General features: G+C 35.6%; 1 protein-coding gene across 2 annotated transcripts; it reads right to left on the bottom strand.

Annotated features, from left to right (window-relative positions):
- Positions 1-22001: 22001 nt before the first annotated feature.
- Positions 22002-61950, bottom strand: Ppp1r3a (protein phosphatase 1 regulatory subunit 3A). Of its 2 annotated transcripts, none has more exons than XM_027389930.2 (4): positions 61163-61950; positions 26468-26529; positions 26249-26373; positions 22002-24341 (listed from the first exon to the last, which is right to left on the bottom strand). In XM_027389930.2, the coding sequence occupies exons 1-4, from the start codon at positions 61948-61950 to the stop codon at positions 22002-22004; spliced, it is 3315 nt and encodes a 1104-aa protein (XP_027245731.1). The 2 variants fall into 2 exon arrangements, with proteins under 2 accessions (XP_027245731.1, XP_035306550.1); XM_035450659.1 differs by having other exon boundaries at positions 26468-26526.
- Between the last annotated feature and the right edge of the window lie 10139 nt (positions 61951-72089).

Below are 72089 nucleotides of genomic sequence, written 5' to 3'. Positions count from 1 at the left end.
GATGCCATCTAACTTCCAGCCCATATCAATTGTATCTTCCAACTTTGATATGTCAGTTCCATGCTACAGGTTGAGAAGCACATTCCTGTGCAAGTCGCTTAAGATTGGATTCACATTTCAACCACTCTTCCTTTTGGAGCTAATTTATGATTTTCCTCTATGGTAGATAGTTTATAATTTTTGGAATGTTTGAATAACAATTTCATCAAAAAATTTCCAAAATTACCAGAATTTATTGATTCTTGTCTACTAAGTATTAATGTATCAGTGTAGTTATAACTCATGCTACCTTCATGTAAACTTGTAATTCAGACTCTAAACTAAATGCTTACTTTGTTGAGGCCTTGAAAATGTTTTCCAGTGCTGCAAAAAAAAACCCTTTAGGCCTTGTCCCATTCATTTTAAATATAAGTCAACAAGGTAATTAGTCATATGACGCAACTTCTACAACTTTTAAAATATTAGATACAGAACACTCACCTCTTTCAATGTTTCTTTAAATGAAATCAATGGCCTGACTCTTTTTCCCAAGCTAACTAAACGAGTTCTTTTAACATGATAAGCAACTCCGCTTATTGTTTTGTACTTGAGTTGTATTTGTCTTAGGCTAGGGAATGATAAGCCATTATGTCTTTAAGATAGTTTATTTCTCCAATATACTGTCTAATATCTGCCATTTTCAGTTAAAAAGATACATTTTTTTCCAAGTGTGGTAGTGCAAACATGTAATCCCAGCATCATGGAGGTAGAGATAGGAAGTGATATTTTAAAGCTAGTCTCCTCAGCTTTGCTTTATTTACAGGAGCCTTGAGAAACAACTGGCTTTGTTCTAAAAACCAGCGTTAGCACTTCAATGGCCTCCTCTCTTCTTACTCTAATGCTCTCCGGCTATGATCCAGTTTTACCTAGCAGCATGGGAAATCCTGGCTTCTTCTGAACTGACATCCATTATGTGAAAAATGAGATTCTAATACTGTCTCGGAGCCCCATCATGTTCCTTGTCTGAGCTCCGCCCACCCTAAGCAGCACCTTGTTGGAATTAGCTTCCCTGGGCTTAGGCAACAGCCACAGCCTTTTCCTCATCCATCCTCTAGGCATGTATGTCCTTTCCTCTGCTCTTTCATGGCTTCTTCCTAATTATTCAAGCCTCAACTCATGACTAGAACAACTCTGGTTCTCAGAAGACTATCTTGGTTTTCTTTATCTTCACACAGCAGGGAGAAAACAGAGAAATAAAAGAGATGGATTGTACAATTGTGAAATTACAGGTGCTTTGAATCTGGGATTTCAGCATCCAAAAGGGTGAGAATAAATGGTTGCTGTTTAGACATCCTGAAATTCATGTATAGTAGCCCAAGCTAAGCAAAACAGACACTTACTGTCTTCAGGTTTTCTTTGGACTGCTAGCTCCCAAATAATGACACAAAGACATTATTAATTATGAAATCTTGACCTTGGCTTAGGCTTGTTCCCAACTAGCTGTTATGATTTAAATTAACCCATTTATATTAATCTATGCTCTGCCACATGACTCATTGCACTCTTCAGTAACATGCATTCCACTCCCTCAAACTCTCGCTACTGAATCTCACCTTGCTTCTTCCCAGAATTCCTATCTCTTCCTAGAATTCCCACCTATCCTCTCCTGTACACCTATGGGCCATTCAACTCTCTATTAAACGAGTCAGAAGGTGTCTCAGCAGAGACACATCTTCACAGTGTACGAAAAGATAATCCCACAACAACTTCCCTTTACATCCCATTACTTACCACATTCCTGCTTTGTTTATTTTCTAAAGAGTATTGAACACTCTTACTTAGTTGCTTACTTATTGACATAGAAGTTATTAGTTTTCTCTCTATCAGCTCCATGAATACTTACTATTGGCTTCACTGACAAGAATATACCAGGCATTTATCTTATTTCCCAGTTCATATTACATATCTATCAAATACTAGGAGGAAATAAAGGAATTGGTATTCAACACTTCCCTGTGGAATTTTCTTCATATTGTTTTAGTTTAGGATAATCTTTTTATTGCTACATAACAAAACCAAAGAAATACTAAGATATTCTGGATATATTACATTTTTGTTTTATTATTATTAGTTTCATAGCTATATTGAGATTTAAGACTCATACTTTATTCACAGCTACCCCAAAGGTCATATTTATCACTATATTGCAAAAATTACGGGATTACTTATGTTCAGGTCATCAATTTTCTGAATTACTTACAAACACAAATGACAACAGTAAACTTAGAAGTGAGCTCAAAATACTAGTTTTAATTTTGCTAAGTACAATTCTTAATATGTTTATTTGAGAATGGCTGTCACTGAGAGCCCTAGCTGGCATGGAACTCCCTATGTAAACAAGTCAAGCCTAGAACTCAATGACCTTCCTGCCTTTGCCTCCCAGAATGCTAGGATTAAAGAAAACTACCACTCCCTGCTGAAAATAATAAATTTTAAAAAGATAAATCTTTCCCATCGCTGAAGAAGAAAATTTAGAAATCAAGAAGAAATAGGTATAAAATTATTTATACTTCTCATAGATTATTAGAAGATTTTAATGTTGATGTAGCTATGACTCAATTACATATATCGAGACTGGCTAAACTGATGGCTACTTTATTAACATCATTTAGACAATCGAAACTGCTTACCAAAATTATTAGTTTGACTTTTATCTATCAAATTCATCTCAATGTTAATTGTTGTTTTTAATGATTTCAACATATGCCAAAAAATAAATTGGTAACTGAAGTTTATACATTCATTTGTGATTTTTCTAAACTTGATCTTCACCCTGTAGGACAGTGCTTAGCAAGAGGGACTTTGGGACATGCCCCCTAGATTTGAACACTTGTGGAGCCACTTAGACACCTTTTTCTGTTATGTAGAAGATAATATTTATCTCAATGAGAGTTCCTGAGACTGATTGACTATGGAAAGATTTGCATTTCATAAGTATCCAGCCAGCCATTACTGAATGTAATTATAAGACAGGCCAATGGACATTATGGTAATTGACTATCCCTTCTGTCTTCTTTATCAAGTAATTTCCAACACCTTTTGAAAAATGGCCTATCCAGGACAGTGTTCACAAGAACCTATGGCATAAATGCAAAATGTAAATGTCTTCAGTATTAGCTAATATTCCAAAGAATTTGCTTACTTACTGTAGATCACAAAATCTTCATTGATAATTAGAAGATAATTACAACAAATTGTAGAGGGAGCTTTTGACGAAGGCTAAAGCCTTTATATGATCTGTCTATATTGTAACAGACAATAGTACCAGTTGTCCTATTACAGTGTACTTCTTTCCTTAACATTACCTGCAGGGGTCACTGGTGTCACAGGGCAATCTCTATCTGTTTTGATGGGCAATTAAGTGCTGGCAGGTAATGTATTATAGGAATGAGGTAATATATTCGTATGATTTACTATTCAGTAAGAATTCATTAACATAAAGATGATGACCGAGAATATACCCTTGGGAAACTTTCATGTTGATATGCTTTTATTTGGAAGGTGAGTCACTGTGTTTGCTACAGGAAAATAGTTGACAGTGATTTTATTTTAAACTTTATTGGATGTAGCTGTGGGGTTGAAACAAATGACACAGAAACAAAGGGAAAGTAAGTTTAAAAGAATTAAAACAGGTATTCTTGAATGCCATAAGAGCTATTGTTGTCATAAAAATACGTTCTATAAATTGTCTAATAAAATATATATGTATATTATATGTTTCTAATAAATTTCAAATAGTAGCCTTCATTCCATTTTGATTGTTTTTATATTTTAGGAATAAAAAGACTGCTTCTATGAGATACTGAAATTAAAATATCACAATTAAATTTAATATTTTACATAATATTTAGTTCATTTTTATATCCATATAACAGTTACTTGTACACACTATTTACCCAAGTATCAAACATTGGTTTTAAAATCAATCTTCTGTTTTATGGAAATGATACTGTTAACTTTGGTTCTTCTCTTTGAACAATAAATTTCTAAGATATATTGATGAGAAGTAAACTGAACTGAATCTAACTCAATACTTTTTACTTTTTTGTAAGAAACACACATGTGCGTGAGTACACACATACACACACAGAGACACAGATACAGACATACACACACTAAGGGGAATTGGGAAAGGAGAAACTTTACCCTTTGAAAGCATATATGCAACTATTGGCTCAGGAGAATATGCCCTCCATAGGCAAATATGTCATTTATGTTGGCCAGACAGTAGAATAGAAATTCATTGTTGTTGTGTTTCTTCTTCATGGAAAAATAAAAAAATATTCCCCAAAGAAGAAATAACATTGGATAATTTCACACTAGTTTGAAAAGCAACCATCTTACAGAATTTATTCTTAAAAACTATATATTTCTTCATAATAGACTGAATTGTCAATGAGGTCATCCCACACCTACAAGAAAACTCGATAACATTATGATGTTTTTAAGACTGAATTAATCAAGTCTGAAAAATTAAAGAGAATTTTCAGAGTTAATTTTTAATTCCTTTGAAGTTTCTTTATTACCTTTTTGTATCTCCCTATGAAAGGCAAACACTGTCTTGAAGTTTAAATGCAAGTGAGTTAATTCTGAAAAAATATATTTGAACTAGAACTGCAAATGTTTGACAGACATTGGAAAGTGGCTCTTAACGAAACTTTCAGAAAGAGAACTGTAATTATTCTGAGATTCACATCTAGTTACTTCTCAGACTAACAGGGCATAGCATAGTGTTGTATCTTAAAGTTTTTACAATACATTCAGTCAAGGGGTATGTTTACCATGTCCAAAGAGCATCCTGAAATAAGACACAGCTGTCACAATCAAAGTTCTCATTTAAAGGCCATTTCACTGGAAAACAAATTTTTTACGTGAAAAATATATTGAGTCTTTTAATGGTCTGAAACAAAATTGTGTGTGCAACTGTCTTCTGCATTAAAGACTAGAATACTTCTTTTGAGGAAAAAAATAAATTATATTTCACTCTATCGGAGCTGTATGTTCTAGTTCTGAAGACATGGAAAAAAATTCTGCACACACACAAAAATTACTCAGGTTTATATTTTATTGAAGCTGTTGCAGCAAAAGAAATAAGAATTTCATTTTCCATGTCAGATTTGTTCCAAAACCTAACTGTAGATAAATTGTAATTCCCTGGAAAGGGACTATTATCAATCACTGCACAGAAGCTCAAATTATTCCTAATGAATTAAATAGCTAAGTATAATATATATATTATATATCTAACATTTAACATTTATACATATATATATTATATTCTAATTTTACCTAGATATAAAGGTATAAAATATGATCTTTCTTTTAATTAAATTACAGCTTGTCTTAAAAGAATAAAAACAAGGAAAAAAGGAATGGTCCTCAATATAGTACTATGTGCCATTTGAACAGGTTGACAAGGGAAAAAATAAAAGTCAGGATTTATTACAAGATGAAAGACACTCCTGTCTATAGGCCACCATGATAAACAAAAATTACTTGTAAAAGTATTGTTTAAATCAATGCATGGATATTTTGAGAAGAAAGAGGATGAAAGTAGCAAGAGAAATACAGAGATGATAAGAGTTAAACCAGTCATCCAGCATGCTGTCAGAATATAAAGGGAGGAAAGTGGCAGCAGACCTTGTTGACTTCCATACTTAGAGGAATTCCACTACCCACCCTGCTTCCACTCCAGTCTTTGTTCCACAAAAGGTGTTTCCAAATGTGCTTTTGATCTGTGACTGATGTACTTGAACACTTCTTAAAGCTACATAAGATCTGAACGTAGGACTGCTTCCCTCCTTCTAATTATCTTCCACACCACCTACGCAAACAAGCCAAGCTGTTCTCTAAAGATAAGCTGCACATTTTGAGGACCACTTGCCTTAATGTGTGCTATCACTCACTTCAGAATCTCCTCACCCCACAAACTGCAAACTCAATCCCACATTATGCTCTCAAGGCTCCTGGGCCTACACATCTAGAATGAAGTCTCTTATGCTCAGTCCATTATGTTTCTGGTACTTATTCCAGAATGGTAAATGGTCATTGAAGAGAAAGATCTAGTGATTGTATTTTCACTATTTGTAGCACATTGGAGATATTATGCATAGCTACAAGGGAATAGCTATAATAGAGTAGCCTATTATTGACAGCTGCAATACAATTAAAATCATTGACATGCATTAGACAGTTTCTCAGCATCAGGATTTAAAACTAGGCGGTGAGCTCCAATGGACTTTGTTCTAATTGCTTGGGCTCTGTAGCCTCCTGACTCATACTAAATTCTGGTTCTACCTCTTTATCACTGAATGGCTTCAGTGCTTCAGAAATTCATGTTTAGAATTAAAAAATGGTAGTATTTAACACATAGATTTTTAAAAATAGATTAACTTCAATAATTCATGTTGAAGGCTTTGAACGGTGCCTTGAATATGGCCTTATAAATGGGAGTTTTCAATCTCCTAGTTTGTCACATGTATTAGTGGAATTAGCTAATTCAACCTTCTTGGAAAAGACACTTCTTGCTTTCCTACCTCTTGTTGCAATACAACTGTAGAGTTAGTACAGTGGTTCTCAAACTTATGACCCCTTTGCATATCTCTATCCCAGAATTTTGATTCACAAAACAGTAGCAAAATCACAGTGATGAAGTTGAAACAAAAATAACTTCATGGTTTTGGGTCACCACAACATGAAGAATTGTATTAAAGAGTCACAGCAGTAGAAAGGTTGAGAAACACTGCTTTACAAAATGGCCTATAGTCTAATTCCTCTGTGAAATTATTGCAAGACTATTTGTTTCTAGTGTTATGTGGTACTTGAGGGAGGTCATTATAATCAACTATAGTTTGGTAACATGAGAAATAACTATAATTACTTGGAATTTTTCCCATAATAACAACAAAAAAACCCATCATCTAACATTTTAACATTTTGTACTTTGGATTCATCTTTCCAAAGGTTGACTTAAACATGCAAGAAAAATTCTGTTAGTAAACTACGTAATGTGAAAGGCCCAAATGGGAATATACAAAACAATACCCTGTAGCTCATCACACCTACTGAAGAATTCAATATTATAAATTCAGAGAAGAAGATCTCTCTAGGTCCCCAGGTTGTGTTAGCATTTCAAAGTTAGAGTGTTTACTCAACGAGACAGTAACATCCAAGTTTAACATTTCCCATACAGGAATTGTTTTAGTATGTGAGGAACCACACTCAACTTTCTAGGTTATATTTAAGTATGTTAAAGAGGTAATATATAATAACTTATTTTCATATAATGAAAACTAGACATGTGCCAAGAATTTTCCCTAAATAAAATCTAGAGGATTTTATATCAATTGTCTGGACCTGATAGCTTATTGGGTAAACCCTATTGCACAACATGGTTTAGGATGGTGGTACACATGAAAGAGGAGATTCAGTAATGAGTTATATTGGCACCACAGTACTTTTTCTTGGTCTTTTGGAACCAAAACGTAACATTAGAATAAGCCAATCATTGACTACATGATTCTTTTGTCCATTCTTATTTATTTTTGTCTTTTTCATATATTTGTCTTATTTCAGTAAAAACTTACAGCCCGCTTATAAATCTTTCTCGAGTCATCATTTTAGATATTCTTTGGAATAGACAGTATTTGTGTACAAGAAGAGATGAGTCTATTTTAAAAGGGAGACAGAAAGATAGTAACATTCATTAAAACAGTTCTTAAGAATCTAGTAGAAAATGTCAGTAAATCAAACTCAAATTTGTATTTGGTTTATTTATACAGTCTTCAAATTTCTTATATAAGCATAATAAAAATTTAAAAATTACCTCTTAAAATTAATCGGCTTACTACTTATCCAAAAATAGTATAATTATGCTTGCTAATCATAAATAGACAAGATCAAATCAAACAATAATAAAATCTAGCTTAAGCCATGTTCTGGCTATTTATATCAACATGGCACACTCTAGCATCATTGGGAAGAAGGATTCTCAGAAGAGAAAATGTCAACATAAGATTAGGCAAGTGTGTAGTGCATTTTCAAAATTAGTGACCGAGATATGTTAGGACTGAGCCCACTGTTGATGTTACCACTGGTGGGGTCTTAGTCTTGGATACAATAAGAAAGCAGATTGAGTAAGTCATGGCTATCAAGCCAGTAAGCAGTGTCCCTCAATGGATTCTGCTTCACTTACATCTCCAGGTTTATGTCTTGAGTTCCTACCCTGGTGTCCCTTCTTGATGGACTTGGATTGGAACATGGACTACATGATTTTTTTTAAATTTAGTTGATGCAAAAATGCATCACAGTTTTACTTAAAAATCCATATACCCTTTGAATATAATTATTGGCAATTTGTTTACTTATGGTTTTTTCATTCATTTATTTAGCTCATAAATAAAATCATGCACAATTATGATACACAATACAGTATGTTCACAATGGCATGGCTAAATTAAACCAATTGACATGTTATATCACACATATTCATCATTTTTGTTTTGAGAACACTTAAAGTATACTATCTCAAAACTTTTAAAATATAGCATATTGTTATCAACCATATTTATCATGCTCTCAGTAGACCTCAAGACTTCACAGAGTCCATGCCTCTTGTCCAACTGCAGTTTTATATCCTTAAACCAATCATTTCCCCAATGTTAAAAGACCCACATTGAAGCTTAGTAGCCACAATTCTGCTCTCTGTTCCCATAAGTTCATCATTTCTAGGTTACACATAAAATTGAAATTGTGTGACATTTGTCTTCCAGTGTGTCACTTTTTTTTTGGCAAGCATATAACTTTACTACTTACTAAAGATGAAATCAAATTTGCATGCACAGGTGAGCACTCTCTGAAACACCTTGGATTCATCACATATTTGAGTATATATATAATAAAATATATATTATATATATATGCAATATATTATGCATCAATAGCAGCAACAGCTTTTCCAGGTTCTGCAGTCATTTGAACAAAATTGCAGAGACATCCAGCACACTCCATTTAAAAAACAAAAGACAAAAAACAAAAAAAGCAAAAACAAACAAACAAATAAACAACAAAAAAGTAAAAAACAAAATCCCAGAAAACAGCACAGTTCTGTTACTCTTGTGGTACTTGACACCATTTTTTTTTAAATTATCTTCTCAGTCATCATCTGGGAGGAAACCATTCTGAGCAACATCATTAAAAACAGCTCTGATAAAGCACGGTCACTACTATGTATCATAAAGCAGGTCCACATATGAGTGAGTACATATTGGACTACATGATTTTTAAGATGAAGATAATTTTTCGAATCTTTTCTTTGGTGGAAATAATCTACATAATATTAGATATTGCTTTATCCTTTATCAATTTCATAATCTAGTGGGGTAATAGCAAGCACTAATGGGGTTTGGCCCTATCCTAAAATTTTGTGAGACACTTTCTATTTTAGTACTTACAACCATCTTGAGACAATGGTAAAGTATCCTTAGTGGCAATGGTTAGGAAGAAAAGGGGGAGAGGGATATAAAGTGGATAAGTCAAGGGCAGAGGGAAAGCAAGGAATCCAAACATGAATTCCTTCTCAACCTTCTCTGTGGAATTCCATGCTTCTGTGCAGACTTTTTCCTTGCTACTGTGGGGGTGATTTGAAAAGTAATATTGATTTCAAACACACATATATGGATCATATAGTAAAATTGGTATGGTTTTTCCAGCCTTACAGACATAGATGATCAAGCTCTGGGAATCCTTGTTTTGTTTTTTTGTTTGTTTGTTTTGTTTTGTTTTTTCAGGCTGTTTTAGAGAATATCTCAGAACCATTCTTAACAAGGCATTTCCTTCTCATGTAAACAGTATATGTTTTACAAACAATAGAATTTTATGTGTTTAAGGATTCTCATGTATGTCTTTAGTACGAGCACTCGTGGAAGGCAGATTCAGGCAGACATGAGTTCAAGACAAGCCTGGTCTCCAAGAGTCAGTTCCAGGACAGCCCCTGAAGTCACAGAGAAACCCTGTCTCGAAAAATAATCCTCACAGAAAGATATGTGATAGTGTAATTTATTACTATATCAGATTCATTTGAGAAATTTCTTCTCCAACACCTGAGATTCTCTCTTCCATCTCTTGTATTCTGTTGGTCATACTTGCTTATGTAGTTCCTGATTTTTTCACCCAGATTTTCCATTTCTAGCATTCCCTCAGATATTTGTTTTCTTTGTTGTCTCTATTTCAGTTTTCAAGTCTTGAACTGTTTGAAGGGGAGGGAGAGGGGGAGGGTATTGACATGTGAAGCAGCCTTGTTTCTAATTTGAACTAATAAAAAATTAATCTCTTGGGAAAGAAAAAGACGCTACCTGCAAAATAATAAAAAAGAAAAGTTTCCTTCAGCTGCTTGATTCTTTTTTTTTTCTTGGATTTCCTTGCTTTCTTTAAGAGATTTGTGGATTTCTTGAATTTTTTGGTTTGTCTTTTTCTCCATTTCTTTAAGGGAGTTTCTCATTTCCTCTTGTAGGGCCTCGATCATTTTCATAAAGTTATTTTTAAGGTCTTTTTCTTCTGCTTCATCTGCCTTAGGATGTTCAAGTCTTGCTGGTGTAGAACCCTAGACTCTGGTGGTGTAATATTACTCTTTATGTTGTTGAAAGTGTTTTTTTACTGTCCTCTACCCATCTCTTCCTCCAGTGGGTGTAGGTAGGGCCTGTAATTCAGAGGATCTCTTTTCCTCCTATTGATGTAGGTGGAAACTGTGGCTTAGGTGGTTGACCTTCCTCTCCCAGTGGGGGGAAGGACAAGTCTCCAATGATGGGAGATGCAGTGCTGGATAGTTTGGGGTTGTCCCCTAGTCTCTTTCAAGACATGTCTTCTCTATACTGCAAATTCTAATTAATTTTAAGATGTGAAGTGCTCATCAAAAAGAAAAAGAGCAACATAACACATATCATTTGCCTTTGTTAAAAGGTATTGATTAATTGGATCTTCTACATAAGGCTTTTCCTTGGAGTACACTGGCCAGGAATGATTTCACATACATATGGCAAACAGAAGCAGCTGGTACACCCAGCAACTCCCATTTCCCTGTTGCATCCACTTTAGCTAGTGTGGTGTGGCTTACTTTTTATTTATCTATTAGCCTCCACTCTGCCATATAGTAGAAATGACATAAACAACAAGGGAACAACTGGAAAGAACATAATGATAATGTGATTCAAAGCCTATCTGTGACAAACTGAGGGCAAGGGAAAAAACTGTAGCTAAACTCTGAAATAAAATTCGATCATCCTGCAGGTGCCAGCCAGGGCATAGTCATTGAAAACAGGAAAGTTACTTTGTTCAGACTCTATGGAATTTTTATTACCAGTGTATCTCACATGGCCCAGATCCAGCTAATTTATCTGATTCTACATTAGAGTTTGAAAAAGCTTGGAAGAGACTACCAAAAAGCAAAACAAACAAAAAACAAAACAAAACAAAATACCCAAGCTATTGAAATATGGACAAACCAAAAATTAAAAAACAACCTCAGAGAAATTTTTGATGTAAAAGAGTTGACAAAGCCAAATTTCAAATAAGTGTATACAACTAAGTCTAGAACTAACACAAAAAGCTTCTCAAGCTACATTATTTTCATGAAACATTCAGATGAAAGCTTTAAATATCTGACCTAGGACTACTAAAAGGAAGAGAAACTTTTTGTTTTTGAAGCAGTAGTGAGTCATTTATTGTGTTCCTATCAATGTTTTGTTGTTGTTCTGTTCTGAGCTAGAATCAGAGTGTGTATCCCGACTTGTCTTTGTTATCTATCTACATACTGTGTATTATAGCTTGTCTTTGTTATCTATTGAGTGTGCTGATCTCAAACTTACAACCCTCCTGTATCCTAAGTATGTTGGGTTGAAGGCATGAACCAACAAAAAGATTACATAAGAAAAAAATCTAACAAGACACGAAAAAGTAAATTCAATATTTTTAAATATAATTTATAGTCATGATATTTTGAAAGAAATATCAGTAGTAGATATAAAAACAGGTAAAAATAGTTAATTGGAAAGGTAGTTTATGAAATTATTAAAAAATACAACCAGAAATAAGAAAACATTAGCATAGAAGTGTTGAAGAAAAATAGAAGTATCTCAAAGCAAATTCAATAGGAATTCCAGATGAGAAAATGATAAAAAATTATTATTTTAGAGTTATAGATAAAATTACTGATATTTTGGAGAAAAACACATATTCTAAAGTGAAGCACACACTGGGCTCCCAGGAAGAAATGCTTGTGGGTGTGGAATTTTCTCTGGAAGCTTCTGTAGATGATTTCAATTCCAGAGTTCTGAAATGTTATGATGTAATGTGTTCATCTACATAAATATTTAATCCTTTACTATACTTGCCAGTTAGTGTTTCAAATCCAACCATCCATGTTCTTCAAAGCCAGAGTGCATCTCCAGCTTAGTGGGCCTCTGATCACCCCACGTTCAGTTGCTGTGTCTTGGCTGGGTATTGGGATTCTGAATTGATGCTGATTCTCTGATTTATTGTTCTATTCTTTTAAGTTTGGTCTCTTGTCACTTCATTCTATGCACTATGACAGTTCCTCTTTTAAATTTTTATAAAGCTCATCATTACTTCTTTTCTATATCATCTCATCCTTCACATATGGTCTTCTGTTTTTAGTGTCTATTGTCAGCTATTTGAGGGTACTGATAACAATTGTTTCAGATTTATTTTCTATTCCTGACTCAGGTCTCTTTTGATCAGTCCATTTGGTTCAGATATATCTCTATGTTTCTGCCTTTATTTCAAAGAATTTCTTTTTTAAAAAAAAGCTGGATATTGGCTTTCTACTAACATGCAACAGTATAGTGAACACAATATAGGTTTAAAAATAAAAGAGTATAGTCAGGTCCCAGAGAGCAAGATGGAGGTTATCTATGCTGAGAGAGGTAGGGGGAATGTGTTGGTTGTTACTTATCACAGCAGAATGTTCTAAGAGAACCATTGCTATGATGAGCTTCCAATAACCCTCCAAATTTTATTATCCCCAAATGCTTTTTTCTATTTTCTCTCTCTATGGATAAGTTTACCAGTTTACACAGAAAATAAAGATGTAGTCTTTCCAGAAATGAAGAACAGAGTTGACCTGCTGAGTCATAGGCAAATCCAACTAGGAATCTAAATGTATGCTGCATTAAGGTCTTGTACCTGTTTCTTATTTCTCCAGCTTTGAATGTCTTAGTTGAAGAAAGCATTGGTGCTCTGATGCTACATTCCTAGTAGCAGTTGGTGCCAATGCATTGCTTCTGCGCTCCTTCTACTGCTTGAATACATTTTGTGATTTAATTAATTTTTATTTAAATAAAAAACAATCCTATTTTGCATACCAATCCCAGTTTCCTCTCCCTCCTGTCCTCCAATTTCCCCCACCATCTCCCCATCCCACCCCCCCATTTTAATCCTATTGGGGCTTTGAAGTGAACTGTGAGTTAGTATGTGTTAGGACGTAGAAAATTTTGCTGAAATGTCCTTCCAAGTATTTTCACTGCTGTAGGTCTTTACATTATTTTATCCTTTCATCTCATTTTTATGGAATGTTAAGAAGGAGAAAAAATAATAATCATCCTGACTCTGCCATGTGGTTCTCATTAAGGAGAGAAGTGTCACAAATTTATCCTTGGGATAACACAGATTACCTGCTTAGAAGCCAGTGGATGAAGCAGTATCTTCAAGTGCCATACTTAAATTAAACGTCACCAAAGAAAACAGCAGATTTCTAAAGGTTAAGAAATTCATGCAGACAAAACACCCTCACTAAAACAATGCTAATTGAACTTACATAGAAAAAAGGAGAGAGTTCAGTCTGAAGTTACAAGATATGAGAATCAGGAATGAATAAAAAATTGGAATGAAATAGTCACAAATTCATTATTGAGCATGTAAATAGAAAAGAGGATATGTTTTACTCATTAAAAATAACAGTAAAATATGTAGCATAACTACAAATAAATATAGTAGAAATTGTACAGTATGTTAATGGACCAAATTGCCCTTAGGAGGCAGAGGCAGACAATCTCTGAGTCCCTGCCCTGGTCTACAGAGCTAGTTCCAGGACAGTTAGGGCTGTTACACAGAGAAACCTTGTCTCAAAAAAATCAATAAAACAAAATTGTCTTTGAGTGCCATTTTAGGACTAATATCAGATATCTTTGGTCTAACAATAACAATAAAAATGGTAGATGGAGAAATGTCTCAGTGGTTAAGAGCACTGGCTGCGCTTTCAGAATACCCAGGGTCTACTCCCAACACACACATGACAGCACATAACTGTCTGTAATTTCAGTCCCAAAGGCTCCTGTGACCTCTTCTCACCTCCGTGTACATCAAGCACATGTTTTGTGCACAGACATTCATGTAGACAAAACACCCAAAAATATAAAAATAAATGAATTTAAAAAAAAATCAATGGTGCCTAAAATTTCAATAGCATAGGCTGTGTATCTTCAAGAACAGATCAACTTTAGAATGATGATGATGAAGATGATGCTAATGCTGTTTTTGAAATCAACGAAGAAAAAAATGAGTTTTGAAAACGGTTCCTCCATCCCTTGTACAGATAAAGTTGTTGAAATCAGTGGAGGCTCTAAAGTCTTTTAGCTAGTTATGGCAGACATTGACTAACATATCAGCATATTCTTTAGCCCTCAATAATTATAGCAGCCTTTGTACAACACTACAAGACAAATAGCCATTAGGCATACACATAGGAAAAGCAATCGGCTACCATTCAGTCTTACCACACATTCACCTATAATCCTTGCAAAGGCCAAAATGAGATGGCATGAAAGTCCTTTGGCCTTCAAATATCTTTCTCTCTTCATGCCACAGTAAGACTCTTAGGTTGTTTATAACATTATCTATTTTGATACTTTAGTAGGATCTTTTAATTTCGATTGTTGTATATCAACGGCCACACCCCTTTGGGCGTGGCTTCAGGCAGATGGAAGTGAAAAGAGGGAAGTTGAGTCATGGCTTATTTTTGTGCTTCTTTCTCTTTGGTCAGCTCATCCGATAGGAAGGGCAGAGAAGTGCTCTGCTGTTCTTTATATTTATCTGTGTAAGTTGTTCTTCAATAATAACCCATTTTTCACTTATCTTGAGTCTAGTGAAATCTTTACATCTATGCCTTATTATTAATACTATCTAGTTATATTGCCTCAAATTTTGTTCTGACTTACGATGATAGGCAGAGTTATATTCATAATATAACTTCCTTCAATATATACTACTATAAGTTTGTGGTTTGTTTAGCAAGCAGAATGTTCTCAAAAGTTTCTTCCATTTTTATTCCACTTTAGGTATCTTGCATCATAGGAAGATGATGGCTTGAGCCGTCTAAATAGGCTAGAGTATCTAGCGCCATGGTGCAATAGTCATTCTCTGGTATCAATTTGTAAATAATGTTTGACAAACTTTGGCCAGCAACTTCTTTTACAAATGTGCTTCACTTCCCTGGTCAATTGCTCTCTCCATTACTGAATCTACAAAAATGTTGCTGTGCTTTCCTGGCTGACCAGGGGCTGATCTATCTTAATTATTGACTGTGATCCTGAAGACAGGGACTGTCAAGTAAGAAATGATATTTGTGCTGGAAGAATCTCCTCGTGTTCATGTGACACCTCATTATTCACATCCACTCTCCAAGTGTATTTGTTTGATTTTTGTCCTTGAGGTTATTTTTCATTTGTTCTATTTTAGGTTCATTTTATAATTTGTTATTCAAACCAAGCTATTTTTTTAAGTTTGAAGGAATACTAGTACTTGTCGTCTCATCCTGGTTATTATGTATGTGAAAGCTCATTGCAAGGAGGCATTTAGTGGGTCTTGTGATTTCTTATGGTGTCAAAAACATGTCCCATCCCTGAAAAGAAAAAAAAAATTATGAAAGAGACTGAGAAGTCTTTTTCTGGTGTTACTTCTAACTGTGAAATTTATCTTTACTTCTGATTTCCCTTCACAACTTCCAAAGTGGATGAATGTATTTAAAATATTTCCACTAATATCTGTGAGTCCAGAAAACAAAGGATCTTAATCTTGGCTCCTTTCTTTAGGTGGAACCCAGAATCATTTCACTCAAGAAATGGTAAAAATTTATACTTATCATAAAATGGTAAATCCATTATATGGATTTCCCAAGAATTAGTGTATTAATTGAGAATTTGTATACTATATAGAAAAGTAATGCAACATATTAAAGTGTAAAAATTATTCAAATATTTAATGTTTGCATATTTTCCTTGCTAAATATAAACTCTATGGCTCGTGCCACTCATACAATTGCTTAAAGTACATTATGGTGTATTTAAGTATTTTCCAGAGAGAGCTTCCAGCTTCTTATGATTCTTAAGGGCCATCTCTTTGCTGTTTGATATCATCTTTTACAGTGTTTTCTAAATTTTAATCTGTTTCCACCCTGAATCAAGTCAAGCAATACAAGGTGTTAAAGAATTCTAAAAACACAGTGGGGTGTATCTGGATTTTCCTTCAATCTTAAGTGACCAATTCCCGATGAACTTGAAATGTTGCATAACAAGCTATTGCATTCCCTGCCTGCATACTGCTTTTCTTTGGCCTAACCTCTAAAATAAGTATATCTCTATAATATTATTTTATCTGACTAATGAAAAATAAACTTCTGAATATTACATACAACACTATATGAAATATTTGTAGATTGCTGCATTGTTGTATGTTATGTCTGTGTGTGCTTTCAGAGTCTCTATTAGACTAATGCTTTCGTCTTTAAAAAAATACAAGGACTGTTTTCTATTCCAAGTTCTGTTTACTTACCCTGAAGGTTGACACTCAGAACAGGTGTGGAGTGGAGAGATCAGCCATTTTCAAAGGGCATGGCAGCAGCTGGGCAGATTGGGTTTCTTGCACTTTATACCTTGTGATGTTTGTTGATATTAAACCACTGAGCCACTTTCTCTGACAAAATGTTGTGTTTCATTAATTTCCAGCTTATCTGATTAATTAAGTAATGTACTATTTTCCCAGAGATTTTGAATAGCTTAGTTATTTTCCATGAGATAAAAAGGACAGGGATATTTTATGTATGAAAGACAAATTTTCAGCATGGAAAATAAATGTAATTGTTAAGGGAAATGTGAGGAAAGGCCATTTTCCTTCTTCCATATCCCAAATCCAACATGTGATTCTATAATGCTTGTCTGCATTCTCTATGCCTTTTAGACATTATCTTCAGAAATTTACTAATCATCCCAGCTACAATTTAAGGAAGTTTTAATTGTATACCAGGAGACAAAAGGAAGAATCAACATTGTGACAAGTCCTGGCTTAGCATCCCTGCAAACTAGACCATGTAAGGTGACTGGAAGGAGGATAAAATCTTTGTTTCTTTCCCAAGATTATAGTCAGTTCACTTGGAATAGCCAAATGACAAGTGCAAGCAATAGAAGGATGACATAGAAAGAAATGAAAACAGAAAGAGCTTATAAACCACGAAAGGAGAGATGACAGAAAGGATGGGATTTGAAGTATGCATAGAAATCGTGGAGCAGTAAACAGGATGAGGGAAGTAATGTAGTCATGCAGTCTCGGCAGAGATGTACACATATTTAGTGCTAAGAGAACTAATATTATTTGTTCAGTTTGCAATGGGACTTCAGGGAGTGGACAAAGGGGAAGGCTGAATTACAAGAATAATGAGAGTAGTGAGATAAGGACTCTGCACCAATTTCAACCAAGACAAGTAATTTAATTAGAATTACAGGTTATTTTAAAATCAGGTATTGGAGGCACCACTGCCAAATAGAAATGATTCCATGATCCTTTACCCTTGTTGACCTCTTACATTATTTTCTAGCAATTTAGAAGAATTAAATATAGTAGAAAAAGACTTAAAGAAACTTTTATTACAGTTTGCACAATGTATTGTCCATTTTTGAAAAACCAATGTCCTATATATGCATTTGAAAATATTGAAATAACATAAAATTAAAATCTTGGACTTTTTAAAATAGTTGTTTTTTAAATAAGGTTTCAACAAACCACAATAGAACAATTTATTATAAAATGCATGCACATTCAAAGCTAGGTTGGAAGTTTCATTAAAATTTTATTTATAATTTTGAAAGTTTGGCTTATGAGATAGAAACTTTAGATTCTTGACTAAATATGTTTTTAAATGATGAAAATTAGGTTGTGTTGACAAGCTTTTTATTATAAAATTTCCAAAAATTATACAAAAAGCAACCATGGTTAATCCGATAAATAACAGTAGCTTTTTGAGCTGCTCTCTTCAGAGATACACAACTGAGAAGGTAATTGGCAAGCATGGTCTGGCATTTCACATCTTGTAGAGTGAAAATGGATCTTCTTCAGTTCCATAGGAACTGGTTAAGACAGCATAACAGCAAAAGGAGGTCCTTATTGTAAAGCCCTATAGCAGGAATAATAAAAACCCACAGACAGATATTGGTGTTAAAGCTGAAGATCAGAGAAGCAAAGTGGCCAGCCACTAGAGAGTTCTCACCTCTATCAATGCTCAAACAAAAGGGGCGATCCAGTGAACCTCAGACTGCTCCCAACTGCATTGCTTCTCACCAAACCTCAGACTGCCTAGACCGTAATTTTTTTCCTGTCTCTTGCTGCATTATATTCCTCTCTCTGTCCACACATACCACTCTTGTCTCCACCTCCTTAGTGCTGGGATTAAAGGTGTGAACTCTGTTTCTTTTAGACTGTTTCATTCTCATGTAGCCCAAGATTACCTTGAACTCACAAGAGATCTATCTCCCTGTATGGCTGTGCCTAGCTTTGTGCTCTGATCTTCCTGCATACTTTATTAGAACATAAACAAAATATCACCACAAAGTCCACTTTCCAGAAGCACTTAATGGACATGTAAAAGAAAAGCCATTATCATAAAGGAGATCAGTAGACAGACCACCTATAATTTTTACTAGGCCTATTTTATTTGTTTTTTATTTTATTCTTGTATAAAAGGGATCTTGATAAAGAAAATGTCTTTAACATGAAATAACATTCATAACTGTAAAATAAAACATTGGTCTAGTCATTAAAAATTTTTCCACATAATCATAACACTGGTGTTAGATGAGGTATAAGAATGTCCTGTTTTGACAAAATATTGGCAAATATTTGAATATAGATAGCCCCTTAAAAACTTTACTACTGAAATATTAGAGCTTCTCAGGAAACTTTTGTCTATTAACCTAACAGTCCTCAGTGTTGAAGAGTGGGTATCATCCACTGATCATGTCATCCTGGTTGAGAATTCTATTGTGATATGCATAGCTTAGAGAAGTCAGATTTCTTAAAAGAGAGTTGTTTTTACTACTTATGCTTCCTAGACTTACTTATCAATTATTTTTTAGAGCTTCATGTCTGAAAGTGAAAAGCCCAGCAAGATAAAAGGTAATAATGATTATATCAAATTTCCTATTCTATGAGAATGACATAGTCCAAGCTCCTTATTGCTAATTACCCTGCCATGTCTTCATTATGCCCAAAGTCAATACTGGTGAGACATGGAAAAGGCAGCTATGCATTTAAATAATAGCCTTTACCAACATGGTCCACAGCCACATCCTTAGCAGAGGCCATGAGTTCTTCCTACCACTCACTCTTCTTATTCAGCATAGAGATGTGACCAAAAGAAATGACTGAACTCTGCCTCCCCATACAGCAATCACTTCAGATGTTCTTGTGACTTTATTTCAAGTTCCTCATACAGAATGTTTGAAGAGTGAGTTCAATCCTGAATTTAAAAATCTTTTGAATCTTGTTCCTGTTTTATTACAAATGCATGAGAACTTTTGTGAGTTAATGTTACCAGAAGTCAAATAAAAGAGATAAAAGAAGTTGCATTGATCATTTCAAAGAAGAATTCCAGTTTGGGCACCTGTGCTCATAAAATAATAGTGTCATTTGCATTAAAGAGAAATGGCATATTGACTAAAACTCTTAAAACATAGAATTAAAAATCTCTAAGCCATAAAGCACTGAAGGAATGCTAACTTTAACTCCAACATAACTTAGTACTGTCAACAAAAATATGATGGCAACAATTTTGAAGAGAATTTCTAACGACTGCTTAAAAATTCCACTTGTATTTAATGAAAATATGCTTTTCAAACAATCAAATATTTGACCTACATTCTACTTCAGGATATTTGTATTTGATCTACTAAAGAGTTGAAGCCAGTCATTCACTTTCAAGGGGACTTAAGAATAGCATGCAATTACAAGATTGAGAAATAGTTGTGTACATAACAAAAATTAAGCAAATCACTAAGTATCAGATAAAAGTCTTTTAAAATATTTTTATTATTTTCTCATAAATGCATATTACTAAGATATATGAGATGACATGTAAGTTTATGATTATAAGTAAAAATATTATACTGTTTTCAATTAAATATTCCCTGAAAGAAATTCCCATCAAAGATGACCATTCAAATAAAGGGATCTATATATTCAGTGTATTAAAGGACTGCCATAGAATAGAGCACACAGGGCCTTATGTATTACAGTCATCCAAAAAGTTGCTAAAGTAAATTGTATGTGAATCTTCACAGTATTACCACCTAACCAAAAAATTCTATTATTTCACTCTTTTACCCATAGTTACAGTAGTCAAAATCACTGCTATATTGGATGCTCGCATATTTTCCAGTGTGCCTCCAACTCTACCTATTTTTCTTACTTTCAGTTTTGAGTCATCAGCTCACTACCTAAAGATCATACAATGAGTATCACCCAAGTCAAGGTGTTTGTTCTGCAAGTGTATGTTGGAATATCTCCTCACTATGAGAAAATATTAACAAATGAATTAAAAGCAAAATATCTATCCAGAAGAGTAACCATTCTACTATCAATTTTATTGTCATTTAAGGCCTTATACTCTATTAGCAGTGGTTCTCAATCTTCCTAACACTGCGACCTTGAGTACAGATTGTCATGTGGTAACCCCCAACCATAAGACTATTTCGTTGCTACTCTTATGAATCATATGTAAATATCTGTCATGCAGGATATCTGATCCCAACAGACTCACCACCTACAGGTTGAGAGTTGCTGATCTCTAGCTCCTGAGTTGTCCTAAAACAAGACCTACAGAAGGTTTTCATGTCTGGACACCACTTAACATTGAAATTGTTCAGCCATGTTACAGTTTACCTTTTCAATTGAAAACCATTGCATAAAATGAGATGCCCGCAAAATTTGTAGAGTTGCATGAATATGTCTAATTTGTAACAGAAGTATTGGTCAATTTTGGTTTATAAACACCCTGACATTATAGGTGTAAAGAGATACAAGGGTGTGAATATGAGTTATAATGTGAATGTGCATAATATATGTCTCCATGTTATGATAACATACATGGACATTTTTTCTTGGTATAAAATAGAAATATCAGTATTTGATCTATAAATATGTGCTGATAAATAACACAGTGCTACATGAAAATTTCATGGTTAATTCTATGGGCTAAAAGAAAAAAAATTCTCTGCTATTGTCCGTGTTTTATCTATTTTTAAAACCATAGGGAAAAAATTTCAGGGAAAAAATATACAAAGCTTTACTGTGAAAGAAATGAATGCAAGAAATAGCACTTTAAGCACTGAAGAGACATGAAGCATTTCGACTTCACAGCCTGCTAAAGAGCAACAGCTGTACCTAATTTCAACTTGACGTGCTTCAGATCTCATATTCATATAGGTATTTAATGATCCAAGCATAATGGTCCTATATAGAATAATTACTTATATGAAGGAGCAAACGTCATATGCATTCCTTTTAAAATGTTCCTTCAAGAGAAAAACTGTGCTGACTCTTCGAACAATGAATAGTCTTTCTTGCCAATCCAAATGTTTGGGACTAAATAGCTTATCTTTCAAGAGAGAATAGTCATTTTACCAACCTCACTTCTTTTTGACAGACTCTTTGTGCCTCCCCCCTTCCCAGTATAACCAATACAGGGAAAAAAGGTAGAATGCCAAGCCTACCATTAAGTCATAGTAGTAGATAGTTGCAAGAAAGATCAGAAACAAAAGGAAATAGGGTAGTTTAGAATTGACATATGTGGAAAGCAGAGACTCCCTGCCCTGAGCTTGGGCTTCCTGGGGAGGGAGAGTAGCAGAAGGGGGGCTCTCTGATCCTGTGTCATCCAAATAGCGTTGTGACTGTTCAAAATGAATCAGTCCTTCAATGTCAGACTTTGCCTCCTCCAGATTCTCAAGAGGTTCACTGACTAAAATAATTGGGCCTTGCGATTTTTGCATACTTTTACCTTCCTTTTGTTGGAGAATCGGACCCACAGGTCTTTCTCTTCCATTGCCTGATTCCGTTATTTCCAAAGTTTTGGAAACATCATCAGGTTTGGACATGGCATGGCCCAGGGTCTCACTTTCTGGGCAGCAAGTATATTCTGATTTGGTAAGAATAGACCGGAGTGTTGTGCTAGTACCTGCATTGTCTTCAGCAAATAGCCATCCAGAAGTGGGTTCTGAATTTTTAGATTGGCATCTGTAAACTTGAGGGCTGCCCTGAGATGTGCTGGAAGCATCTGAGTTAAATTCAGGATGAACAGCATCAAAGTCTGTTCTCCTCGATAATTCTTCAAGCAGCTCATGATCTTTATTTTCTGGGAATATTGCTTTGTCTGTTGGTAACACTCCCAAATGTAAATCCAGCTTTGACGTAGCTTTATGATTGCCTGTAATGACCTCTGAAGATTTGTCTGTAGATGTTACAATTCCAATTCCACATTTCTCCTTGTCATGTGTCTTCCTAGGATAGCATGTAGATGTGGTTGCCTCCTTCTCCATTTCCTCTACGTGCACATCACAAACAGCTAAATGTGACTCCCTTTCAAAATCATTGTCATGAATTACACCTGCTGTATCTCCATGACAAAGGGTATAATGTGAGTCATCCTTCCTCCCTTCATGTGGATCAAACGCTGTTTCTTTTACCTCGATGGGCCTGTCACTTCTTGCTGTCTCTTGGGGTAGCTTAGCAATTATTGTGTTTCCTCTAGCAGACATGCTTTCTGGAGTCCTTTCTAATGTTGTCTTAATTATATAAGCTGTAACTGCTTGTGCTTTCTCAGTAATACCATGATCAGCTAGAGAAGACAGTTCATAGCATTCTGTCTCTTGGCAGGTAAACAACGGTTCTGTAGGAGTAGCTTTCAGACTTCTCTTGTTATCTCTTTTTTCCCACATGTCTTTACACTCTGCTTGTTCTTTGATCTGCTTGGCTGTGTTTGTTTCAATCCCTCTTGTTTCTGGCTGACTTTCCAGAACATTCCAATTTTTTTTATACTGCGTATTCATATTCTGATCTTCAGGATTACTAGGATCTGATTTTTCCCTTGCAGCTTGTAAAAGATAACTGCCTGTCAGAACATTACCATTTCTTGGTGAACCAAGATGAGTAGCTATTGGTTCTAAAGTTGTACCCTTGCCAGTTTCTCTCCAATTCACTTTTGTCTTTGTTGAAGGAGAGAGATCTACTCTTGCTCTCCAGGTAGTAGTTGTAGTGTCTTTGCTTAGTAGAGTGGTCAAGTCTTCATTACTAGCTTTTGTTCCTTCAATGCTTATTTCTGGGTGCCCCATTTGTCTCTCTTGGTTGTGGAATACCGATTGAAAATTCTTTCTTTGATTTTCATTAACACCTAAGCATGTGTTTTCTTCCTCTTCATCATTGCCCTTGGTATAGTCATCTTTGGGAGATGCATTTGATTCTTCCAGGTTTGTGGATGCCTCTAAATAGAAATCACTTCTTGAATATTTGTGATCTTTTATTCCAGTCTTCTTGACTCCAGTCTCATTGTTCTTGTTAAGACCATCTGTCATTAGGTGGTCATAGGATGAGCATGCTATTTGCACTTTGTCACTTCCATGGGCAGGGTTGGCATTATCATCTAGGACTTCTTGGCTGCAGAGGTTCTGTTGCATTAATTCATCAGCACTAGAATCTCCCAGTAATTGCTCCATTTCTCCCGCATGTGACATAATCTCCTCTGAAGGTGGATGGCCATATTCATTTCCTGGAGAATAGTTTCTGCTATGGTAGGAATCTTTCTTTAAGGAGATTTCTTCTGGCAAACTCGGAGACAATTGCCTTCTGAACAAGCCAGTATGAATTTCATGATATTCTTGCTTCTTCTCTGACCCCTCAGCTTTATTTGTCCAATTGACTGAATCTGTTGAAAATGTATTCTTCTCATCCCGAGAAATTATTAGCGGTGGGTGTATCTTATGGAATAAAAACAAACAACAATATGACTTTTAAAATATATGAAAAGTGAATTAGATTTTATTACCTCAGGTAATTATCTGGTAAATCTCCTTGGCTCAATTCATTTGTGGATTTCACACAAACTCTGGAAGTTGTATGTTTGGGGCAAGATCTTTGTAAGGTATGACTTGGGAATGAGATCAGTGGGAAAGGGGCTCAAATTAATCACTCTCCTTCTCAGCTTCCAAATATCACATTGTATTATTCAACCAATCTTGCTTGTCATTGCACTTTTTCCTCGCTTAGGATATACACATTGATAGCTCCATGCTAATCAATTAGAGAAAAGCTTCCTGGATGCCCCTTGCCACATTTATATGTGCTGTAGGTGCCCCCATTACAGTTTCTCTTATTAATATGTTTTCTGCAAAGCCTCTGCAAACTATTAATAGCAAAACGTCACTCAAAGAAAAGTGAGGGAGTTAATGTCTCTGCAAATTCTGTTTTAATGACCCTCTGCCAACTGGTACTCAAATGTATTTGAGCTCTTCAGTGATGCCAACTGTCAGGATTTAACAGTGAGATGCCTGTGTTTTTTTTTTCCTCCTCATAACTGACATTTGCATGATCTCAATAATTATATGCAAATCTTACGTTTTCCCCTTCTTCTCACATAAGGCTCATGTTACTTGTCAACTGCACAGCTGTCTTATAAGCCAATGCCTGTGGGTTCCACAGATTTGGTTGTATTTCCATCTATTACGGAGCTCCATTGTTTTATGCAGTCACGTCAGCATGGAGCAAATTAGCATCTAAATTCCAGCTCCCCGTTCATTTATTGGGTGTACACCCTCACTAACTTCTAAACAAACTTTTATATTTGAGGCTGCCCATGGTAATGAGGTATATTGGAAAAGTATGTGATTTTCCAGGGGCCTTTCATTATATTCTCTGGTTTGAAAAAAAAAAAGGTGATGTTAACTTTCAGCTGGTAAGAATTCTCACAATTGGTGACAACTTTGTAGTGCCTTAATGTCGGAGCACAGTCAATTGCATACTTTAGTGGTGCGGTTGCCATATCACCATTGCAGAGGTGAAATGTGTGGGGAAAGAGAAGAGTTCTAGCTCTTTTGGGCTTCAGCACTGACACTTGAAGAGGCAAATGTCATTTTAATCTAAGGTGATTATGAATCCATGTAACTGCATGCTATGAGCTCCAGCTGAATACAATAAAGGATAAATTGCAGTATGTGACTCATTTAGTTCTACATCTCACTGTGTGTTAAAAGTTCGAACTAAACAATCTCTTCCAAATTTCAGAACAGACTTGATGTTCACCAAGGGTGAAATTTGTGCTAACAAATATTAAACTAAATTGTACAGTACCAAGTTTGTTTCTGCTTTAAAATTATGTAGCACTGGTTATTTTCTTCCTCCTTGATAATTTAATATTTTACCATGATAAGGAATTTGGGGACTCTTACTTGGGCAGAAATAGTAAAGCAAAAGACTGCTAAACATAAGAATTATAGGCTTATCAGTTGGGTCGGGCCTTAACCATTTTCTATTCCAGCCCTCTTATTTTACAGAGAAGTTTATGCTAAACGTACACTGGTTACAAAGATTAGAAGTGCACATCAGGATAGGGCCTCTTGCTTCTAATTCCCACAAACTATTACTCAGAGCCAGTGGCAAAGCAATAGGAAATGAATGTCATTAATTTAACACTGTGGAGAGCAGAAGCAACACACTGAAATCAAAGTGCCTTGTTGCTCTAGCTGGATAGAGATGCTGGGACAGAATAGGCTATGCTTTCACATTTGCAAATTATATTAGTGGAGGCCATTGAAAGGCAGGAATTGCAGCATCTTTGAAGCATAAATAGATTGATCTTCTCTAATACCGTGGCAACCAGAACACTTACCATCAAATCTAATTCTTTTTCATTATGTCCGTCATGCTCCCTGTTGATATCTTCTACATTTTGATGACTGGCTCCCAAGTCATCCTTATCCTCATGAGAACAAATGATTGTTGGGACATAGGCATCTGAAAGGATAATACGATTGGTTTTTATTGTAAGATTGCTTTCATTGTAGACTTTAACAAAAATAGATCTTGTTTAATTTTATGTAAATGTTACCTGTGAACTTGAATGTCTCAAGCTTATTTTCTTCAGATGTTAGCGATGATTCTTCTTTACTGCTAGAATTTACAAAAACAGATATTTGTTCTGGAATTACATCTTTTCAAGTGTCTTTAATGGAAAATTAACAGTAAGATAAATATTGTTTAGGTAACCTTTCATATTTTTGTATTACTGTGTGTCATTTTAAATAAAACTTAAAAGTTTAACTTTTTAATAAATCTTTTAGGATGATGTGGTAATAAATACCAATTCTAGAAAATCTTAAATAATCTATGCAATAACGTATTTCTAAATGAGATTTTGTTGTGCTTATTAAAACATACCCAGATTGAAACTGTAAGCAAATGTGTACTGCTCATTATATATTTTTAACATTTCAAATTGAGTGTATTTTCCTTTTGGATTAAATTACAACAGTTTATGAACTAATCTTCCATTGCTATTACATAATTGTTTTCTGACTTTTCAATAATTATGCTTTGTATCCTGTTTATCTTTTATTTTTATTTTTATAACAATGACTCTCTCTCCTAAGAAAATGAAAACAAAATAAAACAAGCTTACTAAAACCTGAAATTTATGCTCAAAATTTTCATGCATGAATTGACACTAGCCAGTTTTAAAATGGAGATTTCAGAGTATTCATACACAAACATGTAACTTTAAAGTCATTCAGGTTGTATTGCTTTTTCTAGCATTTTCTGCATTCTGATTAGAAATGGAAAATACTTTTCCCTGCAAATGTCAGTAGGCCATTTAGTGAGATCATTATCATTATATTTGTTTGTGATACAAGAAAATTGAAAGTGTCACTTGATATACTTGTATACTAGAGTCCCATCTATTTGCACTGAAACTTTTGATACAAATCCAGCATGGCTAATTTTATCTCTACAAAACATATGAGATTTATAAACTTTTCCATCCTGATTATGTAAGAAGGTAACTTAGTTTTGCACCTTTACTGAAAAGAACCGTAGTGGGAAGACAAAAAAATCTAATGTTGCAGTACATAAAAAATTCTTAGACTATAGAATTTGTAGTACCGATACTGAATTAATTTAAACGTATAATGTTTAACAAGATCCAAAGCTATACAATCATTTTATTTTTTTGTGAAATTCATCTACAAACCAATATGTTTTGCTTCTCTGAGTGTAATCTATCAGTCTTAATAACATGTAAGCCTGAAATATGTCCACCACCTCTGGCTCTTAAAAGCTATCTACCGCCCTCTGGAGCAAAGCTCTCTGAGTCTTAGGGAAAGGGAAATGATATAGACATCCTATTAGTCCTGAAAACCATGCGGTTTCTTGTTCTTTATGCTTTGACCAGTTGTGAGTCTCTGTGGTAATTGCCGTCTAACACACAAAGAAGCTTCTCAGATGAGAGGTGACACACATTGACCTATGGGAATAGTAATAAGTTATCAGTTGTGAGTGGCTCCAAGAGAACTGTTTTAGGGACACAGCAGGGCAGCTGCACATATGCACTTACAGGGATCATGATAACATCAACAAGATCTGTGCAAACTCATGGCAGACAATCCCATCAGAAAGTGGGAGGTGGACATGAAGTCCACCACAAGCCGAAGAGTCATTGGCATTTGATAGCTACTGAGTAAAGAAAAGTCAGTCGTCTTTGATGGTTTACTCTCTGGTAAGTCAACCACACTCCAGGGAAGACCCTAGAGCTAAGATCAATCAATCAAAACAAAACATTGGACACATGAGTTTCTAAAGGGAGACAGACAGACAGACAGATAGATGAAGAGAGAGAGTAAGCATGGAGTTGGGTGGATAGAGAAGAGGGGATGGATATGGGAGTAATTTAGAAGGAGGTTGAATATGATTAAAGCACATTGTATGAAATTTTCAAAGGACTAATAAAATTTTTCAAAGAATGCATAAACTATTAAAACATCGTTTAGCTATTCCTGTTTTATACTTGTTTCTAATTAGAATTAGGAACTATTAGAATTTTATTTGTAGAGAGAAGATATTTACCACTAAACAATGTTTTATTTTTATGCCAAAATACCATCCCTGATTTTTTTTTAATAAATTTTAATTGCTTCATTAAAGAATGGTTGTTTAGAAAGGACAAGAATTTTACTTTTAAAAACTCATTCCAGAGACAACTGATTAAGGATGAAACCACCTTATTATTGTGATTGAATCTTATCAAAACTTGGAAATTCAGGAATATAAAGGAAAAGTTTATAGTCAAGGATAAATGCAAGGTATAAAATTATATACAATGAAACATAAATATTATAAAGAACAAATATAGAAAACCATAGAAATAAAAAATTTCTAAAAGTAAAATATGATAAAATATACAAATAAATATTAAAGAAATGGCATATACTATGTTCATAGATAGTAATGAGATATTATGAAGGTATAAATTCTCTCCAAAACTGACATATAGATTCAACAAATCATAGTCAAAATTATAAAACCAGTTGTCATAGAGTTGCTGTGGACATATGAGTCTACAGAGAAGAGCAAAGGGATGGCAGCTCTGCAGCTGTGGGAAACACAGGGAAAACCTGGTTTACCTAATTTTAAGAGTTCTTATGCAGTCTGAACTTTGAAGACAAAGTGTGGCCAAATCTGCAAATCAACTGAGGTTTAGTGGGAAGAAGGCACTAGTATGTCAGAAAATAGGAAGAAATTGGGGTCTCCAGAAATGAAGACAGGGGCATGGCTATACTTAGGGAAAATAATGGCAATAGATCATGTGCCAAATGCAGGTGGACTAAATTCTTAACATGTCAACAGCTTTAGAATTTCTATGAGAAAATATATATATGAATATATACAGCAGGAAGTATCTTTTAAATAATGCAAAAAGACAATGTACAGTAAAAAACTTAGCTTGATTCTATTAAAATTTAAACATTATTTAGAACTTATTTTTATTCTATGTGTATGTTTTGCTACATGTATGTCTGTGAACTGTTTGTCCACAATGTCAATGGAAACCAAAAAAGAAGCTTTGGTCCCCTGGAACTGGAGTTACAGGTAATCATGAGCCAACACGTGGTTTCAGGGCTCTATACCCAGATTCTCTGAAACAGCAGCAAATGCTGCTAATCATTAAGCCATCCATCAAGCCCCACTATTACTGTTAAACCTTTGTTCATTGAAAGACATCATAAAGGAGGGAGGGGCTAAGAGTTGACTGAGTGGTTAAGAGTACTTTTCATTTTTCCAGAGGACCCAGCTTTTATTTCCAGCATTCACACTATACTCACAACTAAGAACTCCAGTTCCAGGGGATCTCTGAGGGTACCAGGCATGCATGTGTTTTATAGACATACATGCACACAAAATAACTCACACATATAGAATAAAACAAAATAAACTTTTAAAAGACCTTGTAAAGTGAAAGAAAGATTAAACTTGGGGATAAGATGCTTGCATTACATTAAAAAAACACACAATCAAGAAACTGCAAACAAAAGAAAATACAACTTCAAACCAATAAATTTGAAACTTATCTTGTTAACAAAGAGGAAGTATTCAGAAAACAGAGCACACATGTCCATATAAAGGGATAGCCAGCATTGTTAGGGAGCAGAAATGAAAACCAGCCAAGGAGGTAGCATTTGATACCCATTGAACACAATAAAGTAAAAGTGTATCAGTCCAGAGAGTGGAATGTGAACTGGAGACACAGGATTTTTTACACATAACTGGTGGGAAAATGATTAGTGAAAGCCATTTTGAAAATCAATTTAACACCACTTAAAATATTTAACATTTGTATACTCCAGCACCACTACACCCATTCCTTGGTATACACTCATGACTACTCTACGTGCCATCTGAGATAATTACATTCATACTTGGAATGGCATTGGTGTACAGTTGTCAGTTTTGAATGAACATAAATGCACATTCACAGAAGACTAAATAGAAAACTACAGAGTATCCTAAAATGTATATCATATAAAATTAAAATTAAAAAAAACATATAAACATGCAGTAATGCAAACCTACCTTAGCAATGCAGCATTAAATGAGAAACCTGGAATGATTATTTGAAGGACTTTTTTCCAAAAGTCTAAAGATAACTAACATGATTCTACATGGTTACCAAGGAAGACAAAGCTATAAAAAAATAATTGTACCCAAAAGAAATCTAGATTTTCAGGATTATAGTTACTTTAGGTAAAGCAATTTACAAGGAAGGAATCAGTACATGTGATGACCAAAAATCCGTCATTGTTTTGCATAGAGTTAATACATCATTTAAGCAATTCAAGCCTCATTTCAGATATCTTATGAGAAGAAGTGGCTTGCTCTTTGCCATATATCATAGGATAAGTGTAAATGAAACACCACTCTTAAATTTAAAGCAATCTTATATGACCAATTACATATAAAGAGTTTAATTAAACAGGTTTGCAATTTGAAAACAGAGATGAAGACTCTATCGGTTATCAATAGCAGGACTCACCTACAACAGTACCTCTGAGTATGACATAAGTAAAGCCATCTTTTACTAGATCACAGACCCCTTTTGTGTTCCTGAGAACTTTTTGATCAAAAGATTTTCTTTCTATCTTTTCTTATGTATGCATGTATTTATTTATTTATTTATTCATTTATTTATTTGTATATCTGGTTATTGACACTCTGCCTGATACTTTCTATCTCTTGCCAGAATTTTAATAACATCATCCATCTTTACACAAAATTTAATCAGAGAAAAACAGCATGTGTTTTCTATGTATATTCTTTTTTTTTTTTTTTTTTGGTTTTTTTGAGACAGGGTTTCTCTGTGGCTTTGGAGGCTGTCCTGGAACTAGGTCTTGTAGACCAGGCTGGTCTCAAACTCACAGAGATCCACCTGCCTCTGCCTCCCGAGTGCTGGGATTAAAGGCATGCTCTACTATGATCCGGCTTCTGTGTATATTCTAAGGATTAAATTATTACCATGTCCACTTCCAAAGTTTAGAATTCCCAGGTCAAATGATTAGATGTAATTGTTTTAATTTATGGTTTTCAATTTTAAAATTTGTTCAAAGCTAATTTCGGCTCTTCAGAAGAATATTTCATTTCTGGTAAATTTTGAGTCACATGTTATTGTTAACCATATTATTTAATCTGTAGGGGCCATTCATTCTTCTACATATATTTTAAATATGTATTATCAACTATAACAAACACTGAGAAATCAAAGGTTACTAGTATCTGACTCTTACCTCAAACAAGCAATGAAATAATGACAAGAATAGATAAATTAAAAAATGTAATAGTTACAATGAGATGTAAGTATTATAATAAATAATGATATATGATCTACTGCCTTGAAGATGAAAGAGTTAAAATAGAAACTCATGGGAGTAGGGGAATTTTCCACAGATTGATTCACTAAGAAGTAAGGAGTTTCTGATTTCAGAAGAATAATTGTTTAAAAAGTGGTAAAAGAGAAACAGCACAAAATACAATGCATCCAAGAGCAATAAGACTGTCAGAGAGTTTGAATTGTGTTTAAAGGCAGAACATTAAGGATGAAACTGGTATTAGTCTAAACCAGACTTGAAATGATTACTGTATGTTTCTTTGTTGTGGGAGATTTGATACCACTATGAACCCAGAGGTTGCTTTGTTTACTAGAGGAACCAACTTCTAGCTATAGTGTAGCTCAGCCCCAGCTACCTTGAACTTAACGTATCTTTAACTTAAGAGCTTACTGCTTGGATATTGTAAACAGGATTAAGTAAAATCCACCATAGGTCTAGAAGCAAAGCAAGCAACAAGTTGATGGGGAAAAGCCATAGAGAGTGTGAGGAGAAAGAGAGAGAGAGAGAGAGAGAGAGAGAGAGAGAGAGAGAGAGAGAGAGAGAGAGAGAGAGAAGTAGAAGGGAGGGACATCCTGTTGGAAAAGTTTTTGTTTGAGACAGTGTAGGAGAATGCACTCTTTCTGGGGCATATGGCAGAGAAGAAAGCAGCTTGGGTGCTTTCTCTGCCTCTTTGAGCTAACAGGATTTTTCCCCAGCATCTTGCTCCAGAGTCTTTATTGGTAAAATAGAATGGGACTTATTTAGAAGCAACATTACTGTATGAGCAGAATACGTCTACATAAATCCTATAGTTATTATTTTGTTTTCCTTTTTGCATTTTTTTTTGTTTCTTTATTTTGTTCTGTTTTGTTTCCAACTGGGTGGACTCTGGCCAGGGATGATAAATGGGAGATAGGCAAGATGAATTTATTTTTATCAATCAGCAAGCTTTATCTAACAGATTTAGATCTGCAAGGGACCTTATACTAAGATAATGTGATCCAATTATTTCAGAGAGAAAATGATGTTTCAATTCTACAAGGTTGGCAAAATTACAGAAAGCTAACTAGTGGCCAAATTTGAGATCCTTTTGTCCTGATCCCCAAGCAGGGATTCTTCTGAGAGGACCAACACCTTTGGAAGGAGCACTAATTCTTCTATTCCAATGTGTCTATCTAGTTAGTAAACTTGTACTTAGCCATTGCTAATAATGTCACTTCAAATCAGACACATGCCATCCAGGTGCTTAGTTTTCCTTCACAATGTCACTCAGTCCCTCACAGAGTGATTATTTGCTATACTTTCCAACACAAGGACCTTTAGCACTATTGTTATCACTGGTACTCTTGCTAACAGTGATGTGAGTGTGCACATGCCGATCACAATTTGCAGCACAGCAGTTGAGTCCCATCTCCCTTTCTATTAGAAATTTTGTTTTTAATATCTACTGTATTTTCTCATTAATTCATAACCTTCTTATAAGACAAATACTTGCAGTCAGTGGCATTATACTCTCTTAAACTTTAAAAATAGTCTCTCTTTATCACTAGCCCACATTCCAAGATATCTCAACAGACATTCTAAATAAGCAACTTTTATTTAAATATCTCCTCTCCAAAAATGGCCTGCCTGGGTGCCAGTGTCCACCTTCCTTCGCAACTCTACTGATTTACTAGCTGTGAGAAGGTCACCACCAAAGCAATAATTCTAGAGATTTGGTGGCTGTTGTTCTTCCATTCTTGGGGGTATGGTTTATTTTTATCACTGTCAAAACATAACTGTTGTAGGATCACGAATAATAGAGTTCTTCCTAAACTCCTGTAATGTCAATGTGCCACAATATCATATATGTCCCTCAACATATTAGAGAAACTTCTCAAAGACTTGTTCAACAAAATCAAAGTCTGATGTGATCGGAAGTCATCAAGTGTCAAGATGAGTGGCAGGACAACAGTGTTAGGAACAAAACATAACCATTCAAAAGGGGTTAAAAATGTTAAAACCTGCAGCCCATTCCTAGAAGAGTTGTGGGTATTGAATTTACTGCTCCTTCACACTGTTCCAACGTGCACAAAACTATTGAAAAATGACTAGTCTTCAAATCCTTCCTCATCATCTCTCATTTTATGCTAAAATGCAATTAATATGATACTGTAGATCATCTATGCTTGTGGTGTCATTTATGTCCTTTATGCAGTGCTCCCCAGTATTATTTCTCCTTTTGTTCCTTTAAGATATGAAGTCCCTGTGTAGCAAAGAACATAGGCTTGAACCTCCTGCCTCAGCCTAAGAAGTGCTTGGGTGGCTAGCCACCACAATCAGTTCATAAGTGGTCTTTTAAGTAAAACACTATTATGAACCTTATTCAGCCTATCTTTTTTTTTTTCGAGACAGGGTTTCTCTGTGTAGCTTTGGTGCCTATCCTGGCACTCTCTCTGGAGACCAGGCTGGCCTCGAACTCACAGAGATCTGCCTGCCTCTGCCTCCAGAGTGCTGGGATTAAAGCATGTGCCACCAACGCCTGGCTATTCAGCCTATCTTTAAACACATTTGAAAACTACATACAGCAACATTAGTATTAGGTAGATACAGATGAATATGGTAAAAATTCCCTGGGTTAAAAAATTCAGGTAATATTTCTTTCCATTAGAGGCAACCTGCATGAGTTAGTTGTGGACCCTAGGTATTGAACTAAGGCTGTCAGACTTGGTGGCAGAAACTTTATCTGCTGAGTCACCACTTTTCAACACTTTAAGGCCCTTAAATGAAACTATGATCTCTCAGCCTCATGATCCTAATGAGTTATTTTCTTATTTAGACAGCATTGAATTACTATATTCTACAGTATATTTTATATATTAGAACATTGTATTTCACCATGATACTTCAATTTAAAAACAATGTTTCTTTGTCTTTTTTAGGGAGAATAGTTTCAGTAGCAGAGAAAGAAACAACTGAAAGTCTCCCTTCCATGAGGAAAGTTATTTTTTTTCCAGAAGTTCTTCATTATTTTCTACCAAGGAAAATTACAGGTCTGAATGTGTTTGGTCATGTCAGTGAGGTGGGTACTGGTTTTTCTTAGCTCCTCCCCACAGCACATTTTATATTTTATTATTCTGTCATTGAGTCAAGCATCACACATTGACGGAAGTGAAATGCACTTTTCAAGGCACTGACTGATGAGGGTCTAGTACATCATTAAGTAGAATCTTGGAAGTTGAGATGTGGACTAAAAAAACATTGTAGGTTGCTTGGGAATGTGACTTAATTACAAGCAGAATTCATGAATTTTAAGTAGAAGACTATAGATAAACCTGGGACTTCTCTGCTACCACCTGCCAATTATATTTTATGGAGAGAAATGTAAATGTCTTTAGGTGATGGATACTAGAACAACTGAAGAATGTATATCAGCAAGTTATCTGGGAAAAAAGTATCTCAAACTTACTGCCCTAAGGTCCTCACATTATCTAAATTCTAAAAAGACATAATTACACTCATGCAGCAAATAGATGTCAAGAAACTGGTGACTGTCCAGCTAAAATCCTCCACGTCTCCAAACCCTCACTACCCATTCTTCAATATCACCACAAACTGATTGCTAAGAGCTTCCCACTATCTCTATCTTTCAAAATTTTTCAGAATGTTACTATGTGTGTTTTTTTCTGAACTAATACATTTCAACTATTATTTCCTTGAAAATTACATCTAATTTTTTGTATAAAAACTAATTTCAACAGATTTGTATCTACTGAGTGAGCCATGTTGGTCCACATTTCTAAAAACTTCTGTAAATATGCTGTTTCACCAGTGAAATCTGCAGTGTTCACGTTCATCATGTAGGTTATTTAGTTTCTTAAATGCAATGGTTTAGGGACTGAGAAATGGTTCTGTGGGCAAAGTACTCCATGGCAAGTGAGTTCAGATCTCTAACACCCAGATACACAGTCCAGTTCAGCGGTACCTGACATCTAAGTTCATGAGGGTCCTGGGAGTTGATTGCTAGCCAATGTAACCAATTGGTGAGATCCAGGCCAAATGTAAGACCCTGTCCCCCAAAATAAGGTGGAGAGACACTTAAGGAAGATACCTGATGTTGACCTCTGTCTCCACTCCTATGTACATGATGTGCTCACTCTATCCACATTACACACACACACACACACACACACACACACACACACTTACCACACATGCTCGATTTATTAGAGTGGCTTACAGGCTGTAGTCCAGTTAATTCAATGGCTGTCTACCAAAGAAAATTCTAAGAATACAGTAGTTGTTCACTCCACTTGATGTTTTAGCTGATCTTCTGGAATCCTGAAGATACAGGCTCTAATGCCAGTGAAGGATTGGATTTGACAGAGAAGATGAGGGCAAGCAAGGAAAAGGAGAGTCTTTCAGTGGGCTGCCACCAGAAGTTGTGGCCCAGATTTAAGGTGCATCTATTTCCCACAAAATATCTGCATTAAAGGTGTATGTTCCCACCTTAAAAGATCTGGATTAAAAGAGGGTATTTTAAAATTCAAACGATTTAAGAAAAAGTTCCCACATCCAACAACCTGCCTTTTAATTAACCTCAGATGTAGTCAACCATGTTGACAACCATGAATAGCCATCACCCTGAGCCCGCAGGTGTGATGCTAGAGCATCAAATTGCTGTCACCCACCTGAGAATCTAGAATAAGTCAAGTAAAATAGTTTGTTTTTCAATAAATGTATGAGAAGATAAGTTACTCAGTGTTTCTATTTTTATTTACTTATATATTAACTATGTGTATGGATGTTTTGTCTGCAGGTATGTTTGCCTGCATGTATGACTTGCATATATAAGAGACCCTGTCTCAAAAAGTCAGGTGCAGAGGCATTTAAAGAAGATACCTGATGTTGGTCTATGTCCTCCCTCCAAACCCATTCAGACTACTTGTTTTCCTGGTGCCCTTAGAAGCTGTTAGATCCTGGAGTTATGGACTGTCATTAGTTGTCATGATGATGTTGAGAGTTGAACCAGGATTTTCTGCAAGAACAGCTGAGTACTCTTAACCTCTGAGTATTCTTTCCAGCCCTAGCTCTTCAGCGCTTTTTTGATACATCATAGACTTAGTGTTTTTCTTTCTTTTAAAGAATCAACTAATATCCTTAACATAATCATTAGAATTAACAGAAAATGACGTGTACCAAGCAATTTGGAAATGTTAAGATACTAGGAATCTTGTTTATCTTCTAATTAAATGTTGAAGTTAAATATTATAAAGTCTTTCAGATCATGGGATGTCCATCCTCTTACTAAATCAACCATGTCTAGTATTTCCTGTATGTTTTTAAATTATTTCTACTATTAATCATTGTTTTAATTTAAATAAGCGTTTAGTCAAATGTATGTTATGAAGTCTGTTAGAATTCACTTCCATATTTAAGTAATTCCATTTCACAATCATACTTTCAAACCAGCTCCTCTACTTGTTCTAAACATCAGAAATTAATATATCAAGAAAGTCAGGAACCAAGTCAATTAGACTAGACAGATCATATTAAAAATCCAAAGAAAGGCTCTCTTCCCAAACTTGGTTTGTATTTCTCTGCATTTGAAAACTTTTTTAGGCAGCCCTGGTAGGTCTTGAGGCACTATTTCTAAATTTAATGCTTTTGTGAACTTAAGTCTCACATTAAAATTATCTTAATGGGCCTTTTTGTCAATTCTTCACAATAGTATTACAAAAGGAAGGGAGGAGAAGATACATTTAAAAAGCAAATGAAAAAGAACTCAATGAGAGCCTATTTAGGCTACCTGTTGATGAGCCTGTTAGAGAGTCATTAATATTCGGATCATTGACATGATAGACCATAATGACTCCTCCAGGGACATATCAGTCTATTGTGTCAGAAACTAGTTAGGGATTCATTAATGTGAAGGCTCCTGACTTCTTAATATGCAAATCTTCGATGCAAAGCAATCAGGCAGACCTCTCAAATGTCCATATTGTGTGTTACACGTTTCCTTTGCCATCCCCTCACCCACACCCTCTGTGAACTACGTTTTCCCCTTCAATCTTCTGTGACAGATTTCTTCACAAAAGCTTCTGCGCTCTAGTGGAATCTACTAGTTCCTATTCATACACCTCCTCCCTTCATTCTCCCCCACCACTCCTTTGATTTAAGCCAGGTTTAAAAAATGTACAAACCACTTGGATCATTTTGACTAAATCAGTCAAAATTTAGTATAAAGCATAATTTCATATTTTTCTTCAGTGTTTAATTGGCTTTTGGCTCACAACAGAGCAGACTGGGGAAAGCATATTTAAAAAAAAAACCATAGATTTCAAAAATGAGTAGTGTAACCAGTCATTGCATAATTTGTAGTGGGAGTTGGTGGGGGGAAATGGAGTGGAGTCAGTTAAGAGCAAGAGAACAGAGCAGACAATAGCTCAAGGAATGCAATAAACTCAAGGAAGAGTAAGTATCCACAGTAACGATCAGCACTGAACAAAGAAATGAATATAAAGCACACAGTGTCCAGCACAGCAAGCAAAACCTAAATCATTGGATTGCTTTGGCATTTTGTATATACGAAATTACACTAAAGTTACTACTGATATTCAAATGGTGTGGGGAATGCAGGGAAGGAAAGTTGCTCAGCCTTTGAGTTCTTGTACTTTTGCAATGGCACCAAGAATATATTGCTGGGATAACATTGTCTGTGGAACCCACAGAAAAGTACTGAACTGGCCTTTGTAGCTTTTTTCACACACTTCATCTGAGACCTTACATGCTGCCCATATTCGTTTTCTGGCTACTTTACAATATTAGTCTAATTTAAAATATAATATAATCTTTTAAAGTACAAACGAATGTGGATTTATTGACATATATAAGGGAAACATTTTGTTACTATTTTCTGTTAAATTTCAGGAAAGACAGACTCTTAACTTCTAACTTATAAATTCCATATGCTTTAACCTCTTATCCTGTGTCCACAGAAATTTATATTAATCTGTCACGAAATACAACATGAAACAAAGTCAGCCATATAAATTATAAATTGGGTTCTCAGTACCTTCAATAGATTTTACATCAGTTTTATTTTACTTAGGCTGTTTTTAGTAGAAAGTAATATTATTTTAACATAAGAAATATTTATTAGAACAATTATCACTAGCAGCAAATTATACTTTAGATTCTGGCTGGCATTGATTTCAAGGCTAAATGCCAGAAAACACCTAACATTGCTTATTCTGCTAAGGTTCCAGACTGGAGTATAGAAGTGCAGGTTTAGAGTTTATGTATCTGAGCATGTAGATCCAAGGGAAGAAATCTGATTAGAGGACATATCAAACACTAGTACATGATCTGTATCAACAACAACAGGTGGCTTTAGGGAAGATTAGAAGGAGCTCATAGTGTGAAGATAGGCCATCGAGTTAAACTTCAGGTCCCACTTTGAACAGTGATTTTCATTACAAAGCAATACTAAGAAAAATGAAGTGAAGAAAACTGAAACAGAATAAGTTTGGAATATGTGCAATAACAATATAGAGCTTAGGAAGACAGACTGAATTGCTAAGGAAACTTGAACCACATACCAAGATTGTTGATGTTAGCAAAGGAGCTTCTTTTCCCTGAGATGGAGTTATGTTGACAAAGGTCTCAGGTACATACTTTGGGTAGCAGTACAGAATTTGCAGTCATCCATGTGACTAAGTCTGCAAGTGGTCTTGGAAGAATTCAGTACTCATGCTGTACATTCACAAGAATGCTGGATGAAGTTCAACATGCATTCTTAACAAGAAAATTTAGCATGTGCTAGACATTAGGCTTAAAATTGAGCCACAAGCCAAGGCAGACATTGGAGTTAGTTACTATGTCTGTGTGAAGTTTACAATCTAATGAAAGAGGAACACAGACTTGTGCGTTAAAATCCTACTCAGGGTTGTGTGAGACAGCTCAGCAGATCAGAGTGCTGGCTGTGCAAGCATGATGGCCTGAGTTCAAGTCTTGCGGGGCCTACAAAAGATTCTGGTTTTCTCTGCATACCTGTAGCAGCTCCAGCACTGTGAAGAGAGCTGTGGGACTCAAGGTCTTGCTGGCTGCCTCACTAGCGCTAGTTCAAGGAAGGATTGTGTGTCAAGAGAACAAGGCAGAGAGTGACAGGTTAGGACACCTGATGCCCTCCTTGAGGCTCTACAAACGCACATGGGCCTTTTCAGCGTGCAGAACTACTATGGGCAGAAGTTAATGTGCACAGACATACACACGTGTGCGTGCACACACACACACACACACACACACACACACACACACACAGACACACACACACACATAAAAATAAAATTGACAGCATTTTGAACCACATGTGTATGTTTCATGATCCCGGTAGCATGTGGACCTACAGCTCAAGCAGCAATGTTAATAACGGCACTGCATATATGGCACATGGGGAAATAGGGTAGCTGTACAAGCAAGGATTTCCTTCAGGAAACAGTGCATCTGAGATGGGAAGGTCACTGTGATTATGCAGATGAACCAGCCTGGCAAGAGTCTATGCAGTGGAAGCCCAGAAACAAGTGGCCTTTCCCTAGGTTAAGACAAACAATACTAATGTATATAATCCTACTTCCCCTAAAAGCCCTACTCTCATGGATATCACAGCCATTCCTTTCACGTAAAATTGTTTGAAGCAGTGGGGGTATCTAAACATATAGAGACACAGAATTTCAGATATGATATTTTCAACTGAAGACAGAACCTGATTGGACATTACATAACTGATACTTTGTGACTTTGCACCTTTTTGACTACTCAGATACCTATTGGCATCTCACAAACATTTCATTCTCTAAACCGAATGTAGTTAATGTTCTCTCTCTTGTCAAGACTTCTTACTGATGAAAATCTGGTTTTAATACTTCAGTGTCTTATGAAAACAAACAAACAAAAACCCCAAACACCACTTCCTGGAAGTTCCTTTTATTTTTAAATAGAAATTCACTTCATCATGCTAGGCAATGCTCCTTTTTCCTAAAGTAAACTACAATCTACACCGCCAGAGAAGCTAGGAAGCAAGGAGGACCCTAAGAGAGACATACATGGTCCTCTGGAGTAGGGAAAAGGGACAAGATCTCCTGAGCAAATTGGAAGCATGGGGGAAGGGGAGGGGAGCTAGGAGAATGAGAAGGGGAGATGAGGAGGGGTGAGGAGGACATGAGGGAGCAGGAAAGTTGAGTTGGGGGAAGAATAGAGGAGAACAAGATAAGAGATACCATAATAGAGGTAGTCATTATAGGTTTAAAGAGAAATCAGGCACTAGGGAAATGTCTGGAGATCTACAAGGATGACACCAACTAAAATCTAAGCAACAGTGGAGAGGCTACCTTAAATGCCCTCCCCTGATAATGAGATTGATGACTGACTTATATGTCATTCTATAGCCTTCATCCAGAAGCTGGTGGAAGTAGAAGCAGAATATTCACAGCTAAGCACTGAAATCCAGTTGCAGAGAAGGAGGAATGATGAGCAAAGAGGTCCAGATCAGGCTGGTGAAACCCACAGAAACAGCTGACCTGAACAAGGGGGACTGATAGCTGGGAAGCCAGCATGGGACTGATCCAGACCCAATGAATGTGGGGAGGCCTCAGAAATCTATGGGGCTTCTTGTAGTACATTTATCCCTAGCATAGGAATGGATTTTGGGATCCCATTCCACATAGAGGATAGTCCCTGAGCCTAGACATATGGGGAAGGACCTAGGCCCTATCCAAAGGGAGATGACAGACTCTGAAGAACTCCCATGGAAGGCCTCTCCTTCCCTGGGGAGCAGAAATGGTATGGGATAGGTAGGATGTTAATGGTAGGGGGTAGAAGAAGAGGGGAGGCAAAGGGAACTGGAATTGACATGTAAAACAATCTTGTTTCTAATTTAAATAAAAATAGAGAAAAAAGAAACTATTTTCCATTTTCTAACCTACTGCACAGACAGGCATCATTGGTAAATACAAAGTTTATCCCCTGCATTGCTATATCTCACGGACCTTAATGCTACTACTACTCATGCATACAAATGTTACATTTTTACAAAGTTCATTTTCATTTGGATTTCTAATTTGCCATAGGTTAACAGCCTTGTTCATTTTCAGATACAACAACTACTAACACATTTATGATATTTTTGAAATAAGAACTCAGTAGCATTTCTCCCCTTTGTTTACACTCTGTTCAACCTTGCATGTATCAGAATCATAGGTAAAGCTTTAAAAATGCCCTTGTACCTAGAACTTGCCCCAAACCAACTAAATGAGGAGTCTTCATCGCACAGCCTGAGCATGGGTGCCTTAGTGTTCTCTTTTCTTAGTGCAGGGAGGTTTGGGAAGCATTGGTTAGCACTACTCTATACTAGCTTTTATGGTATGAAGGTGTGTTTAGGATGAAATTACATACTACAGCCAAAATCTCTTGCCACTGAGGATAGGGTTAAACATAACCAAGTGCACTGGTGTTGATTCAAATTGTTGATATATTTCTACTGGTGAACCTATAAAACATTAAACTTAATTTATCATAAGAATCACATACTCATAGAGGCTAGGTAACAATTTGGGCTCAAGGTGGGAGGGCATTCAGATTTCCCTGGGAAGGGAAAACAGAAGAGGCTTTATGGCTTGACCAGGGTTGGGTGTGGAAGGGAATGACAGGGATCAGGTGAGCAGATGGAGGGAGTACTAAAAGAGACTATTGGGAAGGGGTAGGCATCTCAGTGTCACACAGAAACCTGGTACCAGGGAAACGCCCAGAAATCTCCAAGGATGACCCCAGCTGAGAATCCTAGCAAGAGGGGCTACATAGCTTGAATTGTCCATTTCCTGTGACCAGGGAATACATCCAGGGGAGGGACTTCGACATCAACCCAGACACATAACCTTCCACCTACAGTCTGCCCCGCCTATGGGATGTGCTGAGGTAAGGATAGCACAGAGATTGTGGGAATGGTCAACCAAAGATTGGTCCAGCCTGAGACCAATACTATGAGAGTGAACTCACCCCTGACACTGCCTAGAGAGCCAGAATCCAGAGAGTGGATGTCTAAGATAGAACCAAGCATGAAGGAAATGGTGTTGATGAAATGATGTCTAACAATATTCTTGTAAATTCATAGTTTGGTGCCTATTACAATAGTGATCAGAGAGGCTTCATCCACCAACTGGTGGATACAGATACAGGCCTTTATAGAGAGCTAAAGGAATCCTGCTGAACAGAGGGAAAAAGGATTGTAGGAGCCAGAGAGGTCAAGGATATGACAAGAAAACCTGGGCTCATAGGACCTCACAGAGACTGTTTGCCAAGTTAGACCATGATAATTTCTTCACTTTTGGGTGTTCTGACTAGCTAATGAAGTGTACAAATTTCCTTTTCTTTTCTTTACTTCTCTCTCTCTCTCTCTCTCTCTCTCTCTCTCTCTCTCTCTCTCTCTCTCTCTCCCTCCCTCTTTCTTTTTTATGAAATTTTTGACTGATAGACTGTTCCCTGTGCTGAATTAAACACACACACACACACACACACACACACACACACACACACACACTTGATCTAAACATTTCCATATATCTATCTTTGTTGATAAATCCATGGAAATTGATAGGATTGCTTCTATCATAACTTGAAGATTGAGAAATTTGGGATCTTGGTTAGAGACCAGCATAAATGTAGTTAGCCATGTTTTTACATGAAATATTCCCTTAAATTTGAAAAAATACCTGAAAATCAAACTATCAGCGTTTCCCATGAACTTGCATTCAAACCACTATACTGCATGTTCTGCCTGTTTAAACAGCTGTCACCTCATCTCTGTTCCTTTCACCTCCAGACTCTAATTGCTTCTTTTATGAGAACAAGGCTACTAGAGTCCTTGGCAATAGGCTTTATGGAGCTTGCATTTGCAGTAATTGTTTGGCAGTTTGCCACTGAGTACAACTCAAAATATTTTGCTATGCCAGATTCAAATCTTTACAAATTTGGTCAATTTTATAATAAGTAGTAATTGTCAACAAAAGCTAATGTCTGTCTTTTATAATTGTATACTTATACAATGAGAAAACATACGTTTTGCTTCCTCACTGTATAAAAACACAAAAACTATAATTCGCTGAGATATAGGTGTGTAATTCTTGCTCCTTTTATTTTTACATTTTTCTTTTTAAAAAACATTTGCTTATTTATTTTACATCCAGACCACATTTTTCCCATGTCTCCTCCCATTCCTTCCTGCCAACCTCCTGTTGCCATGCTCCCTTTGGCAAAAGGGGAGGAGCTTGTGCTGCCTCAACTTAATATGCCATGCTTTGCTCAAGCCCATGGGAGGCCTGCCCCTTTCTGAATGGAGACAGAGGAGAGGTGGAAGGGGAGAATGGCAGATGGAAAGTGCTGGGCTGTGAGGGTGACTGGGAGGAGAGGAGAAGGAGAAACTGCTGTTGGTATATAAATTAAATGAAAAACTTACTAAATAAAATAATAAAAAGCATGAGGATAGTAGTTACAAATAAAATAAGGACTTCATGAACACTTTATGAATGATTTTCATAGTCTATGATGGTACTCTGAGGAAATACAGACCCTAGATACAATCTCAGCTTCTCATCTTATCTATTCCCTGAGTTAAATTTCTTCCAGTGCAAAATGGAGCTGGACCTGCTTACTACACTATATGGATAAGATATAAAGAAGATAAAATAAACAGTCCCTAAGTTTTACATAAATGGAAATTTCTAAATTGAGGAAGACCAGGCTAATCTACCAATGTAGCAAGAGTAAATATGAACTGAAGTGCATTGAATATATTTTATTAATGAGAATAAGATCACATGGCTTTTGTCTCTAGCAAGATCTAATAAATGTAACATATCTTCATCACAAAATTAGACTAATAAAATAAACTTGTTCAAAATGATCAAGAGTCATCAAGGAGTTCTACAGGAAATGAAAATAGATACAAAGAGCATAAAATAGCCCTTTTAATCATGTCGATGTAATTTTGAAGAAAATTACAAAATCTTAACTTCTTCAGATACCACATTGTGTCACAGAAAAATGTGCATTATTGTGACATTTAGTTGGCCAGCCACTAATCCTCAAGAAACACCTACTCCACCTAACAATATTTTGAATAGCAGGATCTATGTGAAGTCACATTTTGTGGATAATGTTGCTTTAGCATAAAATCTTTTTCCCTTTCATTGCATTTATGTGACTGTATTATTTCACATAATAAAATTAATTCAGTATTACATATTTTTGTATAAAATATTAATATAATTGTATAGCAATCAGTGATCTCAGGTGACAATGAATTCCTCTTGCTTACTGTGGTAGACATGTTTAGCTTAAATATTTAATTGAGCAAAGCAATCAAAAGTTACTGATATGCAAAAGGAGAAAAGAGCCTCACTAATTGCCGGGCGTTGGTGGCACATGCCTTTAATCCCAGCACTCGGGAGGCAGAGGCAGAGGCAGGCGGATCTCTGTGAGTTCGAGGCCAGCCTGGTCTCCAGAGAGAGTGCCAGAATAGCCTCCAAAGCTACACAGAAAAACCCTGTCTCGAAAAAAAGACCCCCCAAAAAAGAATTCAAGGATTTTATAATAGAGTTATCTGGTTTACTTGTGTATAATATAAGAATGGATTGATATACTCTTAAAGATAGTGTTTTATCAGATTTCTGTTTTTATGTAAAGACAATGATTTAGAATTCATGTTAACTTTAATATGTGTGTTTCTAATCTTTATTGGCATTTAATTTTTCAGATTTATAAAGTTTTAAAAATATTAATCTGGAAAAATAGTACTAAGAACACAAATAGAACAACATGTTGATATTTTATTAAAATTTTAGAAGTATCTTATATCAGCAAAATAAGCAACTGGTAGCATACTATAAAATTGCCACTGTATAAAATTCATTTCCTTAAGCTGTATTTTACTGATAGTTACTGTGTGTATGTGTTTTTGTGACATGTATTTCGGATCAGAAGACAAATTATGGAGTCAGTTCTCTCCTTCTACATTCATATACATTAGGACATTTAGCTCAAGTACTTTACCTGCTGAGTTACCTTGCTGGGCCTGTGTAAAGATTTTAAAATTAAAAGCTTTGCCCGTAATAACTTTGGCTGGACCCTGTGCCTATAATTTTAGGACATTTAGATATACAAAGGCAAGAAAGATTTATACATTTGTAAGCCTGATGCCACAGTAAGTTTAAAAATTAATGTTTTTTTCAACTTTTTTTTATTTGAATTAGAAACAGGATTTTTTTCCAACTTTTTTATTTGAATTAGGAACAGGATTGTTTTACATGACAATCCCATTTCCCTTCTCCCAGCCTTCCTCCCCTACTCACCCCCCCCTCCCACTGAAGCCTTATCTGTCACATATCTTCTCTGCTCCCCCTGGATGGTGAGGCCTTTCATAGGGTGTCATCAGAGTCTTAGAAACAGCATTGTTTGACATGACAATCCCAGTTCACTTCTCCCATCCGTCCTCCCCTAAACCCCCAACTAAAACCTTATCTGTTACATATCTTTTCTGCTCCCCCTGGATGTTGAGGCCTTCCATAGAGTGTCATCAGTGTATATTGAATCCTTTGGGATAGGGCCTAGGCCCACCCCTGTGTATCTTGGCTCAGGGAGTATTCCTCTGTATGGAATGGGCTCCCAAAGTCCACACCTATGCTAGGGATAAATACTGGGCTTCTACAGGAGGTCCCATAGATTTCTGAGGTTTCCTCACAGAAACCCACGTTCCTGGGGTATGGATCAGTCCCATGCTGATATTCCAGCTATCAGACTAGGGAGCAAGAGTTCCCGGATATTCAGGTCAGTTGTTTCTGTGGGTTTCACCAGCCTGGGCTGGACCTCTTTGCTCACTGGTCCTTCTCTGCATCTGGGTTCCAGTTCAGTTTGGTGATTAGTTATGGGTGTCTACTTCTACTTCCACCAGCTGCTGGATGAAGGCTATAGGATAGTGAGTATCATTCAAGGGATGTATCAGATTACTTTTCATAAGATTTAACATTTTAAACTGGCCACATTACCTTGCTTTTCATCATTTCTGATTTTCAGATTTTATTAGTTCCATGTAAGGACAGAACAAGACTCCTAGTAAATTTATCACCACATGGGCATCTGGAAGGCACTAACAGGAACCAGACTCAAAGGGAAGAAAAGAGGAAGGAACCTCTCAGTCAGCAGGCACACAGTATCTGCCTGAATCTTTTCTTGTTCATTCTTGGGCTGTTCTGCTTCTCTTTCACTTTTTTAGATCATAAAAAGAGGGAGTACAAACATTGACCAACGAATCGGTCTCTAGTATGAGAGTTAAGACTTGTGCTAACTCAGTGAAATGTTTCCAAAGGAAAGGAAAGAAAAAAAAAACAGGGCTACTTTTTATGATAATGTGTTCCTCACTTTGATAATAAATTTATACATTACTAGCCTAAAATAACTTTGTCTACAAGTCTATTAAAGAGTAAAATGATAAACATATTGAAATCTATATTTAGTTTTTAATTAATTTAAATAAGTGTTTAGTTATTACAGAACAAAATTGATATTTTATATTGTTTATGTTACATAAATATGTTCATATAATTTTTCTTAATATTAAATCCTAAAAGCATTATTAGCAACATAAATATAGATTATAATATAGGTATACAGTTAACAGAAATGTTCCAAAGATGTGATGAAGTTTATTATTTTAATGGAATAAATCATGATGGTTTAAAATAAAATAAATATTAAAAGAAAGGGAAATATTCATGAGGGTTATACTTTAGATGTGACATATGAGGCCATTAACTTGTCACTTTGGGTACCAAAATATAGATTTACAATAGGCATTTATATTTGAAACATGATGAAATTAAGAAAGCCCTCAACATTAAAATTCCATTTAATTGTTTAGAAGAAAAAGAAAGGGAAAAATTCACCTTCATGCTGCCTACATACAATTAATTCTCAACCAGTCAAGAGATATCAATAGAAGGATCCTCCAACAGGGAATATCCCCAATGTGTGACAATATTTTATGCAAACATTTTGTAAATAATTCACATACAGTTTCCACAGTCTATAATTTATCATTATGTGGATGATATTTTATTAGCTGAATCAAAGGCAAAACATTTGAGGAAGTAAAAATAGTTTTACCTCCCTGGGGATTTTAAATTCCTCCTGAAAAATACATCATGGAGATTCCATTAAATTCTTAGGATATAAAATACATCTATAGAAAATTAGACCACAGAAAGTACAGATGAGGAGAGATCAATATCAGACCCTTAATGACCTTCACATATTTCTAGGAGAGATTTCCCAGCTATAGAACATTATTGGAGTAGAAGAATATAAACTAAAAATTTGAAAAAGACCCTAATAGGGGACAAGGACTTAAATAGTTCAAGAATAATATCAGCTGAAAATGAAAAGGAATTGGATTGAGTCAAAAAGAAAATATAAGAAGTACATGTGGATTGTGAGGATCCAAAGTTTGGCCCTCTAGGGAATACCCTTCAAGGATTTTGATACAGAGGGAAGGTATATTGGAATGGATATTCCTACCACGTAAACAAAATAAGAAATTAAAAACAGAGAGAAAAGATTTCTGATTTAACTTTAAAAGGAAATTTAAGTCCTTGACAACTGACAGGAATGGACCCAGCAGAAATTATAGTACCTTTAACTAATGAGGAAATTTCTTCATTATGTAAAGATAAATGATTATTGGCAAAGAGCTTGCAGTAGTATTTTGGAAAAGATTAGCAACAATTATCCAAAAAGTGAGAGAATAAAATTCATAAAAATAAACCATTTAGATCCTTCCATACATAGTAAGGAAAATACCAATCTTTGGAGTCCCCTATATTGTACACTGATGCAAACAAATCAGGTCAAGCTTGATTGAAACCAGGAGATATAAGAAAAGTGGTTCAAAGTCATTATAACTCTGTGCAAAAGACAGAATTGTTTGTCATTCTCATGGTACTAATGGGCATTACATAACCTCTCAATATAATTACCGACTCTCAATATATAGAGACAGTCATCTTAAGCATTGAGACTGCTGAGTTTATTCCTGATGATACAGAATTAACTTCATTATTTATACAATTACAAGAAATAATCAGGAATAGGACTCATTATATTATATATATGATATTTATGTAATATATATATGTAATATTTATATATCATACTTCAGATCCCATATGGGCATGCCAGGTCCCCTAGCACAAGATAATTATGAAATTCATTGATTATTAACAGGGACTTTGCTAGAAGTCTCAGAATTTCATTTAAAAAAAAACATGTAAATAGCAAAGATTTAATAAAGGATTTTTTCATCACTTGGCAACAAGCTAAGGAAATCATTAAAAATGTCCTACTTTTTCCTTCTATAAAAAAACTCTTTTACCTGCAAGAAGTAACCCTAAATGTATGAGTAGAAATGAAATTTGGCAAATGGATATGTTTCATTATGGATAATTTGGAAAAATAAACATGTAACCATACAATAAATATGTAACCATACACTTTCAGAATGTCAATGGGCAACTGCTTTGAGCCCTGAAAGGGATGATTCTGTAATTACACCCCTATTATAAGTGATGGCTATCATGGGTAAACCCACACAAATTAAAACTGACAATGCTCCAATATGTGTCTCTAGTAAGATGAAACAGTTTTTTAAATATTATAACATAAAGCATATTACAGGTATACTATACAATACTACGGGACAAGCAGCTGTTGAGAGATCTAATTGTACCTTAAAAGAAATGCTCTATAAACAGGCAAGGTGAACCAAGACCAAGGTAAACAATTTCATACTACCTTCTTAACCTTGAATTTTCTTAATGCTAATAGAAAGAAACAACAGCTATTGAGAAACATTGGACAATAGAAAACACTTCTGGGCTAAATCAGCTGGTGTACTCCAAGGATGTGTTGACTTCAGGGTGGAAACCATGATATGTGATAAGTAGGGGAAGGGGTTTCACTTTTGTTTCCAGAGGAGAAGCAAAGCTATGGATAACATCAAAACTAATTAAGATTTGGTTTGAACAGAAGAAACCTCTTGAAGAAAAATGATAGCTCATCCACTGAGGTGACGATTTAAACAAACCTCACAAAAATTGGGAAGGTTTCTGTTCTTGTCTTTGCACAGAAACCAGAAATACCCATCTTTATGAAGTCAAAAGACATTGGACATCTAGAACCCTAAAGAAAAATGGACAGCTCTCCAGACAGAATCACCAAACAAAGAAGAATCTGACTTATGGTACCAATATCTATACAGGGTAAAATCTCACCACCTAAATGCCTGTATCTCCTTACTTCCCAGTATAGTGGTAGTACAGACTCACTTAGAAATCAAAGCTGGCTTTGGAGTTTTACAGTAGCTGTCTCCTTCTATAAACCCAAGCATGTTGTTAAAAGAAAACTTCAGTTTCTCATACCAGAAGAGCCACCTGATGTGAGACAGAAGAAAACAAAAATCTAGGGACTATTGTTGTTAAAACTCTGTTATCCCCCAAATCCTATTTCTCTCCATACTTATTTTCATCTTTAATGGTACCTTTTCTTCTATGCACATCTACAAAACTTTAAACTTCCTATTTGGATATTAATGCTTAAGACTTCCTTAAGTGAACAATAAAATTTCCTAACAGCAATCTCTAAAGTCTCCAGAAAGATGGGGCCCCACAACACTTGGTCCAAAATGATGTCATGGGGCAGTTAAACACAACTCAATGGTCAGTTTTGTATGAAAACTGCTCTAGAAAATTCCAAATTAGCCAGCTGAGATGGTCTACTTCCTTACAGTACTCTCCCAGAGTTTCAAATAAGATCCTCAAATAAGTCTGGACGGTTACTCAGAGACAGAATACAAATGTTACAGATGGTCCACTTGAGATTTAACCATTGTCTTAATTTCTTTTATAGGATCCCATAGAGAAAACATCACCCCCAAGACAGCTGGAAGTAATTCTAAGAAAATGATGCACCCTTTCCCAAAAGTTGGGATGGATTTGGGTTTTCTCAAGGTTATGGATAATTGTCCCCTATTTAGGGTTGGCTATAAGTTGTATAGGGTTGGGGGTGGAATATGAAGTTCTGACTCAGGTATTTATTTTGGAAAAGAATAAAGGTGAATGGATGAAATACGGGTAAATTAGTATATCTACTTTTGAACTCTGTCAGCAACTATGAAACTATAGACAACTTATATTGATATAGATTCTTGTATATTGATACTTATGTAAAATTAGTTTTGTATTCCTGTCTTAAATACTTTGTATATTGTTGCAAAACTGAAATTTTATTTGTCATATTATATAGGGTCCTCTTTTTATTTACAATGGTTTTTGCAAACAGTGTAAAGTATTTTTATCATATTGTATATATGTATGCATGTTTCTACATATGCTTAAGATATTTTGTGTATTGATACAATTTAAGTATATTTTTGTCATTTTACATTATACAGTTCTACCTCTGATCAAGATATTTACATATACATATATATAGTTACAATTGCAAGGTCATTGTCTTCATGCTGCACAACTGTTTAATGATTATTTTTATATGGGAAAAATATTCAATAAATAATATATGTTTTTGAGAATTACAAGTTATAGTCACCCATGCTTCCCATACCTAGTTATGTTAGTCAGATTCTCTAGATGTTCAGAGAGTACTCAGAATAGATGACTGATCTTCAAACACTTCAAAGACCTACAGAATATGGCATTTAAATGTTTTAATAATTTAGAACTCTGTTGACATGAGGCATAATTGTTCCACTGCCAGGAACAATTGTCTCTTTTTAGCTTAGGACAAGCAGTATATAAGCTAAAAGAGACTGCTAAACCTTGCCAAGACAGGGTAGGACTGTTTTTCAAATTTTCCTACATCTGATAATGGTCTGTCAGATATTCTAGGCCTTAGCCAAAGTTAGTTGCCCCAATATTACTGTGAGACCTTAGGTGACTGTTCAGGCTATTTCTGTCATTTCTTGCATGTTTGCGAAGTTTCCTGCTTGCACTTCCTGCTTACTTCGGTAATATTATTTTCCTTCTCAGGTCTTTGATGGAATTAAAGACTAGATAGTATCAGATACTATCCTTTCCTATCTTAACTAAGACATTCATGTACAAGATTTAGACTCATCAGGATAGGACAGCTGTTAGAATAATCTCTTTTATTTCCCTATTAGCTATAGCTTGGATATTTAGTGTGTGTTTCTTGCTTACTGATGTTCTTGTTGGTTATCGCTCTAATTTATGCTTGCTTTTTTTAACCTTTTTTTTTTCTCTTGGAAAACACTTGAAATTTGTTTTTATTGTATATAGTTCTGTATTAGGTTTAGAATGAGCTTATTTAGACAAAAGGGGGAATTGTTGGAATTATTTAGGCCAATAGTCTTTGAGGGACTGGCTCCTTCAGAGCGGGGCTTGGAGGATATGTGTGGGCTGGGAACAAGTGCTGGGTCTCTGGGGTTGTGGTCAGAAGGCAGATGGCAGAATTCAAAGGTTAAGGGCAAAAGACCTCAGTGGTTCTCTACATTGCTTTATTTGTGAGTGATTCTCCAATAAATACATGATTTCACTTTGTTTTGGGCATACACCCACAACATATATTCAAGCAATTTCTGTTTGGAGATGCAGTATTAACTTACCCACACAAGGATATACTTAGTCATTTTAAATTTCATCTGCTTTACAGAACTTTGGAATTTTACAAATTTATTCAACACATTCTTCAGTGTCTTACTTGCATAATCACATTCTTGCATAAAATTTTACTTTAAAATTGGATATCTGTAAACTAGAATAATTATTATTCTGAATTATTCCCTATTTTAAATCCTCTCTAAGAGGTTTTAAATTATTCAAATACAGCTGTTTTTTGTGTAGACTGAAAACTAAACTGAGTAATCTTCTGAGTACTTTTAGCTTTTAATTTCATAGGATGAAGTCTTCCCTGAGTTGCAGAGGACATGATTTCATAACATTACTACTCATGATTAACTCAATGATGGACTGCCGGACTGGGAAACCTCCTTAGCCAGCTGAGAATGACCATCTCAGTGCTACCAAATATTTGAATTTGGCAACACCGGTTCCTTTTAATGGTGGTGTCATTCACACCTTGTACTGTTGATGGGTTAATGGGTTCATCCTTCTTTGACACTGATTAAGCCACTGCAAACTAGGTTACATGTTTATTAGCTTTGACCTCAGGGGAAACATCTAAAATTATTGATGATACTAAATATGGAAAGTAGAAACCAATGATAGAATAAAATATACTTACTTAAATTAAAATTTAATCTTATAGATGCCAGTATTCAACTGAAAGCCAGAATAAATAAATAAATAAAGCCATTTGAGTGACTAAAAATGAAGTGTTATGGATAGACATATTACAATCACAGAAGTTCCTTCTCAAACATATTGCTAAATAGTAAAATATTCCCAGAAATGAAATAAGAAAAAGGTATAGACACTTGGCAACTTTCAGAATTACTTTGTCGGAAAGTAAAGGGTAGCATTTGATGGATTCTCTTTCAATTTGACTCAATGAAATTCATTCCGAAATCATGTTTTACAAACAGAATATGCTGCTTAGTGGTAGAGCATGAGTCAGTCATGCACAAGACCCTTGGCTTGAGCACCCAGTACTGACAAAACAAGGCAGGTGTGGGGGATGAAGAAGTATAAAAACATTTAGTTCAGTGTTATATTATAAAAGATGACTGTAACTTTATTTACACTAAACAGAGTAATTACACTGCCATGTTAAACAGTGTAACACTTTTTCTGTTGTGACTGGATGCAATTTACTTTTGGTTACTTTAAATACTTGTGCTGTGTCAATACTTTATAAAACTGTAAACCTTAAAAAGCAGATGTCAGCATTGTGTTTTCTCAGTTTTATTTCATTACATAAGCAATGCTATGTGAGTTGTAATTGGGCAAAAACATTTACTGAAATCTTTAAGAATGGAAACTTGGTGTTCCTATCCAAGACTACAGTTAACAAGTAAGACTCATAGTGGCTGAATTATGTGAAATAAGTCAGAATTCCACTATAGTTTTGGTATTCTGATAATGTCAGATGGTGAGCAGATGTTTGTGTCTTTCACTACACAAGAAGATTTACAAATATCAATCTGATTGTAAACTATTTTGACAATAATTACTGCTAAAGGAGTAAGATTGATGGTCATCACTCAAACACAGGACAATTTTTTTCTAAAAGTATTAGAATTTTTTGGATAGTTACAGACTGAATACCACTCGTACCAAATACTGAACATGCAGAGGACATGAAGTGACAGAATATTAAAAAAAAATTTAAACGTTTTGCCTTTTTAAATGAACTGTACAGAATATTAGTTCAAATCTTTAATTTATTTTCCATTTGCTCTTTAAATACAAGGATTTATGATAACCCTTCAAAACAAATCATGATAGGAACTTGTTCATTAAGTCATCAAGAAGAGAGCCTGCACAGATTTGAAGTCTGCATCTGAGAAAATTTTTGTTCCTTAAAACAAAGAGGTTGCATAGATGAAATGATACATGATGTATAATATTTTCCCTGAATAAAGGAATTATATGAATTTCAAACATAATCCTCCAGTAATAAGCACAAATAGACAACAAGATGAAGTCTGTGTAGCTAAAGTTGTTTGATCCAAAGAGCATCTTTTTGTTATAACTCATTTTAAAACTGACATAAACTTCAATTTCTAAAAAGGTTAATATCCTCATCATGTATATATGCATATACATATGCTTATGTTATATATGTATATACATACATATATTTGTATATGTGTGTAATGTGACAAAACATGTATATGGAATGTAACACACACACACACACAAATACACACACATATATATATATATATATATATATATATATATATATGTGTGTGTGTATATATATATATATGTACATGTATATATGTACATACAAGTGGCTGAGATTTGAAAATCACTTTTTTTCACAGAAGCACAATCTTGAGATTCCCTTGTTAGTGTCAAGATCTTATTGAATGTTACTAATTTAAAGACTATTTATATTGCCTTGGGTGGTGGCAAAAGGAATGATAATGAGGCGAAAGCATTTTGCCCTTAGTCCTAGGCACAGAACTAGGCCACATTCAAGATGGTAAACTCTGGAATTTATCACCACTACCAAGGAGATTACATTTTGGAATATCTCCAAATGTCAACAACGGTTTGGTGAATTGTGTGTGACTTAATATGTTTCTTATTGCAGCTCTGAAAAATAGTATTATAATCCCAATTTTCAATCTTAATAAAATGTAGGCAAAATACAGTTTCACTGAGTTCAAACAGTAACTAATTAGAAAGGAAGTCAGAAGTTGCTTTCTATTTTACTTTACTGGTTTTAGAATCCAAGTACAGAGGAATACTCCAGACTCAACCCATGCCACAATTATCCATGCAAATTTGCCTTGCATCCAGCAGCACTCTGGACTCAAATTCTCTGTTTGCATTATCTTATTCAAACTCAACGATCTCTGTGTAACTGATCTTGGTGAGTACACGAGAACCCTTATGAAACTTGTACTTAAGGGAGAGAGAAGACAGGTCTGTGTATATATGTATACATACCCATTTCAGGCAACACCACTACGGTGAGGTGTCAAAGTGCAGCATATCTTTTTAAGTCCAGCAGGACTGTCAAACTCACCTGAAGTTTGCTCTGAAGTCACTCTGGGAAAATTAACCTTATTGGTGGTAGGGGTAAAATATAGGAACAGATTGAAAAGAAAGTGAAAATTACCTTGTTTACTTCATGGTATACCACCATATGTTGGGGAATAGTAGGGTGTCTGGTTCTTAGTTCTGCTGCTCTGTCTATACTTACAGGCTGCAGATGGGCGCCAGTAGAAAAGAGAGATGCTCACAACAGGTACTTGAGATATAGCTTCAACAATGATTCCTTCTACCAAAGGTTAAATAAAACTTCAGGACAACCTCCTCCTCATTTCTTCTTGCAGAAAAAACATTTACACTCATCTAATAGTAGTCTAGACTTATAAGGGTGCAGACTTCTACAACACCAGGAAGCCATGAAGCCTTGGTGGGTCTCCAAGGACAGTCAGCAGGTTTGCCTCTCACTGTCAAGCAGCTGCCAGCTCTCTGCACCCTCTTGAGGGGCCTGTGCAGCTGTGTTTTATGTTTCCATGTGGCCTTGCCAGAGGTCCCTCCCCTTAAACAGGCCCAGCTTCCACAATTAGTGTGTATTCAAAATGAGCTAGGTATGGAACACATTAGGTCCCAGAGGCCTCGTGGAGCTATTTACACTGCTTTGGATTATTTCCAGGATTGCAGACTATTCAGGATGTGTAAATTAAGGAAGTCTCACAGTCCAATGGCTGTGACTGGAACATACACCATGGCTTTAGCTCATGATCATTTTCTAGTGCTTTTCTTGGCCTCATTCTCACAATTTTATTGTTCTGAAAGACAAATGTTCTGTATTTTTAAAGCCTCACTTTAGAAAGAATTTCTCTTTCCTTTTCCTGTATGTGCCCAGTTTTATTTCTCAAGCATGAAGAAAAGTGAAGATTAATCATTCTTTTCTTGGCATTAAGGTCAGTTGGGGCTTTTATTTGCATTCACCTGGCCAAGTCATAAATACCATTCCACACCTATACATACTGTTCCTTTAGTTAGAATAATAAATTGATTTCACTTAATAAAATAAAAGCCAGGTTAGTCATCTTATGTATAGTAGAGAACACACATTAGACAGGTATGTGGGAGAAAAACAAGATATTAGGAAGGCCATTCATCTAACCTTGAAGTCTAAAATACCCAAGCCACAAATATTTATTTGTTTCTCTACAGTTTCTACTATATACCCACAGCATATGAACTTGGCTTTGCTGTTTTTTTTCTTCCCCACACTCCTCTCTGCCTTGTTTCTCTCAGAGTTTCTCCATATCTTCATAAGCCAGGGTTTTGTGCCTCATTAACCAGGTTGTTAGTGCTACTTAGTAACATAGGACATGACACACTAGTCCTGATGGACGGTCGTTGAATTTTTGGGGAATCTGGACAAGGATGTCAGGAGAAACAATGCAAGTCGAGGGCAGGATGTTAGTTATCAGATGAAGACTTGTTGATGATGATGGTGACAATTCTGAGAGATTTGGAGTATGTGTTCAACATTCATTTTTAATCCTTATGGAGGCAAAATCATTTAATTTTCATACTGGCTGTCATGATATCCCTACTAGAGAAACCACAGCCATACAGCTATCTATCACATACTTCTTTTTGCTTAAATTAAAATGTGTACTTGTTCCATGTCCAAAATAATGTCCCTTTTACTCCTTCACGAATGGTCTGTCAGGACTGAAGAGACAGCTCAGCGGTTAAGAGCACTAAAGCACTGCCTGTTCTTCTAGATGACCTAGGTTCAATTCCCAGAAACCTCATGGTAGTTCACAAATGTCTGTAATTCAAGTTCCAGGAGATCCAACACCTTCACACAGATACACATTCAGGCAAAACATTAATCAATGAATATCAAATAAATAGACCATTAAAAAATTGTTGCCAAACCTTTTGACCTGAGTTCAATTCCTGGAACTCGCATGGATGAAGGAAAGAACTGACACCTTCCTACAAGTTATCCTTTGACTTTCATATACGTTCAGTGACATACAACACTCCCTACCCCGAAATAATTTGAAAATAAAAAGAAATAGGCCTTCAATTTTCACCTATTAAGTGAAAAAATGTTAGCAGTTACTACTAAGTTTTCTTCTTGTTTTAATATACTCAAAAATATAAGGACAAACACATCTCAAGAAAATTGATGGTTTAAGTTTTGTCATTGAATAAAATCTTGCAAGAAACAAAGGAATGGTCTTCATCTGAACATCTAGGAGCTATGAAATAAAAGACTACAATCTGGGACAGGCAGAGCTTTAGTATGTGTTTCAAAGGTTCCTAAAGCTGAATATAGTCTTTGCCTCTTATAGCATGTAACTGGTACTTTTAATAATTTACTAGTAAATTCCTATGAAATGGAAACTAGACCCAAATCATTCATATAAATATATATTTCCATTATATGCATATATATAGTGTCAATAATATCCCACAATAAACCAAGGAGGAAATCAATCCTATTTGCTCAAGTCCACATGTCTATTCTGTGGGAGAGCTGGAAGTTAAATTTAGATGTGTTTAGTTTTCAACCTTTCAGTCAATATACTGTATCTGCATTCTATTTTTAGCTTCTTTGGATCTGTACATTGAATATCGCTTGCATCGATGACATTTCTCACTAAAACCTCTGCTTAGTTTGTTCACTAGCATATTTCCCATTGCTGCATGAGTGGTGACAACCAGCCAGTAACTTATGATGCATGCGTTTCACTGATATTAGAGACTCTGGGTCACTTGCAGTCACATGTCTATTGGTAACTCTGATTCTCTTTCTCGCTAGATATTTCAAATCATATAGAGCAACAACCCTCAAATGAGCATAGACAACCCACACCAGAGAAGACATGTACAAACTCCAACCTGAGAAAAATTTCCACGAAGAATACATCAATCATGTGCGGGTGATTGGCATAACAGAAATCCTCCCTCACTGAATGTGGGCTGGCAGTTTGTTCTGTACTTCTCAGAAGGGATTATTGACACTTTCAGAAAATACAATCTGGGACCCTGATAGCGAATTATCTTTGGTATTAAGAGAAATTGAAGCTAGTTGTTGATCTGTGCCCTAGGACAGCCTAATTTTCATTTTAACTCAGTTATTTGGCACACTATGCTTTATGTAAGAAACACAAGATCATGTATATTTCTATTCATTTTTTAATCTTATTCATAAAAGAAATGTCCTCCAAATCTAACGGCATAAGGAGCATAGATAGAATTCCTTGTAAAAGACCTTTCAGATCTTACAACTATTTTGGGGGTGGGATGGGTATTTTTGAGCCATGTTTTTCTTTTTATCACATGAGTACAAGTTTATTTTAACCATGGGCAAATTTTGTAAAATAATGCTAATGGGGTAGCCCTCTTCTTTCCTAATTCTTCCCAATTCTTCCCAATTAAATCCAACTGCACTATTCATTTAGAAATTTGATAATGCTCTCTTGTGTGAGTTCTAGGAATATTTGAAAGCCCATTGCATATAAATTATATCATGGAAAAGCTGTATAAATATTCTATTATGGCACATGCTGTTCTGAGGATCTGTCAGGATTTCCTTTATACACTCCATCTTGAGTGGTATATAAATCAGATGTAAAAATTCATGTTGGACTGAAACTCAGCACAGAAAGCCTCCTCCAGTGGAAAGCGCTCTCTTCAGAATGTGGTTTGAATTATGTTGGCCATTTTTAAGTTATAGAAGTACAGAAAATGTATTTGTGGTTTTGAAGAAAAGAGGTTTTTCCATTTTCATAACTCATTAGGAAACTTTACAGGCCTTCAGACCATTTTGTGGTTTAGTTTTTCTCAATTTTTTTTCTCTCCAAAGCAATATTAAAAGCTGAGTGGTGTCTGCTATGAACTGATCATTACTGTTTCAAACAAAAAGGTGTATGTGGGTATATGTATCCAGCTAGATGTTCCCAATGAAAACGTGACTAGAGTGCATGATTGGGCCTAGGCTTATCAGCTGCCCATTGTTTACTCTGGGTACCAAGTGAAATAAGGTCTATTACAGCAAGACCTTCTGAACTCAGTGCAAAATGTATGCTTGACATTGTGAAGCTGCATTTTTAACTCACAGAAAAACCTATGGGAGTTAAATGCTGCTTATTTGGCCAATGTTTTTTTCTCTCTCTCTCTTAAATTCTGTTTGCTCTAACAGTGGTTGAAAGTGGCTGGCTCCATGTTTGAAATGTATTAAATAATTAAAAAGATACATTTTTGTGCAGAGGTTACTTTAAATTCATTGAATTATTTTTGTGTGTAGATGATGTTATTGAGTATTATCCCAAACACCTAAGTTTTTGCTTTAGCATATATAGAAGTTATGATTATACCATCTCTTTTAATAATATAAATTAAAAGCTAAGAAAGTTTCATTTGGAGTGAGAAAGCTGGCATAGCTCACACAGTAGACTTTCTAGTTATGTTCTTTCAAGTGCCTTGAACATAACATTAAAACTGTATTTTCTCATATACTTAATTGCTTTAAATTATATTAACTTAATTCACTAATCAACAAGATCAACAAATTTAGTAATTACTACTTAATGCTTTATCCATAAAACACACAATTGTTAGCATCTTCTCAAAGTAACTTTTAAAAAGTATCTATTTAGTACTTGGTTTCTGAGTGTTTTCATTCTTTACACAGCTCCCTCTTCACCATGTTAAATTATTTCTGGTGGAGTTACTGAATTATTTGTTTTGGGATAGTTAGGATGAATCACTCAGAGAATAATCAAACATTTGCCTGTTGCTAGAAGGGCAATAGGGGTTTTTCCTTTGGGATTCAGTGAGGAGCAGACAGCAGTCTACATGCTCCTAAATGTTTTATCTGCTAACTGAGTGTCGTGGAAATTAGCCAGCTCAGTACTACAGAGTGAGCTAAAGGCTACTTCTATTTTTTGACATTAACAGACAGGCAGGGTTACTAATGAGGGGTCATATCCCCAAACTCTAATCTGTAGAGCTGAATATCCTTATTTCTATCTGGGTCATTTTTTTATTCTGCTCCACTTACTTTTACTAACTAAATTACACTAATTTGTGTTCCACATTGTCACACTTGCTATAATTATAAAATGTTACATGCAATTTATACATCATTACAATTATCTTTCTGATAGTTCATAATTGAATTAATTTCTCTTATGATTTAACCTAGTATACATTACTCCAAACATCTTTATATAACTCGATCAGTGATTAAAATCCCCTGCAGATCTGCAGGGAAAATTTACACATTTCTGAGCATTGGGTACATACTGAAATACAACTTTCTATTACATATGTTTCATATATTTCAGAGTGGAGTATGGGCATTTAAGAATCATCAAATAAATATACTCTAAATAAAATAATTTCATAAATGAAGCCTCTGTAATTCAAGGTTTGAAATCAAGCAGATAGTATTACACGAAGCAAAAACTGGATTACACACTTATTTTCCTTAATTTGGACTACTAGAATTCTATTATTTAAAGAGAATTAACCTGCTAAACCTGACACCATTATTTTTATAAACAACCAACAGATTTTTTCGGTTTCTTATTTCCCATAACATGCAAAATAATGACAAATAGAAACTTTCAAGTATGTAAAACATCTCCTTACCTTGATTTTACCTTTAAGCAGCCTTTTATTTGTCTATTGGGAGCTTCTTCCAATGGTTTTACAGGCTCTGGCTCTTTCTTTTTCTTTTGACAAACCAGTACATAATTGGTGCCATTATTATTTGACCAAAATGTACCCACAGAAGTCTCATATCGTATACAAAACTCAACTTTACTGCCATCTTTTTGATAAGGCGGAACCAATGAAATCTTAAAAGAGAACTGGTCAGTTTTACCATCACAAGAATTAGGAACATATTCTGCTAAAATGTCATAATGAGTCTGCCAGGCATCCAAGGACATGCGCACATATACTAACTTCTCAAAAGAAATATTCAGAACTCGAATAATGCCCTTCACACTTGTCGACCCAGGGAGGTATTCAGTCGACTCCAGCATTGCTTTCTGCACTTGAAGCTGTTCCATAAGTTCTTCTTTTGAAGAGGGTAAGTCAAACAGTGGAGACAAAATGTATTCTTCTGTGTGGAAGATATCCCTACTTAAGCCAAAATCAGTTGAAACACTTGGTAATTCCCAGCAATCAAATTCTTTAATGGACACAAGATTGAATCCAAGGCTGTCAGCAAAAGAAACCCTCCGGGACGCTGAAGTTGGGGTGTCCAGGTAAGTGTCTTCGGAAGATCCCGACCCTCGTCTGCTTGGCTGAGGGGAGAAGCCAGGCTTGAAGGTCGCTTTAACTTCCTCATCTTCACACACAGAATCAGACACATTAGGAACTTCTAAAAAATTATCTTTGCTAATCTGACCAGGTTCCTCGGCAGGCTCCATTTGGACTTTCTGATATCAAATAAGAGAAAGCTGTACAGCAAGTAGAGGCTGATATTTGAGATGCTGAGGCTTAAAATAAGTGTAAGGTTACAGTTGACATTGCAAAAGAAGTCAGCTCTATAAATAGGTCCAATGGCTTGTAAACTATGCTAGCCTGCCTCTAAAGGCCTTTCCAATGATAGCGTCCATGCTGCTCTGGCCAGGATGTTAAAAAGTTGCATTTGCTTATGAGCTCAGTTCCAGAGACATCAAATCATTTTATCATTTAAAATATTAAAATTAAGGGTAAAATGCTACTTTAATTAGTTGCTGTGAAAATTTAAATATATAACAGAAATAAAAGCGGTGAACTATTGAATATGCACTGTGAGTTCAATCCACTCCTGAAGCATGTAAGGTTAGACAGGGAATGTATGATTGTTTGTAATTTGGAGAGATCTGTGGCTTGCTAAAAATGATAACTAGCATTTTCTGAGACTTACAGTATCCAATGTTGACTGTCATGGGTCAAATAGAAGTGTTAAAAAATAAGTAAAAAATGAACTAGAAAAAATTTAAATACTCATATGCCTTAGCACAGAAATCCACCAGTGAGAAATCTGTCTTGTTAATATGATGGGACCATAATACAGGTCAATGTCACTGTGTGCTCATTGCCTAAAAGTTTATTTTAAAAATATCTCTAAATACGATTGAAAGGCTGGAATGAAGGAAAGTGATAAATAATACCACATACAAAGATAGAATCCTTTTAGTGATACAAAAATTAAACAGCTAAGTAGAAAAAGGAAAATAAACATGCAAGGATGTGTGTGTGTGTGTGTGTGTGTGTGTGTGTGTGTGTGTGTGTGTGTAGAGAATTCCTGGAAAGCTAAAATCATTTTAGTGGTTTTAGCAATCTTCAGGGACTGAAATATTTTTTGAAATTTTAAACATGATGAGCATTGCACTTATAAATTACCTAAAGTTATAAAATACCTATAATTTTAACTAAATTAAAATATAAAATAAAAGAGATAATCAAAAGGTACAATGGTACCATGTCTTTCAAGTGACAACTTTATAAATATTGTAACTTTTTGTATAACTTTAATTGCATAAATTCTGTGACTGAAGATTTATACCAAGGTAGGAAAAGTATGGCACTTAGGACAATAATAAAGTAAATCTATTTAGGTAATACCTCTTCTACATAGCTAGGATGGATTTGGGTCAAAATAATCTTTTCAGAGTGGCAAATGAATGATATCACATATTGGGGAATTAGGAATTGCCATTTTTCGGGGTACATAAAGTACATCGTTATGTAGTGAAAGGAACTGTCAACAAAACATTTCATAAATGTAAAGCACTCACACAAACATGGAAATGATTAAGGGAAGCAACCATGTAATGGTTTCCTAATGCAATCTATCCATTGACTTAGAAAGATGAAGACCCTGGTTCCATATTGTATTTCTAGGACTTAATAATTCTACAACTTTCAGCAGTTTGCCAAAATTTTCTGTTTAATTTTTACAGGGAAGTGTGAACGATGAAATATGATGCACAGACGCTGAACCTAATAGAGACAATCATGTTTGTTCCTTTGATAGGCTGGGTTGCATACCAACCCATGATAGTATACATATCCCATATATGTTTTTCAGTGGCTGTAGTCTGCAAAGCTAGCTCTACAAAATATAAGAGGGATGCACATTAGAAAATGGTCTTGTTTACTTGATTTGACTCTTCCCTTTTGATGGTTCCTCTTCAATAAAGAACACTCTCTTGGCAACTGGCACCTTTCTTTAGGGTTGATAAGCATTACATAATTGGAGTCAGTGGATGTGTCCTTAGTCAGCATGTTGCTAACACACAGTGACCTCATCTTCCTAATCCCCTCTTATTTGTCAGCTCTCCAGTGCTTGCTTTCTTTTTAAATCATTGTTTTAATCTTCTCTGAAGTCTTCCCAGCTTCCTCTGTTATTCTATTAATAATCTGCCTCTGGTTGAATGTAGGATCACAAACCAAGTGCTTATGATGCTTATAATACAAGCAAAATGACCCACTACCATCTCCATTTGAGTGACTGCATATTTGTGTATAGTTAAAAAGCAGAATCCTTGGTCATTTCCAGACCATAGTACAACATCCATTTCCTCAGTCCACAGCCTTCAATTTCAACAAGTTATCCTGCTCCACCCCAGCTGCTCAGGTGAACATTTTAGCATAAGGAAAGCTTCTGAAAACTAAACTTTATAATTTTATCTACCTCTCCCTTTGTATTGATAAAACATCTCAAATATCTTTTTATCATATAAAGAACAAAAGATCACATAGGATCCCAGTAAATAGAATGTAGGTGGCACCCTAAACTAAAATAATTCCAGGAGTCTATTTATAACCTGCAATAAGACTAAGTCACATGGCTTGTGGGACAAACTCGGACCAGTTGCATAATAGCTATTTCTATTTCTAAAGGCATAGAAAGGGACATGAGCAAAAGAACTTAAAAACATAAAGTGCCATGAGGTATTTACTGGCGAGACCTGTTCAAGGAACAGAACTAACTAATAGCATTGCTAGCAGTAATACAGGATCATAAATAAACTGGATTCATTATGCTCTGTGCTAAGACATCCTACAAGGATTACCAGTGACTGAAAGAACATGTAGGTTAGTACTTCATTCAGATCTGTCTCTGGGGGCACAAAAAAGGGTGGAAAAGATTGAAAGCTTAATAAAATTGAGTTAGGTACTAGGGATGGAGCATATACATATATACTATATATATATAAATATGTGTGTATGCATTTAAAATATTATATATGTAAAACTTAAAATATGTTTTCTTTATAAATGCTCCATATTAGGCAGCACAATTGTTCCTTGATCTTTTACTGTCAGAATTTTTTAAAAAGGGTTGAAGAATTTATTATCTATATATCTGAAACACCAGGAGTCACAAATAAGAAAGACTGTGTATTTAGGCAATGACAGGGGAAAATGATTTTTTTTTAGATGAATTGTAGCTTACTAGCCTCTTTTTTTAAATATTGGTCTATGACCACAACCCAAAGTCAAGAAACACTGAGTCACAACAAAATCTATGTCAGTGCCTCCTAGCTAGAGAAGTAAATTATTAAAATTGCTATGAGAGGTACTCAAATTATATATAGATGGGAAGCAATATCAGATCTACAAAATAAGATTTCTGCTGCTGAAGGTCCTCTCCTGGGGTCTGGTGCACTGACTTGGTTTAGTTGTATGATTGCATGATTTATTGACCTTAAATTTGGGAACTTGCATTCTATTCAGTGAAATAGTTGCAGCCATCATTGCCTCTGTAATGTTTATACTTTTTGATATGGATCCTATAAAAAAAAAACTTTGCCAAAAAGCCATTAAATACACTGAAGTATATATTAACAGTTTAGGTGCACTTAGCAAACATTTAAGCTTGCCTTTCACATAAGGAGACAAATTGAGAAAAAGGAAGTGTCCCATTGTTTAGTAACTGAGCTGAGAGTTGAACAAAGCACTTATTTCAGCCTGTGTTCTTCACATTCTAGCACACATATAAGCTCTTGTTTTAGAATTCATAATTAAGAAATTAACCAGTCTTTGAGGATTGTCATTAAAATCCATTTATTTTTAATAATTAACTTTTGTGAACTTTCTTTTTTTCCCATTTGATGAAAGATCTCTGGGGGTGTCCAGATAATTTTTCTTTATGACAGAGTCTCTCAACCTTTTCAACCCATGTGCTCTGGTGGAATATAGGATTTCATACTGTCCTTTCTCATCCCCAGAGACTTCTGTTTGTGAATGACATAATTGCATTTTTAAAAAATTAAAAGAATCATGATCTCTTTAGATCTATTGCTGCCAACCGATTTTTAACAGACACTATAAAAAACAGAGTCTTAAACACAGATTTATTTTTCCAAAAACTCCAATTATTGAGAAACAATCTGCCAATACATTGAGGATCTGGAAGTCATCAGAAAAGAGAAAGTTTATTATTGATGAAGCTAAAATTTTAACAGATATGCCATTCACTACTTGGATAATTAAATGATGCAGTGTAGACAAATGATTTGCTGTAGCCAAGAACTTTATCACCAAAAGCAGCATCTCAATTCTTTTCATTTATGTGGTCAAAGCTAGTGTGATTCTCAGCTATGGAGATCTTATTTTATGTGGATTGTACAGTCTGATCTACAATCAGTTGGCCATTTAATGAAAGCAAGTGACACACTTAGTGAAAGAGTATTGGTTAAATCTTTCATTTAGCATAAAACAAAACTGAAATCTCAGCATTCTTTTCTTAAACTGAAGGTAATCAGCATTATCTCTAGAAGGACAATAAAACTACTTAAAGGCAGATATTACCGATAATGCATTATCAAATTTGAAATTCACCAATAAAATGTTCATAGTATGACATAGTTAGGTGTTTAGAAGTACAGCTAAGTATTAGAGTTAAATATGACAAATAACTTAGAGTTACATTTATGACAAGTAATATGATTTTGGAAATCATTTAGGTGGTTTGAAAAACTCAAAATATTTATTTTTACTCCCCAAACTGAGAAAATGCATGCAAATGTGAGACATTTATCAAGAAATATGTTACCAGAAGAAATCTCGTGGGTGGACAGAGGACTGGGTAGAGATGGGAACATGACAGATTGAGTTGAGCTGTAAAAGAAAGGGAGAGCACTCAAAGAGATGACTGCAAAGGAGAGCTCATTTCGGGGTCAGATAGAAAGCTGGTTCAAGGAATACTCCAAGGACTCTACAAGGATGACCCCAGTTAAGATTCTTAGCAATGGTGGATGCGTAGCCTGAACTGGTCATCTCCTATGACCTGGAAGGACTTTCAGTTGAGGGACTGAGATACCAGCCTAGCTACACAACATTTGACCTACACCCTATCCTGCCTATGGAATTTAAAGGGTTTGTGGATGTGGTGGTAAATGTACCATGGAAATTGTGGGAGTGGCCAAGCAATGACTGCTTCAGCTTGAGACCCAGAACAAGACAGTGATTCCCTCCCACCCACCCCCGACACTGCCTGGCATGTCAGGATTCAGAGGTTAGATGGCCCAGAGATCTGGGATAGAATCAATTGGAGAACAATTGGAGAAAAAAATGTTAATGTAATGATGCCTAACAATATTCTCCTATAGTCATAGATTGGTTACTACCCCAACTGGCATTAGAGAACTTTCATTTAGTAACTGATGGAAGCAGTTCCCACAGATGCAGAGACCCACACCTAAGCTGAGCTTAGGGATTCCTGCTGAAAAGAGGGAGGAAGGATTGTGGGAGTGTCGGATATCTAGGGCATCACAAAGGAACCCAAAGAAACAACTAACCTGGGCTATAGGAGCTCACAGAGACAGCCAGGAAACCTAAATTGGACTAACCTGGGATTTTTACAGATATGTGACAATTGTCTAGCTTTGGTATACTTATGGGACACCTAGCAGTGGGAGCAGGGATTGTAGCTAATGTTTGGTTGGCTTTTGGGACTCTATTTCCCATATTGGGTTGCACTAGGGGAGGAGCTTAGTCTCACCTCAACTTGATATGGCATACTTTGTTGATACCCATGAGAGGCCCAACAGAAAAAGAAACAGAGGAAGAGTGGAGGGGGTGATGGCCCAGAGGGGTGGTGGGAGGAAAGAATTAAGAAGGGGAGGGAAAACTGTGGTAGGGATGTAAAATAAATAAATTCAATTAATAAAAAGAAAGATGCTACTCATTTCTTTAATAAAACATATATTAACTCCCTGTTCTAGGTCAAACATTGTGGTACACAGTAAGTTTACAAAGTAGAACTAATATGTAAAATTGGCTCTCACCTACCTAATATCTGTGCTCCATCATGAAGCATTTCACTATTTTTTTTAAGTGTCAGTCTCTGGCACACCATGGAAACAATCCTTATAAATTTAACTTCAAGGACTCTGTCCACATTCTCCTATCTTCACGAACAAATTAGACTGTTATTTCAGGCAGTACTTTCAAACAGTTTATTAGAATTATTTGTTCCCATTCCAAGAAGCTGAGACTCCATGTCCTGCACAATATTGACTCTTGTGGCTTCCATTTATTTTGTTAATTTGATTAAGCATTCATTTGCATGGGATCCAGTGTTAGAATGCAAACCAATGATGCTAATTTTTCATTCCACACTGTCACTCAAAATGAGAGTACCAGAGAGACTAAGGAGTCCGTCCATGACAATGTGCAGTCTCTTTGTCTAATATGGTCTAGTATCAACAACTGTCGCAATTAGGGGGGAAAGTAAAACCCAAGACACCTTTTCCTCTTTTTAGTGTAAATTTTAAAATATTGTATTAAAAGTGAGCATGGGACTTGAAATTATAATACATGGTGATTAAATTTTATACAGTGCTTATTTGGATTGATTCTCAGGTGTCATATTTGAACACAAGTTTTACTTTTCTTAAATGTATTTAACTAGAGTGAGCTTGATGATGTAATCATGAAAATCTTTATAATAAAGACCTGATTTGAATGTTGAATGTTGAATGGTCTGCTTGATTTCAGTCAGGGTATGTGTATGTATCATTTTTATTATATGTATGAATCACAATAATATCTAACTCATTTGGTTTCTCTGAGAATTAAACAAAAAATATCCATGAATAGTTATCAATAGCTGCAAATAAACTGTATGCTTTTAAAATGATGTATATCATCAGTCACCTTTGTTACTACATTGCTGAAAACACTGAAACATTGTTGATTACGTTAATGTGTTTCTGCTCTTGCAAGGAAATGTAATACTACAACATAAGAACAGTGTCTAAAAATATACTTCCTAATATCAAATCATTCAACTCATTGCCAAGTAATGTTTTTAAGCTAGTTAAACTATGTACCCCTTCATTCTTATAATAAGAATATTAGCAGTTCTTCCCTCAAAAGTTTCTTATGATAACAAAATCAATTAATGCATACAATTTTGAAAATAATGTTAAGTATAAATAATTACAGAAAGTTACAATGCTTAAACAATTATGGTGGAAAAGATAATTTAAATCTATATGCTCCAATGGGCATTCCCCTGGAACCCACAGGCCACTCTGATCAAAGAAGAAGTTAGGATAACTGCATATATTTACTTCTCCCTCAGCTCCTCAAACACCAAATGCACAGACAGTCTCAGCTTTTTAGCAGGCCACTGATATGTAGGACCTGTTCTCCCACTTTTAAGGCCCTAGGGATTTGCTGCAGGCTCCCTTCCCCCGTTTCCCCATTTACAGTGGTACTCATAGATCTTTCCCTCCTAACTTCCATCCATACACTTTATCGCAGCCCCCAAACCCAACAGGCACTCCCTAGAAACCTGAAGGCTGCTCTAAAAAGGAAACCAGGTAGAATAACTACAGATTTTCAAATCCCCCTCAAGTCTTCAAAAACCAATACCTCAGTCTTCTCCCCAGCTCTGTAGCAGTCCACATGCTGCTATGTGTCCATCCTTTCCTTCTCTATGACCCCATTCCCAGGGGACTAAGCAGAATCTGGGGCAACACATTGTTTCCTTCCTCCTGTAGTCCAGTAAAGTCCCTCATGGACCATCCTGTTACAATAAATCTTTCTGGCAAAGCCGCAGAGCCTCACCGCCACATGTGTGGGCTTTACGACAGCCTCCCGCCTGAGTTAGGGCCCAAATTAATACACAGAGAGACTTGTTCAAAGATGCTTGGCCAATGAGTTTATCGTAACACCATCCTTATTTCTTTCTTCACCCAATACCTAAAAACATATTTTACCTGTAATCCACTACGGCCACATCTGTCAGGGGCTCAGAGGAATTTCCACATCCCCCTGAGAACCTGAGAGAGCAACAAAAATCAGGGAACAAAACAGTGATCCAACAAAGATAAGACATGATATCAGCACCTAGAGTCACAGTCTTCCAAAAACAAGGTGCCAAATGCCAGATAAAAACACATAATAGCCAGGACAGTATGTCTCTACTAGAGCCCAGCAATCCTATCACAGGGGTCCCTGAACATTGCAATATCAACCCTGTCACAGGGGTCCCTGAATATTGCAACATTGCTGAAGCACAAGAGAAGGCCTTTAATAAACCTTATAAATATAATAGAGTTCCTTTAAAAGGAAATAAATATGTAGCTTTAAACAATCTATGAAAACACAAACAGTAGAAGAAAAAGAATAAAACCATTAACAACCTGAAAGTAGAAATAGAATGTATTAACTAAAGAAAATATGGTAATCAAAAATTTAGGGTGCATGAAAGTAGAATAGGCCCTACCCTCACCAGCTGCAACACCCTGGATAGCAATATGACACCTCTACACCTTGTCTGGTAAGCACACTAAAGCTGACCCTGTTGGTGGACAGATGAGCTGGACCTCTAGGTGTGAAAGACAGCTGCCATGCCCCTCTCCAGCATGCCATAGGATGGCAAAGGTAAGGGAAATATGCCCTCCTTGTGACAGGCAGGTGGAAGAGCTGCCTCCCAGGAAGAGAACACAAGAACTAGCCCTGCTCCTCACCAAGTGCACCGATCCAGAGAAATAGGCCCTATCCCTCACCTGGAACAAAAAGTAGAGTTGGCCCTGGTGGTATGAGTACAGGTGATCTGGACCTGAGTGTCTGAGAGCAGGACAACAACCCCAACTACTTGCTGTCTGCTACACTGGGTATGCTAGCTGGGACACTGCTGAAGAGCTTGCCTGGTTGTTAATGTTGAGGGAAAACTGGCAGACTGACCAACCCAGCTACTAGCTAGGCCCAGAATCATAAATATGAGGTAGCCTACCCCAACACCCACATCATCTATGAACTTTTGAAGCATATGAATGTGTTGGACCTGCAGATCCAAAACTATAGGACCTCCATGACACAAGGCCACAATAGGATACCCAAGAGATCCTTCTGAGGGCTCACTATTGATAGTGTAGCAGAAACCATAGGCATTGAGCCAGAACAATGACTCATTGCAATGAGTCTCATAAAACCAGAGTGCTTAGACAGATGTTCTAAAGATCCTAAGAGACATAGATGCCTGCCCAGACTACTATACTCAATAAGGCAATAGATGGAGAAAAAAAAAAGACATTGCATGACAAAACCAAATTTACACAATATCTAATTGCAAATCCAGCCCTACATAAGTTGCTAAAAGGAATATCAACCTAAAGAAATTAACCACACCCAAGAACACACAGTAAATAAATATTCCATACTAGAAATGAAAAGAGAGGAAACACCCCCCTAATACACAAACTTCTCAAAACACAACAACAAAATAACAGGAATCAACAAACACTGCTGATATCTTTCAAAAGTAGTCTCAATTCCTCCAGAAAAGGAACAGACTAACAGTAGTTCTCAACTTTCCTAATGCTACAACATTTTAATAGTTCCTCGTGTACAAAAATTATTTTATAGCTAACTAATAACTGTAACTTTGCTGCTTTTATGAATCACAATGTCCATCTGATAGATGGGATATATGATATGCATCCCCTGTGGGAGGTCAAAAGCCCCTCCCACAGGGGTCAGGACCTACAGGTTGAGAATTGCTGGGCTTACAAAATGAATACAAAAACAGGATCCATCCTTCTTCTGCATCCAAAAAAATATTTTAACATCAAGGATAGACATCACCTCAGTGTAAAATTGTAGAAAATGATGTTCCCAGCAAATAGAGCTAAGAAGACAGCTTGTATAGCCTTTTTAACATATGAATAAATAGACTTGAAACAAAAAGTAATGACAAGAGAGTGAAGCATATTACATAGTCATCAAAGGAAAAATCCACCAAGAGGACATTGCAGTTCTTAACATCTATACACCAAACACAAGGGCATCCGAGCTAAAAAATAAAATAAAAACACTACTACAGCTAAAATCACACATTGATGCTTACATACTAATAGTAGAAGACTTCATTACCCAACTCTAGCCAATAGATGGGTCATCAAGAAAAAACTAAACTAAAAGAAATGCTGAAGTTAACTGATGTCATAAACCAAATGGACCTAAGAGATATTTATAGAACATTTCACCCAAACACACACACACACAAAAAAAAAGACGTTTTTTTTCTCAGTACCTCATGGAACTTTCTCCAAAATTA

The sequence above is a fragment of the Cricetulus griseus genome, assembly GCF_003668045.3.
Source record: "Cricetulus griseus strain 17A/GY chromosome 1 unlocalized genomic scaffold, alternate assembly CriGri-PICRH-1.0 chr1_0, whole genome shotgun sequence".
Classification (NCBI taxonomy): Eukaryota; Metazoa; Chordata; class Mammalia; order Rodentia; family Cricetidae; genus Cricetulus; species Cricetulus griseus.
Note: the sequence above shows the minus strand (reverse complement) of the source record. Positions and strands in the feature narration are given on the sequence as shown.

Excerpts from the sequence above, each read along its gene's own strand:
- Ppp1r3a (XM_027389930.2), bottom strand. The coding sequence starts at position 61,950 with ATGGAGCCTGCCGAGGAACCTGGTCAGATTAGCAAAGATAATTTTTTA. Across the intron at positions 26,530-61,162 it reads TGCTTAAAGGTAAAATCAAG|CAGTAAAGAAGAATCATCGC; the intron begins GTAAGGAGATGT and ends TGTAAATTCTAG. Across the intron at positions 24,342-26,248 it reads AAAAAGAATTAGATTTGATG|ATACACCCACCGCTAATAAT; the intron begins GTAAGTGTTCTG and ends TTATTCCATAAG.